The 72,089-nt window shown below is 37.7% G+C and overlaps 2 protein-coding genes across 2 annotated transcripts; one reads left to right on the top strand and one right to left on the bottom strand.

Moving 5' to 3' along the window:
• Positions 1 to 38,249: 38,249 nt before the first annotated feature.
• Positions 38,250 to 39,101, bottom strand: LOC131439391 (uncharacterized). Its single transcript, XM_058610334.1, has 2 exons — positions 38,541 to 39,101; positions 38,250 to 38,456 (listed from the first exon to the last, which is right to left on the bottom strand). The coding sequence occupies exons 1-2, from the start codon at positions 39,099 to 39,101 to the stop codon at positions 38,250 to 38,252; spliced, it is 768 nt and encodes a 255-aa protein (XP_058466317.1).
• A 2,774-nt stretch (positions 39,102 to 41,875) lies between these two features.
• Positions 41,876 to 42,907, top strand: LOC131437137 (serine protease inhibitor dipetalogastin-like). Its single transcript, XM_058606304.1, has one exon. It carries the CDS (start codon positions 41,896 to 41,898, stop codon positions 42,634 to 42,636), a length of 741 nt encoding a protein of 246 aa, XP_058462287.1. The 5' UTR covers positions 41,876 to 41,895; the 3' UTR covers positions 42,637 to 42,907.
• Positions 42,908 to 72,089: the final 29,182 nt, after the last annotated feature.

The raw sequence follows: 72,089 nt of genomic DNA, 5'->3' as shown, positions 1-72,089 counted from the left end.
GATTTCGCAAAGTCGAATGAAGAAAACAGCGATTTAGAAGAAAAATGTTCAAAATGAAGTTTATGTGTCGCTTATGTCTTTTTCTCCAATACAACATCGTATTTATACCTGCCAATATAGAAAAGACAACTGCGACTGAAATTTTTTTCGGTAGTAGTGTGCCATCTAGTGGCTAGTAGTCATTACGGTGTTAGCGTTATTTCGGCGACAGAGCGCCATATAGCTGCAAATTGCAGAAACCAATTCAACCATTTATGTTAGTTGAAAACAACGTTTTATTTCTCTAATTCAACTAAAAAATTAGTTGAATGGATATGAAGTGTGCCTCAGCTAAGAAATGACAATTGGTGAATTCAACTAAAAAAATAGCCATTTCAATAAATATTTTATTATTATCAAGGAAATTAGAATTAAAAAATCTAAATTAGCAAAAGTAAGATTTTTTTAGTTGTCTCAAAAAATAACTAACTAAAATCAGAAAATCAACTAATTTTTTCGCCAAAATGCTGATATTGGTCTTTCCGTGCGGGGAAAAAATTCCGCCATACTTCCCTTTCGATGGAAAGGATTTCACCGTACCGCGACATATTCTCCCGAACGTACTGATCGGTGGCCTGCGGGGGGAGGTCATGCACGCGTATTTCTATGGCACTGTCCACCATGTGCACAGGGATTTTGTATTTAATGTTATCACACTCAACGCTGTGCACCTCATTGTTAACCGAAGCGAATACAATTGCATCTCTTTAACGTTTAAACATAATGTACACACAGTTAGACGCCTTGTTAAATTGAATCTCACTTACATTATTAGTGTCTAGATGCATTCGTTCTTTAAGCAAGATTTCAATTTCATTTACTGCTGGTCTAACTTTGCAGCGCTTGAAATCTATACAAATTGAATTCGGTCTTGCAGGCCAAGATTCAGGCTTTGTTAAATCGTATTTGACCATTCCGTACACTCTATTGTTCACTGTACTGCATTGTCTTTATTTCTGTTGTTTCGACCGTATATGATTTGCGACCGTAAATGATTTTCGACTGCGTCGCGTGAGATGCGAGCACGAACTGGGGGAAAACGTTCTACCACTTTTTTTTTCGATATAGAGAATCTCTATATCTATATCTCTATTGGGACATAGTTTTGCGAATATAAGGATCGATGACGCTTGAAGGAAGATCATGCACACGCACTTCTATAGCACTATCTTCCATATATACTGGAATGTTGTACGTAATGCTTTCGTCTTTTCCGAATTGAATTGCATCCAACTCTTTATAAAACGGGATGTAAACAACATTATTTGTCTTATTGCATTCAAGGTCGAATTTTGCACTGCCTGAAGTCAACAATAATTGTATTCTTTCGTACCGGTGTTAACTTTTGTTCATTTGGTTTACTCATTTCGAGATCGTTCTATTGTACACTACACAATACTTTACTTGGTTTCTTCCGTCCCGAACGTAAGCGGTTTTGTTTTATCGACTGACTTGGATGAGCTACTCAAAACTTTTTGTTTAATTATTGGTAGAAATTTCATATCACTATGTCCACTTACTATCAACACATTTTGTTCGAGGGTATTTTCTGGTGGACTCGACGGATCATAATTCCGGTTAAACGAAATATGAAGTTACATGTTTCCACAGCATTGTTTCATGTAGTGAAATTATATCCGAATCCTAAAACCCTCATCGTAAATTGAATATTTGTGTTGGTTTTGAAATACGTAAATCCATTCAAATTCAGAATTTTAACCAAAAAAAGCATACACAAAAATAATGAACCATTCTTTGGATCCATTTGGTATACAGTTTACGGTAGTTGTTTGACAGTTTTGAAAAAACTTTGTTGAAAAAACGATCGATCGATAATCAATTCAATTACCGAACTGATTACCGATGAAAATTCGGTAAAAATTACCGAGTTCTTCGAAATTTTCGAAATGTGTGAGAATATTCGTAATTTTTAAATTTTAATTACCATTAATGCATACTTATTACAGCATCCAACATGTAAATGTAAAAATATTTACAATTTTTCATATTGAACCACTCCACATTCGCTAAGAATGTACAAAACAATTCTTTTCGAACTGCTATTGAATCAAAAATCAATTCAACATCGAATTAGCAGAATTCAAAATATTTTCAAATTTTTATACTGAGCCACCCTACGCTCGCTGAGAATGTCTGAAATAATTCAATTCTCAATGTTATTGATCTACTAATCAATAGAGCATCGAATTTGCCATATCCAAAAATTTTACAATTTTCCATATTGAGTTTTATATACGGTCGCTAAAAATGTCCAAAATTATTAAATTTTATTATCTTTAGATTCACTATTTGATGAAACTAGCAAAAGTCTAATTATTTACAAATTTTCATAGTACTCGCTGAAAGTGTCCGAAATTACAAAAATTAAATTACAAAATTAAAAATTTACAAATTTCTCTAATTAGCCACCATATTTTTTCTCTACTCTTTCAGTTTTACTTCTCTCGAGCCCCTGCCTTTCATGTACTTTGTCTTTGACACATTGATGTCTAGTCCGATCCGCTGGTCTCAGTTTTTAGTCTGATGTACGTATCTTCCATCTTCTCAAAGTGTCGTGCTATAATGTCAATATCATCAGCTAAACCAAGTAATTGAGCGGACTTTTTGAAAATCGTGCCACTCGTGTTTATCCTCGCTCTTCTTATCACACCCTCCAATGCAATGTTGAATACCAGACCCGAAAGGCCATCATCTTGCCGCAAACCTCTGCGAGTTTTGAAGGGGCTCGAGTTCATTCCCGATACTCGAACAACGCACTTCGTAGCCTTGACCAATCGTATCAGTTTGTCCGGGAATCCGTAATCGTATATGATTTTTAATAGCTGATCTCGATCGATTGTGTCGTAGGTTGATTTGAAATCGATGAATAAGTGATGTGTGGGTACATTGTATTCGCGGCACTTTTGCAACACCTGACGGATGGTGAACACTTGGTCCGTGGTAGCCCGTTCACCCATAAATCCTGCCTAATATTGTCCCACGAATTCGTTTGCAATCGGTGAAAGCTGACGCCATAAGATTTGAGAGAGTACCTTGTAGGCGACGTTCAGCTGAGTATTACAGTAATCTAGTTTGTCACCTTTTTTGTAGAAGGGACACACGATTCTTTCTATCCATCTCGCGATCTTGGTCTTCCTGTTGACGCTTTTTTCTACGGGATACCGAGTTTAATCTGTTCTGCGCCTGTCTGTATCGCTCCTCGTTTGCTCTCGTCCGGTGTTGCAGCTTGCTCGCCCAAGCTGCATTCTTCTCGGCCACTAGCTGTTCATATTCGTCGAGATGCCGCAAAGTTAACACATCGTTGGCCGTTGTTGTTCGATGCGGCATGCAGGCTGTTTGGCCCGATTGCCGGTCGATACATTGCCTTCCTTCCTACCTGCGCATTCATGTCACCGATGACAATGTTTACTTCTCTGCGTGGGCAGCAGTCATAAGCTTGTTCCAGCAACACGTAGAACGCTTCTATTTCGTCGTCGGGTCTCCCTTCGTGTGGGAAGTGCACGTTAATGATGCTGTAATTGAAAATACAGCCTTCAAGGTGAAATGTAGTCCCAAGAAAATGCGCGCAAAGTTTCAACCGCTGGAGTTGAACGAATCGTCGCACAAAATATAACAAGCAAAACATACTAATAGAAACCAGGAATATTTCCAGCGATTGAGCGCAGTGGACTTACGCCAAGTTTTGTTGGCTTGATTCATAAAGGATTAGTATGTGTAGTTTAGTAGCAAGCATAGACTCTGCTTCTACAGAATGATTGGAAAAAAGAAAACATTCAAGTATTTTCGGTATCTTTGACAGTAGTTCACCAGGCCCTTCCCTCCGATGAGATGAAATTAACTTACAAGTAGAGCGCGGTCGAATTTCATTATCGATTAAAACACTGTCGAAATTACTGGACATTCACTATCAATATATTCCATTCCAATTTACTTTCGTCTTCGTTGAGTGACGTCATATATTATGGCGTCATATATTATTTACCAATAAGCTCGAAACACGGACATACAAATTTTCATACAATATGCGAATCAGTCGAAAACTAATATAAAAATCATATTTTTAAAATATGTTGAACAGTGAGATTTTCAAAGAATTCATACTTATACTACCCAATGATATTCACATAACATTACCATTGTGGTTTATAGCTTATTAGGCCTACACCAACCCTTGTCTCGCCGGAGGATCTTCGTACTTGCTCTATTTAACCTCTCAACTAGCACTAGAACAATCCGGTTGGTGGGATTGAACCTTGGATTTAGCTGGACGGGATACAGCATTGCATACTCAGCCGCTGGATATCAGAACAGACACTGTTCGAAGCCACTCCTAACATGGAGTACATACGCTCTGACATCCTGCTTCCCTGTCAGCATATGACCAAGGTACCACCGGGGTTGGTTACCCGATCTTGTCCTATCCCAGCCGGCACCGCTGGGAGGTAGACAAGAGGCTAAGAACCACTTTAAGGCCGGGCACTTTAAGCGAGACATCCTGCGCTCACTGAAAATGTTCCAAATAATCCAATCGATGATCAATTTATCAATTGAAAAATTTGTTTTAATCCACCTAGTGGTGTAATGATGCCTTTCTCATATATAATACTGTGGTATTCTATTCAAAAAGTTTCTCTTCGATTTTTGAAAGAAACCAAAAGATTGTTTGTGCATTAACTGAATTTCATATACCATTCGACTCAGCCCGACGAACTGAGCAAATGTGTGTGTGTGTGTATGTATGTATGTGTGTATGTGACAAATAATGTCACTCGATTTTCTCAGAGATGGCTGAACCGATTTTCACAACTCAGATTTAAATGAAAAGTGTTAGGGTCCTATAGATCGCTATTGAGTTTTATCCCGATCTGACTTCCGGTTTCGGAATTACAGGGTACACCAAAAAATGTCACTCATTTTTCTCAGAGATGGCATGATCGATTTTCACAAATAATTTATCTTTATCCGACTTCCGGTTCCGGAATTACAAAGCAAAATGTGCAAATATATGAGAAAATGCACACTCAATTTTCTCGGAAATTTCTTAACCGATTTTTACCAACTAAGATGCAAATGAAAGGTCTTGAAATTATTTAAAAAGTCCCTTAAAAATAGATTACAGGAGCTCGTCCGTTACAGTTCTACGGTTCAGAGGTTACTGTGGTTGATCAAGTTAAATACGTCGGAATTACTCTTGATTCAAAGCTGAATTGGTCTGCTCACAATGACCTCAGGATCAGAACAGTTTGCATGGCTTTCGGCCAATGTAGACGAGTTTATGGAAAAACATTCATTGGAACTACACAACATTTGTTAGACCAATTTTAGCATATGGTGACGGAAAGGAAAAGTTTCGACAGTTCAGTAAAAACTAAATCATCTACAAAGGATGGTCCTAATGGTTATAACAGGAGCATTCACGACAACTTCTACTGCTGCTCTAGAGGCGCTACTGTGCGTTAACCCTCTACATGTGATCCTAAAACAAGAGGCATTATATTGTGCAAATTGATTAAGGTTACAAGGCTTTGAAACAGTAACCTTATAAACTATGCTACTAGCCACACTTGCTTGTGGTCTCAAATGGTTACGTGGGATGAGTATTAACTCGCTTCCTAGTGACCTAACTCTCACATACAGTTTCAAAATATTCAATGTGAGCTATCCTCTTCGTGAGGAATGGTTGTCTGGTTATTTGGAACGACAACTTGATTAACACATAGTTTGTTATATGAACGGTTCTCTGTTGAATGGTCGTGCTGGTGTCTACTGTCGTGAAATGTGGCTAGAGCAGTCTCATTCACTTGATTGATACTGTACTATCTACGCGATTCTTACGTGGAATACAATCGGCACTTCAGTAGAGAATCGGTGGTAAACGAATTTATTTTTGTTCCGACAGTCAGGCAACCTTAAAAGCCTTCACGTACGACAAATATTCAACGGTACCCAATAACATACATCATCAAACATAGCAAACAAATCACCGGTTGTGTTTGTCGTGAAAAGAAACTTAGATCTTGCCCGCAACAAACAACAATACGACTCAATATATGCAATACAACAGTACTTTGTCAAAACAATTTAATTTACAAACATGAGTTGATTATGCGATAAGCGGAACACGGTGACTTAGTGGCACATAACATGGTAAATTTTTTTCGTTCTTTCAAAATTGAATATCTAAATAACTGTAACCAAATTTACTCAAGCGGCACAAGTTTCGTAAAAACAATATTAAATAATCGCCAGTAAAATTAATTTGTTCTATTATTGTTACTTAATGTCGCTATTAACACAGTGCTTTGAATTTTATTGCACACGATATTTCCGCACACGGCAATATGGGTACCATTCCCAGAGCCATAGGTCACTTGGAAAGCTTACGGAACTCAAAAATGTAGCTAAAACTGAAAGCATGAATATACAAAATATCGGTTATAAAGGGTGATTTTTTAAGAGCTTGAGAACTTTTTTAAACAATAAAACGCATAAAATTTGCAAAATCTCATCGGTTCTTTATTTTAAACGTTAGATTGGTACATGACATTTACTTTTTGAAGATAATTTCATTTAAATGTTGACCGCGGCTGCGTCTTAGGTGGTCCATTCGGAAAGTCCAATTTTGGGCAACTTTTTCGAGCATTTCGGCCGGAATAGCCCGAATTTCTTCGGAAATGTTGTCTTCCAAAGCTGGAATAGTTACTGGCTTATTTCTGTAGACTTTAGACTTGACGTAGCCCCACAAAAAATAGTCTAAAGGCGTCAAATCGCATGATCTTGGTGGCCAACTTACCGGTCCATTTCTTGAGATGAATTGTTCTCCGAAGTTTTCCCTCAAATTGGCCATAGAATCGCGAGCTGTGTGGCATGTAGCGCCATCTTGTTGAAACCACATGTCAACCAAGTTCAGTTCTTCCATTTTTGGCAACAAAAAGTTTGTTAGCATCGAACGATAGCGATCGCCATTCACTGTAACGTTGCGTCCAACAGCATCTTTGAAAAAATACGGTCCAATGATTCCACCAGCGTACAAACCACACCAAACAGTGCATTTTTCGGGATGCATGGCAGTTCTTGAACGGCTTCTGGTTGCTCTTCACTCCAAATGCGGCAATTTTGCTTATTTACGTAGTCATTCAACCAGAAATGAGCCTCATCGCTGAACAAAATTTGTCGATAAAAAAGCGGACTTTCCGAATGGACCACCTAAGACGCAGCCGCGGTCAACATTTAAATGAAATTATCTTCAAAAAGTAAATGTCATGTACCAATCTAACGTTTAAAATAAAGAACCGATGAGATTTTGCAAATTTTATGCGTTTTATTGTTTAAAAAAGTTCTCAAGCTCTTAAAAAATCACCCTGTATATTTTAAACACGATTTTCCTTTCTACTGCAAGCGTCCCCCTTTTTTATTAAAGGAAGCATACACTTCTATCTCTCTCATGAACTGGTCGGTTATAACTACCAATACTATCACCAGTACAAGCAACCGAAAAGGGATCTTTCCTTGGGAGTGGGTAAAAGAAAAATCGAAAATAAGCACAAAGTAAAATAAAGCGACGGAAATGCTCGATAGATGGAGGAATCTGTTTTAATAGCTCTACCGACGAAAGAACCGATTTTAGCGAGATCGACCATTCCGGGCTAGATGAGTGGGTGGTGGTGATAAAAATTCTCTACCCGGTTTTACATATAAAGGGTGTCTCAACGAACAACATTACGAAAAATTATGTATTGAATTTTCAGACGAGTCCAACATTTTTACTTTTTTCATATAGAAAGACTATGCAATCGCTGTGAAAACCGACTTAACTATAACATTCGACTCAGTTGGTCGAGATGATATCATGTCTGTGTATGTAAGTGATTCATTTAATTTTATCCCGATCCAACTTCCGGGTCCGGAGTTACGGTCAAAAATAGTCACTCACTTTTCTCAGAGATGGTCGATTTTCACAAACATAGATTCAAACGAAAGGGCTTATACTCCCATAGCTTCCTATTTCGGAAACACCGATAATAGTGAAGAAAAACTCCAAAATCGGAACTCACTTCAATTTGTCAGCAACGAATAAACCGATATTCACAATTCTTGATTCAAATTAAAGTTTTCATTGTCTTAAAAGATATTGTGAAATTCATCCAAATCCGACTTCAGCAATTAGAGGCCTATGAGGGTAAAAAAGATTCAAACCGTCATACAAAATGATTATGAAAAACACTGTCAAAAATAAATAAAACCAGTTAAATATACAAATGAGCTAAAGATATATTCTAATCCTGACTGGAATGGGTTGAAGTAATGAAAGGGGAAACCGAGAAATTGATTTAGTTTTTCTCTTTTAATTTCAGTAGGAGTTGTATACAAACGTGGTATTACATTCCCTCATTACAGCAGTGGCAAGCTATTAATGAAATCATCTCCTGGGTTGTATCAGCAGCGAGCTATAAGGATAAGGTATAATAGCCACGGGGAAATGTAAATGAAGCTTCCAATTGATGAGTGAGCATGCGCCCTAATTTCGAATCAATGTGTCTCATTTGCATACCAACAGCTGGTCTGGTTTCGTTTAACCCTTTCGCAAGTATGGTAATGATTGAAACCATAAGCACTCACACTGACCAAGTTTTTTTTTGTTTTATACTTGAACCTTACACGCCTCCTGGCAAATGTAAGGGACTTCGCGTTCGGATAGGTTGATGAAGATATCTTCAAATGGCGGTACAAGAGTTTTTATAGCCTATCTCTCTTGTTAGTTTTAACCCTTTCGTATGGGTGTGACATAATGATAGCGAAGATGGTTGTTATCGTACATTATAATTTGTATTGGTCAAGCAGGAGACTTCATTGCGTTAGTGAGCGTTGTTCATTGGATTAGAAATGGATAAGGGTTGGTTTACTTAGCCTTATTTGTTCAATTAGGATGGATCAGTGGATATCAAATTATGTTGTACTGTAATGGATTCTGGGTTAGAGTTCAGTAATGTTTTTTTGATTAAAAAAAATATTTTTTTTTTATTCCGAAGATTTTGTATACCACATTCAGGAACTGTGAAAATAGTTGCGTCGAACTTCAGAACTTAAAAAAGCATTTTTATCGTTTCATTGTTTTCAACAAATCAGCCAAGAACATGCAAACTCATTCTGGTAGGGAATTTAGAATTTAACCGGTACCGTTTTTTCGCTCTTTCCAAGTACTTTATTTTCATTATTATTCCTGTGGTTCTAAAGTAATCCGAAAGTCGGTGTCATTTCAAGCGCTTCGCCACAACCAGTAAAAGAAGCCTTCATCGCAAGTACGCCTCATGTGACCGACCGGGAAGGTAAATTAGTAAAATTAGCTAAAGCTTCATGTTGCACCTGGAGGCGGCAATTTCGCTTCCATTATCATTTTATCTCGTTTTCGGCCATGCCATCTTTAGCTACGTGAAAAAAAAACCGGGCGGGATAAGTTTTAAATTGAGTCTAATGTTGCGGAACCAACAGACGTGAGATCTCTTTGGTAAGTAACCATGTGATAGTATCCTTTCCAAAATGACTTGTTCCATTAATGAATGCTATCTCGAGAAGTAAAATATTTGTTCGCGATCACATTTTGAATGTAATGAAGGGTGAGAGTGGGAAGGGGAGACTGGGAGATTTCGTTAATTCGTACGAAAAACGTTATGTTTTTACAATTTGGGACGACAGAGTCGAAATCTTTTCAATAACATAAATGGCACATTAAAGTATAACATTGAAAGAATTCTAGGTAAAATTTTCTCAAAGCAAAGCCTTGGTATTACATTCCTGTAGTGGAATTTGACCTTCTGTTTCGACTTCGCAGTCGATTCAGAGTGTACAGAACCATTACATGTGTTACGATCCTATTGACACTACGAATCTTCCCAGGTCGGGGCTCGAACATACGACAACTGGTTTGTAAGACCAGTGCCCTATGCATTGAACCATCAACCCGCGATAAAAATTTTTCAAAGAAATACTAAAAACTATGGCAATGGATGGAGTTATTCGGATGTTTCGCGAAAAGAAAGTAGAATTACGGTGCCCTTCATAACTTAATAATAATCTATAATCTTATTTATTAATAAGATCGCTGGTTCTTCGTAATTTCAATTTTTCACTATTATGGAACACTTTGAAGATGATAAAAATCAGTCAATTTGTTATTGTAAAATAACAAGTAATAACAAATATGAAAATACTCTCCAGCGTTACCTCGTAACTTATATACAGGAATAGTGTTCAAATTTTCAAAAGGATGGGTGCAGTAGTTATGATGTTATGAGGAACACTGACTTTAAAAACATTATTTGTGAGGAAAACGCTTTAAAATTTTGAACACAATTTTTATTACTTCACTAAATTTTATAATTTCAATTTTTCACTCTATACTCTATACTGACAGTTTAAGTAAAAGGACGTTTATTCTTGTGTTGAAAGTTCTATAAAGTTTAGGCCCTGTACAGAGAGCGCAACTTCAGCCAGATAACGATAGCACACTTGGGTTGGGTAGGTATTAGAATCCAACAGGTATAACAATAGGGGAGACTGAGGCTTAACCGGACACTTTTTGGAAATTTGAAAAGAAAAACAATTTTGTTTTAACCTAAGTTATCAAAACCGTTGAGTAGCTTCAACTTTCAGCTACAATACCTAAATTGTGATTTGAAAAAATATGCATTAGTTTTCGTACCATGTCGCGGTGAGATGACCAACCTAAAATCCAAAATTCCAGGCACTACGGAGTTAAATCGGACAGCCTATGGGGCGAACCCGGACATTTGAAGAAAAACTCAATTTTCGTAAAAAGTCATGATGAAGTGACCAACCAAACATACAATATTCGACTAACCGCGAGGCTAAACCGGACTATCAACACAAAAAATGGAGATCGAATACAGTAAGGTGCCAAATCTCGAGATACCCTTATGAGCACAACGAAAATGAAACTAGGTTCGAATGGATTCACTGTTGGTTTAAACCATTCGTGAGACATAATTCTGCTCACCGAAAATGCTGGTACTGTCTCGAAATTTGATATATATATATATATATATATATATATATATATATATATATATATATATATATATATATATATATATATATATATATATATATATATATATATATATATATATATATATATATATATGCATTTCGCATAGCATATATGCTACTACCCAAACAGAGCCTCTTTGCACAACTAGTATTAATACCGTATTATTAATAGTTAATACCGTAGAGAACGTTGCAATGCACGTCAGTGAGTTCACTATCTGCGAATATATTTAATACGCCGTTCTCCTCGCACGAGAGACAGATTCATTTGAATTCCGCTACTTCATTCGAGGAAAATTCCGTCAACTGTGTTAAACATCGGGAAAATTTTGTTTTTCTTACCTTCAAAATTATTTTTATTGGGGTCCACTAGGAGATTGATAGTACCTATTAGCTCTCTCCGGACAGTACCAGCCTAAATGCCGTGTGGAATCCGGCGGAAAAAAATGAACCAAGAATAGATCCACTGGGTTCCTGCTTCCATGTTGTAAAAGGCGACAATTGTAGGAGTTTCATTTTCCTTTCAGTTATCAGATATTTTCAATGTTTCGATTATAATTACTCTATTTTACTAAATTATCTTTTCGTTCAACCTATCAATTTCCGTCTAGCTTAGGAGAAAAAGTTTTATTTGGAATGTTTTCTTCTTCTATGTTTTTGATTGTCTTTCAGGATTATAAATTAAATGATACAAGTCAACTATTGTGCAAATCCGTTGATATTACAATGTTAATAACAGAGATAACATATATCAGTATGTTGAATACATAGTAAAAAACACTTGATATTAATATTTCAAACAACAAATTAATATTTTTCTCGGTAGCCGGCTGCCCAGATCAACCAATATAATCAATTAATAATTTTAATAAATAATTAAAATAATAAAGGGGAAATAATACAGAATCTAGATACGCGTGAAATCTGTTGACCTTTATTTGGTGATTTAAAATGGTTTTATAACTGTTTAGAATATGTCAATGCAATGAATCAACTATTTTGTCTAAATCCTATTCACTCGTTTATTCTGTACCACGTAATTTCATATATAAAAATAGTGGAGTTTTTATTCTTTACGCGATAGTATTGCAAATTTTTCTTCAGTTTCCTCGAATAAGAGCTGTGAATCAAGACTTCCCAGGACTTCAATATATGATATTGTTGAAACGTTCACTCGGGAAGTCAGTGAGTTTAGTGGTGCATCCGAGCATCTTGAAACCGGAACATAGGTACTTAGTCGCGCGCGAATACCAATACTGAAATTTTTACTAACAAATATCTATCTCCCGTGACACTTGTGGAGTGCGCAGTAGCATATACGGCCTCTAGTAACAACAAGTGTTGGACTAACATCCCATCATCTAGAAATTCCCTGTACAATTTCAGCTAATCCCGATCAGTAACGAGTAGCAACCAGGGGTGGTCGCTCAAGCTCAAGCTCAAAATTATTTTTATTGATATATGAAACGATTATTTTTTGTGGTTTTGTATGTATCTGTGCTCCCTTCTATTATACATATATTAAATCAATCTCTTGGAAGCTTCACTAAAGGGTGTACCGTTTGAAATCCGCACACACAAAATTTATTTTTTAAATTTGAGTTTTTACACGATTAAGGATCTGCACGACCTCTAAATCGGCAATTTGTTGCACATTAACCCATGCTTTCTTCATTTCTTCTACATTATTCATTACTTTAGGTTGTTTTATAAGGTGCTCCTTCAGAATGGTCCAGTATTTTTGGAGTTTCGGTATGAAATTCACATCATTTGCCTTACAACACTTTAGTACGTTCTTCATTTGGTGGCATGCTTCCGAATCTGGTAAAAAAAAACTACATCTGTCCATAATTAGTGTTAGCCATAATTATTGTTAGCATAATACATGCTCTGCTTTCCGCAAGTAAAAATCGCTTGTCAATTTAAGAACTCCTTCGACATCTTCTGTATCTGAAGGTTATCCTTGGCAGTCACATAACGGTTTCTTGGAATCTGTTTGATGTACGCTACGGTGGTACAATTTTCGGGCACGATTTTTTACGACTGTGTTCTGTTACTTGTCACGGTTTGAGGACTTTGAATTTTGGTATTCTGTACGAAAATCTATTCTGTACGAAAAATCTAATCATTTTTAGCCTCATCTCGAACTGAGGCATACGGTCTCCGTTTAAATGTCTAAACCACGCATCTGTGATCGTTCTTGTTTATCTGACGGCTTTTCTCGGGTCTTTGGTTCTAATCATCATTCTTCAAGCCGTCAGACATTGTTCGAACCGTTCCGTTACACTAGGCATGTGGTTCAACCACAAAAAGATTCTCTTTTTTGAACTTACGTTTTTGATCGCATAGTAGTTCATGTTGAATAAAATCTCGACGGTCTTTCTAAGCTGGTAGTCATCTAGAGGTTTTGGTTACAAGTAACTGGTTTGTACTGAGCGCACATGACTGTAATGAAATTTTGTAGATTATTCCTGTCGTTATTTCTTCTTATGTTCGCGTGGCTTACTTTCTTACACTTAACGTATTTATGCCTAATGTCATGCACTTTGTATCGCTCCTTTTTTATCATTGCTATCCCGTTGTAACACTTAACCCACTCCAATACTCCAATTTCTGAATAAACTACCATCATGGATCATCTAACAACACACGTCCTTTCATCGTCAGAAATTCACATCAAAAGATTCGGTCCCATCGAATTATTCCACCAATTTACCCTTTTAGGGATGGGTTTTGGTGGTGAAAATATCACGTTGGTAGAAAAAGTGACAAAATTTATTGAATTGATTTTCCGGTTCCCCATTACCTTTCTCTTGTTGATGATGATAATGGTGACACACGGTAGCTGCTTTCTGCGCTTTGTGGCACTGTCTGAAAGTTACACCGATGTCGCTTTGTTCGTTCGGGTTGAAAGGATGAAGCTTTCTCTGCTGGGAAGAAAGGAAACTAAATGTGTTTTGTTAATTCACAGTAATGTTAACTAATATAACGGTGATTTCATCGTTTAAGTAGATTCTCTGGGGTTTGATTCACGATTTAGATTTGTTTTTGTATGAATACTTGTACTAATATGTCTGAGTGAGCAAATGTCGATACCTGGGTTCGATTTCTGCCAGTATAGTGAAGTGAACAATAAGACAATTCAACATGAGCAAATCTAACGTACAAAGGAAGGTTGTGATTCCTCGACCAAGGTCAATGGTTATCAACTTTAAATGGTGTCGCATTCGACCTTCGTTACTAGAAATAGGAAATTTGCTTAAGCAGGAAATGCACATCGACCTGAAGAAAATTACTGAGATACAGGTCAACAAAGTAAATAATGCATTTTATGTTCAATTCGCCTCTGAGAGTGAGGTAAGTAATTTTGCAGCTAACAACAAAAACAAACATTATGTAATCCATGATAACGTGAAGTACAACACACCGGTGTATTTGAAATCATCTGCAATGCTCTCCCTCTAGTGGTAGGATAGAAATTAATTAGAAACAATCTGTCGCAATACGGATAAATTCTCTCCAACGAGAGAAAACAATAGAAGAACTTTTTCTCCGGTGTTCTGAATTGCGAACAGGTCTTACGCATGCACTTAACAAAAAAACTCCATCTTATGTGATCTTCATGACATGTATTAAACAATCAACCCCCCGGCGAAAGAGCAAAAAAGTTATAACCGGGGTTAAATGAAACTATAACTAATTTTGGAATGCGCATTGAATGCTTAAATTACTATTAAATGACTTAAACATATTCATGATGAAACGTAGTACATATAACTTTGTCCTGAATTTTTTTAAAAGTTATTTTCAAAATACATCGAAATAAATTGTTTCCCGATCTATGCCCATAGTCAAGTGAACTAAACTTCACATAGATTCTAAAAACCATTTAACTTAAACTTGTATTAGAAAATAAGTTTTAGTTTCGTTTGTGTTCGTGGAGTGGATTCGAACATCTTGTCAACGTTTACATGTCATATATTTCAACTACCAAGCGGCTAAAAGACACAAAAGAGTTAACAGTTTCCAAGTAACAACGATTTGAATAAAGTGAATGACAAAATGCAATCGCCTTTTTTCAAAACAGTCTTAAGTCGTAGAGGTTTTCCATCCGTGAAAAACGTGATTTGCCATGCTAAGAATGTGTGCAAAGTTTCATCTAAATCGAAAAGAGTGGACCTTTTTGCCTTTCTCATATAGTAAGGCTTTCTCATATATCCGTCTCACTTTGATGGCACTGATTAAATCGTGCGAAGATTTGCTAGTGAGCGTTCTTTGATACGATAAAAGCCATCCTTGCTTTTATTTTCCATCACTTCCAAAATAAAAATTTACGATAGAGGAATCGCCAGAGAAAAAAACTCGATTCTGTGAGCTCCTTTATACCGTGGAGATGCATTATCAATTGAGCTACTCTGCTAAAAGTGGAAACACATCCTTAAAGGCAATCCGAATAGATAGTGCGAAACTCGTGAATGATACTGTGCACGCACCGGTTGAAGTACTGTATCACTATTTGATGTTTATATAACATTGCCAATTTCAATATCTAACATTGCCCTCCCACTCCAACTTCTCAGTTTCTCTCATCCGTTTAACTTATTCCCCTTAATCTGATCCCCGTTAAGTTAGGATGGTTTTCGTTTGTTCTAATTTGGTATTTTGCCGTCTTATTTTGTCTTATTTCTGCTGTAGATTTCTGAAAATGTTCAAATTTAAATTTAATTTCTTTTTCTGTGGTATACTTTTTTGCAATGGTATTGTATTGATAAATTGTATTGATGTATTGATAACCAGTACAACTAAATCAGTACTCGCTTTAAATTGTAAAAAAATAAAAAAGAAACTATGTTTGAAACTGAAAAGATTTAATTTTATTGCGGTAAGGGTACAGCGAAGTACCCGACCACGCACATAAGTATTAGGCGGCGAAAAGTATTTCTTACCCGATTGCCGAATGACCACAAAGTCAAAACCTTTAAAATCGATATAAAAAAATATTACATAAACTTCAAAAAAAGCGTGTTGTTAGTTGAATGAACTAAATCGTTTAAATAAAATTCAGTCCAATTATGTTCAACAGACTTGGAACTGATACAATTATGAAGGTTGCAAATAGTACACCGAAATACTAGTATCGCGAAATAGTAAAGATTTTATAGTGGAATTTAGTGGAAAAAATATTATTTTAAAGTGATACGTATACTTACAACAATGATCTCGCCAATAATATATTTTTTCAAAAACTCTCAGCGGATCTCACTAGTTAAGAACTAATAACGCTTTTGATCAAACAGGTAAAACCTCTCTTTCGAATGTTGTGTACCATATTTTAATCAAATACGGGTGAAAATGGTGTGGAAGTAGTGGAGACGCTGGTATTGAATGGAAGTAGTGGAGACGTTTCTGGAATCATTTGACATTGTAAATATCGTTTGTTATGAAAATAGTTGATACTTAGGACAAAATTTATCCCTGTATTAAGTCTGTTATACGATTGATCACCGAAAAATTCGTCCAAATTTCATTTCTCCATTAACTCAACACTTCTTTTTTCTTACTCGAAATATACACTCAGCCCGGTAAAGCTAGACTTTATTGCATTATTATCTATTCTATGAAGAATCACGAGCCACCACCCCCTCCCCTGTTAGAAGCGAATTATCTTCGAAGTGAAAAAGTTTCGCTTTCTCCTTAGCGGATTCCGATGAGGCGGAAGGGGACAAGATATGCAATGCGCTCGTCACATCGTACACATATTCGAGCGAGTGTCACTTTATTAGCATGGAAATGTGAAAAATTTGTTCTTCTACTCAGTGATGACGGTAGTGAATCAGGCAAAAGAAACGTACGGTGACTGCAATACTTTCCAAAAATGACTTCACGTAGGGAGATGCTCCTATTGTCGATCTTGTCTTGTTATTCTCAGAAAAAGGAATTGTTCTGAAGTATGGATATGTACTCGTTTACAATTATCCAGTTTAGTAATTCTCGTAATGGTTTAAGATCATAATCAAACCACATTGTGAACAGTGGCATCGAACTTCGAGGTAGAACAGTGACGGCAACCGTGGTAAATCTCCCACTGCAAAAGGAAAAGGACCTTCGTCGCAGATCTGATTCGTCAAAAAGCTAAAACCATGTTAACGTGTGTAAAGAAGATCATAAAATATTTACTACGGGAATCTGGAATTACAATGTTTTTACCTTACAGCGCTAATGTAATAATAAAGTTGACTCGACTCCTCTTCCGAACATTTTTTTAGCAACGGTGGTCGATTTTTTTAGCGTAGGACAGGAATGAGAAGCCAGATCATTGTCAATTCTTTTGGCGTTCTGTCCTGGTCTTGTGGAACCCTAGCCAGCATGACTCGCGGCTGTCTGTAGAATCAAAAACTGCTCGCACGTCCGTCGCACTTGCGGGTCATTAATTTTTTAAGCCATAAGATTCCATATCACTTACTGTTGTTCTTCAGTCGTACTGGTAGAGAAATTCGTTAAATTTTTGCGGGAACGTGATGAGCACTAAATGGCCGATACCAAATATGCTGCCTGGAACGATTGCACCCGCGAGCAGCAATGAAACTAGGCGACGTGACTTAAATTTTGGAAAAATGAAGATATGAAGCGGTGAGCGATTCGTGCGGGAAGAATATATAGAATCTGGGGAATGGAAGCCAGTAGTGGTGTATAGTGTTTTGTGGAAAATTAAGTCTTCAGTTTTGTCCTTTTTCCTTCTGTAGTCTAAATTGTGAAATGGATAGTAAAATACTCACCCTTATGCTGTATTTCGATCGAATCGAAAAATTTCGATCAAATGCAAATAATCAATTCTGCATTTCGATCGAGTGATGTTTTTGTATGGAAAACTGGAACTCAATCAAAATGCAGAATGAATTTTTTATTCGATCCGATTCGATCGAAATGCACAATCGGGGTAGCCTTTTTATGGAAAGTGTGTTGAATTCGTCATAATTATTTGTTAAGTTTAAACTATCTATTGTTATGTAAAAGTGACTTTATGAATCGTTTTATTTTTGAAATTTCCCATTATGAGTTTCTGCTCTCGTTCTGAAACTCCACTTTTTGGTTAAAGCCTTGAAGATTGAGTTTCACATGCCAATCAATATGGTAACCTAGTGCTGGTAAGAATGATGATACCATAAATTTTAAATTTGAAATTATACATTAATGTGAAGCTATAAGTTTTGAATTGAGTAAATGCGAATAGGTATGTAAAATAAGATAACTTAATTTGAAAAGGAGTTAAAAAAAGAAAATACTGATCAGAGTTCCTACCTCGGTCATGATCATAGTTCCTACCCCTGGTTCGAAGTAGACAAGGGCTGTACTCGAAAAAGAAATGCAACACCCAATTATTATGTACGGCTTGCTGAATTTGCTTCACCCACACCAAGTACTTTTTGATAAATTTTTTAACCTACTTCCTCCGAAACTTCTCTGGAACATCTAGGCGGGACTTGCCCGTGAAAAACTTTAGACCGGTAATCTGCTTGGTGTCCGCATTAATATACGTCTTGTCTGCCCTTTTGATGTTGAAGCACTTTTTGCTTGGATGTCATCTCGATAACCACTTGACGGATTGTAACGATTGTTGTCTTTGATGCAATTTTTTTCTATTGTTTCAAAAGTACTAGTTCTTTTAAAATAATGAGTGAACAGCAGTTCTTTAGTTTCGGTTTAAGTAGCAATATCGCAGAAAAAGTAGTATGACTATTGTGAAACACTGCTGTCATAGGAACGCGAAAACTCGAAGTGAATGCACCTGTCAATGCATCGAACAGAGATTTCACTGTAATTTACGCTTTTAGTATATGAGAAGAATAGTTAAGCTGAATGAATGGGGGTACCGTTATCTTAGATGGAATCAAAATGTTTTTCATCTTCTATTTCGTAACATTCCGAACAAATCATACATCATCGATTTTTATTAGTTCTCGTGTATCATGATATTTGTCGAATAAATCAATAATATTGAGTGAGTGAGAGGACAAACTCTTTATTTTTAACAGCGCTGCAAGCTGAACAAGCTTATCACAGAATAATTTTTTTTGCGAGTTTCGAATATATAATATAATAAATTTGAATCAATTAATCTATTACTTCGTTTACAAGCTAGCTATAAGAATTGGGAACAACGCCTTAAAATTTAGAGCTATTCGATTTACTGGTTTTGCGATAATACACTGAAAATAATTTGCACGCTAGCATCATGTGCAAAGCATTTGAACTATCATTAATTGTAGAATAAATGAAATTCATGAAAATATACACTTAACTCATACAAGTGACAAGAGTGTAGAGACTGTTGGTATTTAGTGGAAATCATGCTACGTTTATCTGAAATGCATATTAAAACGATAAGATATATCGTTACCTATAAATTCTATATGAATTTCATACGTATGTCACATTGTTCTCCACATATATTTCAATTGAAACACAGTTGACCGAATTAAGTGTTTTGCACATACACATGTGCTGTACTCATTTCCACTAGAAATTAAGTGTTTAACACATGTAATTTGATTCAATAGCAAAACACATCACATCCAAAGGAAAAACACATCAAAGCTAAGTGAAAAATAATCTGAACTTGCATCTTAGTGAATTTGCACATGAAATGAAAAAGCACATTAAATTGAAGTGTAATTTACATATGAATCGATCGTACAAATTTTTTATCAGTGTACCGTCACCGCAAATGACTACACAATAAAACGTTTTTTGGGTAAGAACCTTACAATCTACCACATTGTGGTTAATTGAAATGAATTCATTTTCACATATCCTAGATTAATTGGAAGATATGGGCATTTCGAGTCGGAAGGTACACAGACAAAAATTATGAATTTTACAGATGACAGAATTCTACAAACGATACAATTCACAACTATTTAATTTTTCCAATGTCGCAATATTCCACTCGCACAGAATTTCACATGATCCGAGTGTAATTTGCACTCGGCTACCAAGTACCGCTTTATGGATTTGTATTTATCAATTATTCAATGAACAGATATGAGCTCTGCGGGTCAGTCGAGTAACCAATGTGCTTGTGATTTAATGTTTCTCGGTTCAAGACTTCTGTTCATCGATTCTGTTCCATGCTAACAACACGCAAATATTGAGACTACAGCGATCGCAAAATAAGGTCATGCGATTGATTTAAAATGGAATAGATATACTTCCTTTAATATTCTATTGAATGCATTACAACGGCTTTCAGTGAAACAGAGAGTATATTATTTAACAATGGTGTTCATTTTCAAATACTTAAATGGAATGCTGGCTCGATATTTGTTTGATCGGATTGAATAGGTACAATACTAGAAATGCGTCTGATTCGAGAACATCAAGCTTTTTATCAGCCAGATCGCAAAACTCGTTATTGTACAAATGGATTAGTTTTTTTTATTCAATGCCAGGACGAATCAAGCGGGCTGCAACATTGAGGGAGTTCAAAAAATTGTGAATTTCACAAGTAAAATCTATTCTGTAATTAGATCTTAAATGAATTAGTGCAATTTGATTTTTCGAAAATTATGTAAAATGACGAAGATTGTATTTATTTTATTTTTTTTTTCAAGTAAGACACATTAGGTTGTTATGTTCTGTATTATGATGATGGATTTTAAATAGTTTGTTTCAAAGTTTAAAAAATGAGTTGTTTACAAAAGTATGGGATTCGCGCGCGCAAAGCTGGATGAGGTAATCTGGAAAACGAATATGACTGGAACTGGATATATTCTCTTTTATTTTTGAGAGCTTTAGCATTCTACGTGTCAAGTTCGAATCTTGACTTTGTAAGAGTTGAGTAATGATTTATTGATTATACTTCGGAAACTAACCGGGATTGGAAGTTCTTGATGGAATTGGGCTTGGCTCTGTTCATCTGCAGTCTCGTTACTACATCGTAGCTGATGTTTGTAGTGATGAACTGGTCCGGCGGGAAGGTCGTCAATTGGTGAGATAATTAAGTCCTCATATGTTCCTATCTCATGCCTCCCCGAGCGTCTATGATGACATTTGGTCAATAGAACGGCGTCGACTGGGTACTATCGCCTTCTGCGTTAGTAGCAGAATGAGAGGGTGCGAAACGGCTTGTAGTTTGAAGTCCATCCTAAAGGGCAATATTTATCATAGTATATTGCAACATGTGGTTCTGTTGTTTGTTGCATTATTTGTTATATATTTAATTATATTACAGTGTATTATATATTGTTATTATTATTATTATTATTATTATTATCATTATTATTATTATTATTATTATTATTATTATTATTATTATTATTTTTATTATTATTATTATTATTATTATTATTATTATTATTATTATTATTATTGAAAAAGAAATTTTATATTTCCTGCAGTACTGCGACGAAATAAGAGCATAACTTGAACTGCGACATCAACTGTTATACATTGTATCATAGCATATTATTTCATATATTATCTTCTGTTATGTTACATTATGTTGTATGGTATCATACTGCATTGCATTATATCATATATATTGTATTCTATTATATTATATTATATAAAATTATATTATATTATATTGTATTATTATTTTTTTTTTACTTTTTTATTTATGACTTCTGGTCAGTCAGTAATTTTTACTTTTTTCGGTTTTTTTAACGATATCAAACTAACTGGAGATTATAAGAGGAGAAAGAATATGAAATCATTGAGCCAAAGTACTCAAGGAAGAGCAAGGATGTGAAGAATAAAGTGCGGAAAAATGGGACGTGACAAGGGTCATTTAAGTAAGCAAAAGGCTTCTCGTATCTAAACTTTTACCTTCTACCAGAGGAGTCGAACTTAGGCATCTTAGCGATACGAGTCATCCGAGTCTCTGATATGTCAGAAAGTAAAGGCAAAGGTCATTTGCCATTTACTGTTATATTATATTATTTTATATTATATTATATTATATTATATTATATTATATTATATTATATTATATTATATTATATTATATTATATTATATTATATTATATTATATTATATTATATTATATTATATTATATTATATTATATTATATTATATTATATTATATTATATTATATTATATTATATTATATTATATTATATTATATTATATTATATTATATTATATTATATTATATTATATTATATCATATTATATTATATTATATTATATTATATTATAACTATTTGTATTCTTTTATATTGTATTATTTATTATCATTTTGATAAATCGTCCAGCTCATACCTTTGTAGGGGTATGAGGCGGGACCATCATTATCATCATCATTCATCCACTTAGATTGCAAGATAGAGTACTAATTTCTTCGGAGAAGTAGACCATATTATTATACGGAAACATGCCTAACACATGAACGAGATATGAAGCTTTGTTTTTCGGAGGCCACAAAATGTCTACTTTGACTTTTTTGTGACATTGGATTCTGCAATATAAATTTAACGTCACTACACCTTCAAAAAAGTCACTAAACTTTCACAGAAGTATTACTAACGTTATAATACAGATACGTTTTTCGGAATGCTTTGTACACCCTTCTTCTGTGTATCGGTTTGAACAGTTTAACTTATAGCTTCGACCTCAACATCAACACCAGAGCCGAATATTCATGGTTCGAAGGTCATGTTGTGCATCTGGAGGGACCAAAAGGGTGTTGTGTACTATGAGCTGCAATAACCAGGCGATACTATCACGAGCGATCGGTATGGGCTGCAATTGATGCGTCTGAGCCGTGCATTACGAGAACAATTACCGGATTACAAGCAAAGACATGATAAAGTTATTCTCCTACATGACAACGCTCGGCCTCATGTCGCAAAAGTCGTGAAAAATATATAAATGGGACATTTTTCCGATATGGAGTTCGAAAATTACCTGAGAAGTGAAAAAATAGTAACTAGCGATGGACGATACTGTGATTAATCTCTACATTCTTTTTATTTTGAAGTAAATGCATTTTTGATCCCAAGAAACGCATCGATTAAATTGGGTTTGGTCACGTAATAAGTGTGAAGAATAAACTAAATCATTTCTTTCCATTTAGTACATTGGCGATCTTTGCAGGTCTGGGGTTTCAGAGAGTTTCATTCAATTTCATGGCTTGGATTGCACATCAACTACATCCCCAGAAATAGTGGTATTATTATAGCAAACAAATTATTATTACAAGTTTACATTTGAGGAAGATTTTGGAAAAAATATCCTTGAATGAAACTGAATTGAAAAAAAATCAGATTAATTTGTTATATTGTGCTTGTTGATACTGTAAAACACTGTGTTTTTGATTACCATTTAAATTTGAACGAAACTATTCAAACTTATCGTCTTGTTGTAGCCTAGTGATTATCATTGGAAAATGTGACAAGCTGCCCACGGCAAAACTTTTTGAAGTGTTTCTTCCTTTCGACAGGGGTTGATCGACTTATCACTCTCGCTGTATCTCATCTTTGCCCATCATCGTGTCCTTCAGCTGCTGGTAAAAATGTCTCCGAAACGAAATTGAGCCGACGCGTGTTTTGTAATGTTTTCAATATTTTAATTCGGTTCATTTGAATTTTAAGCAGTCATCTCCTGCCATAATCTAGCTGAAAATCGCAAGCCTGAGAGCGATAAAAAAATCAAGATTCCTTTTTTCTTGAGGAGGTTTGCACTCCACTTAGCTCTCCACACGTGAAGGCCGAAGAAAATCTCTCCAGTGATCTTCAGCATAAGCAGCAAAACGGTTATAAAACGGTGATTCTGGCCGGAACGGAAACTTAGCTTTTTAGGCACACACGAAAAACCCTGGCAAGGACGAAAGTTGCCTATCGCAGAGATAACAAAATTCGAAATGAATTAGAAATTTATGATTGCTGGAAGAAAGATTGTGGTATTAAGTTTTCTCTTCCTACCAACGTTGTCGGCGTCGTCTTTCTTCGTTGTGTTTGTTTTTTCTTTAAAAGGCAGAGATTTACATATTCGACGATGCTGTTACTGGGTCCGTTACCGATTGTGAAAGTTCGACGCTGCTTAGAAAGCGGTGTTCAATGCTTAAGTTCATTTTGGAAAACAATGTATATTAGAGCACATTTAACTCACCTAAATTCTTAGATCAACTCAACGTCTCTGCTACCGGTGTTGAGCAGTGGTGTATAAAGCGGTTGGGTTGATTGGTGACTTCAGCTTTGGGCTGCAAGAGCCCGCGACGTCGTCCCTTGATTAAAACGGATAATATCTACTGCTGTCCTGCTTTGGCTATTGCTCTTCATTCCTAGACAGGGTAAAAAGTAAAGGCATTTACTTTTCCTCATGGCCTAAGGAACAACACTGGGTGAGAGGGATTCTTGCAGGAAACCAGCATCAAGCGGGAGGGTATGGTGAAGATGGTTAAAACATAGGAATGAACGTTAAAATCTTACAAACCTCCCCGAAAAGGATGGCGGTGGGCATAAATGCACTAGGGAATGGGCTCGCCTACGAAAACCCGCTCTGAGAGAGGGTGAGATGAAGGCGAAATATCCTTGAATAACCTTTTGGAAATTTTTTTTCGGTCCTGACCAAAAGTGGGGTACAACTTTTTACTGGATGTTGTGTCTCAAAAGTAAAAGCATTTCGCAACTGCTTCAGGCAGTTACGATTTTTTTATTCAAGCTTCTACGTACTTTTACTCTCCGATCATCTTTAGATAACAGCTTCCGTAGGGTCTTGCATTTCAGTATGAGCTGGTACCTACTTGATGCTTAGAATGCTTCATTTTACAGGATGTCTTGAACATATGGATCATCACACGAACTTAGGATCTAAGGAACTATTGATCTTGACAGTCAGTAGCTTATTCGTCATAAAAAGTGCTCTATTTTGCGTAATGTGGAGAAACATCCTTTACTTTTTGAGCGTAGAGGCAGTAGCTATCTATTTACATACTTAGAGTTCTCTGGTGTTCCGCTCATTCGTTTAATGTTTGATACCTTCACACACCCACACACACACACACATATATATATATATATATATATATATATATATATATATATATATATATATATATATATATATATATATATATATATATATATATATATGTATGTATATATATATATATATATATATATATATATATATATATATATATATATATATATATATATATATATATATATATATATATATATATATATATATATATATATATATATATATATATATATATATATATATATATATATATATATATATATATAACATGCAATAAAACACAAAATTTATTTGTTTATTTATTTGGTTAATTGTTGTTAATTAATTTGAATTTCGACTGGTAATTCGATCTTCAAGGACTATGCGATAGATCGTAGCGTTCGCTGTGTGGCACGGAGCGCCATCTTGTTGGAACCAAATGGTGTCCAAGTCTTCCTCTTCAAGTAACGGAAAGAACCAATCGCTAATCATGGCGCGGTAGCGCTCGCCATTGACCGTGGCGGTGGCTCCCGACTCATTTTCGAAGAAAAATGGCCCAATGATGCCGCCAGACTAAAATCCGCACCAAACCGTCACTCTCTGAGGATGCATCGGCTTCCTAATGATAACCTGCGGGTCTTCCTTCCCCCAGATGCGACAATTTTGCTTATGACCATACCCGCCGAGATGAAAATGTGCCTCATCCGAGAAGATGATGTCTGGAATAGATGTTGAATGCATATTTAAACGTTTAATAAATTGAAGCTAGATTGAATATTTTTCGGAATTCGGTTTTGGACATTATCTGTCAGTATCCAGAGCTGATCTGTTCGGATTTCTGTCCTTTTGCATTTCTCATATAAAAAGACTATGCAATCACTGTGAAAACTGACTTTTTAACCAAGACCTGGAGGGCCGAATGTCATATACCATTCGACTCAGCTTGACGAACTGAGAAAATGGCTGTATGTGTATGTATGCATGTATGTAAACGAACCAACTTCGGCTATTCCGGTCATATGAATCCGATGTCGGAAGTATTGGAAATAGTGATCAACTCACTTTTCTTCAAGATGGCCAAATCGATTTTCACTAACTTATAGGTTCAAAAGAAAAGTCTTACAGTTTCATACGGAATTCCTAAATTTGTTGTGGATACTACTTCCGGTTCCGGTACTACAGGTTAAACAGGATTTGTAGATTTTGTTAGATTAAGTCCAAATAAACTTTCCTATTCGTATTCAATGAACAGTTGCGAATTCCACAGTGATGTTCATGATGGTATGAGTAATATGAAAAAGACATCATTGCATTACGAAATGCATTTGCTCCTTAAGATATTCACGTCGAAAAAGGCAAGTAAAAAAAAACAAATATCGCGATAGAACCATAGTTCTGTTTTTTGTTTAAACAATGTTTTGGGCGATAGGGGGCTGGAGTGATTGATTCATGATCAGTACACGATCCATCAATCAAGCATATCAGTCAGCATCCGAATAAAGTCAATGCTTGAGCGAGCTTCTCCCACCGTGATTTTGGTCGTTTAGAACTGTTTGACTTAAATGTAAGTACTAATGAAAATGGTCAAAATTTGTCGTCGTGGATTCATGAAGTCAGTTTAACCGCCTGGTGGAGAGGAAAATAACGGAACGATAGTCCTCACAATCTCTACATACCCATGAGAGGGAGATTATGAAGCTCCAACTCGCGGAAAAATTAGTGCACGAAATTGTCCGTGCTAGAACAAATACTACGCCTTGGATCTATGAAAGACAAGCGATCTGTTAATTCAAACTTATCTCCATGTCCTCTTTGATACCTTTGGGAGCCGAAAACGTCGTGGGTATTATTATCCGAAATCTGTACACCTAGTAGATTGTAGTAGTTTGGTACTTTCTCAGACAATCGTTATTTTTACTCAGTTCCAAACTAATGATACTTACTCTTATTTTTTCAGTCTTAGACCACGCGGGTTTCTGCTGTATACATAGCCATTCAACTTGATTCATGACCGTCAGCCTCGGTAGCTGCGAAGGGTCCGCAGGTCGTCCTCAACTTGATCGATCCATCTTGCCCGCAGCGCGCCTCTTCTTCTTATATCGGTCAGATCATTATCGAGAATCATTTTAACCGGGTTATTCTCCGACATTCTAATAACATTCCAACAACACCGTAACCGCCCGACCTTGGCCGTTTGGACGTGGGTTGGTCCTCCCAGCAACTGTTGCAGTTCATGGTTCATTCGCCAGTGCACGTTGATCCACCATAATCATTGGCCTGGACTCGTACCCGTAGAGGATAACCGGTTTAAGCAGCGTTTTGTAGATAGTTAATTTCGTACGACGGTGAATTTTGCTCGATCGAAGCGTCCTGTGCAGTCCAAAGTAAGCACGATTTTCTGAATAATACTAATGATCCGTATACTAATTATTTCCACTTCCAAAATTGTAGATTAAGTGCGTTGTTTAATGTTGTTTATATATTTCTGATATGTTTTCATGCGTACAAAGATAGAAACGATTATAGCAGATCAGAAAAGTTAGTGTTAGTAGATCGAACATTTCGATATCTCTTGTAGATAATTACATGGAACGACCGAAATTAGCTTTGCGCCTAACTCGTATTACTGTTTTTGAATTAGTTGATTTTAACATCAAAACTGCCAAAATAACTAATAAATTGGTTAATATTCAGAATTTAATTTGCTGAAAAAAGTTCTTGTTTTTAGCGAATATATTTAGATGGCGAAAATCCTGGACACAAACCAGCAACATTTTAATCCCACACGAAATTCTCGTTGTCAACTAATTTTGTTGTTAAAATCAAATAGTTTGACGCTGTTTGGCTGTCACTGCAGAAAGACAGCACAAAGAAAACAAGAATGCAATTGGTTTTATTAACAAGTTTATTAGTCAAAAACTCATGAGAAGTGTCAAAGCAACACAATTCGTTGAAAAACAAACAGGATAGTCTTGTTGAAATTGTTTTGATATATTTTATATATAGATTTTGAAATTTCTAACTGACCGATATGTAAAACTGCTGTAAAGTTGCTTGGTTTGAGTTTATTTGTGGATTAACTAACAATCATTTCTGTGACCAGTGCAGAAAGTTTAATTGGACTCGTTTTGGCTGTAGCTAAAATTAACAGTTCGTATTAGTTGGAATCACTTAACTCAAGAAGGTTTGTTGTTATTATTAACTGTCAATTTTCATTGAAATTAACAACAATATCACTTAATTCAACAACATTTTTTATTGAAATCAACAATAATTATTTGTTAAAATCAACCATAGTTTTGCTGATTTTGCTAAAAATATTAGTTGAATGAAAGTGGAGCGTGTCTTTGCTAAGAAATGACAGCATGTAAATGTTGCAAAATCAACTGAAAAATTAGCAAATTCAACCAACTTTTTAGCATTATTAAGGGGTTCAAAAATAACGAATCTGAATTAGCAAATATAAGAATTTTTTAGTTGTCCTAAAAAATAACTAACTAAAATCAGCAAATCAACTAATTTTTCGCCAAAAAGCTGATTTCGGTCTTTGCGTGTGAATTTATCAGCATTGTTCGAAAATTTATTATGATCAACTTTTTACTTTTTACCCGAGGCCCAGGACAAATTATGTGTGTGTGTGTGTGTGTGTGTGTGTGTGTGTGTGTGTGTGTGTGTGTGTGTGTGTGTGTGTGTGTGTGTGTGTGTGTGTGTGTGTGTGTGTGTGTGTGTGTGTGTGTGTGTGTGTGTGTGTGTGTGTGTGTGTGTGTGTGTGTGTGTGTGTGTGTGTGTGTGTGTGTGTGTGTGTGTGTGTGTGTGTGTGTGTGTGTGTGTGTGTGTGTGTGTGTGTGGATGTGTGTGTGTGTGGATGTGTGTGTGTATGTGTGCGTGTGTGGATGTGTGTGTTTGCTTTTTTCATATAGAAAGGTTATGCAATCACTTGAAAATCCGACAAGTAAAAATGTCATATACACTGAAGTCTTTCTTATGCGAGTTTGCCTACCGCATAAAAAAACCGCATAACTTTGAAAATTCGCATAAAGCGCATAAGGCGGTTTTGCCTATCTCTGAAACTTCGCATAAAAAACCGCATAACTCTTAAACTTTGCATAACAAAAACCGCAGAAAGGAAACCGCATAATTCTGAAAATTCGCATAAAAAACGTGCCTAGTAGTGAGATGATACCTTTTTGCCTTTCTCATATAGAAAGGTTATGCAATCATTTGAAAAACCGACTAGTGAAAATTGGCCCGGAGGGCCAAGTGTCATATACCATTCGACTCAGTTCATCGAGCTGAGCAATGTCTGTGTGTGTGTGTGTGTGTGTGTGTGTGTGTGTGTGTGTGTGTGTGTGTGTGTGTGTGTGTGTGTGTGTGTGTGTGTGTGTGTGTGTGTGTGTGTGTGTGTGTGTGTGTGTGTGTGTGTGTGTGTGTATGTATGTGTGTGTGTGTGTGTGTGTGTGTGTGTATGTGTCAAATACTCTCACTAGGTTTTCTCGGAGATGGCTGAACCGATTTTGACAAACTAGGATTCCAATGAAAGGTCTCGTGGTCCCATACGGAATTCCTGAATTTCATCCGGATCCGACTTCCGGTTCCGGAATTATAGGGTAAAGTGTGTTCAATATTGTACACCGTCACTTAAACCGGCGAAACAAAAAACGTGAAAATTTTTCTAAACTGGTCTCAAAACTACACAAATCGATAGTCATTATCAGTAGGCAACTAAGCAAACCGATTCCGGCTATCCTGGTTCCCGGTATCCGGTTCCGGAAGTACCATAAATAGTGGTCATATATACCAAAATTGATCTCACTCACTTTTCTCAGCGATGGTTTGACCGATTTCCACAAACTTAGATTCAAATGAAAGGTCTCGTGGTCCCATACGGAATTCCTGAATTTCATCCGGATCCGACTTCCGGTTCCGGAATTATAGGGTAAAGTTTGTTCAATATTGTACACCGTCACTTAAACCGGCGAAGCAAAAAACGTGAAAATTTTTCTAAACTGGTCTTAAAACTACACAAATCGATAGTCATTATCAGTAGGCAACTAAGCAAACCGATTCCGGCTATCCTGGTTCCCGGTATCCGGTTCCGGAAGTACCATAAATAGTGGTCATATATACCAAAATTGATCTCACTCACTTTTCTCAGCGATGGTTTGACCGATTTCCACAAACTTAGATTCAAATGAAAGGTCTCGTGGTCCCATACGGAATTCCTGAATTTCATCCGGATCCGACTTCCGGTTCCGGAATTATAGGGTAAAGTGTGTTCAATATTGTACACCGTCACTTAAACCGGCGAAGCAAAAAACGTGAAAATTTTTCTAAACTGGTCTCAAAACTACACAAATCGATAGTCATTATCAGTAGGCAACTAAGCAAACCGATTCCGGCTATCCTGGTTCCCGGTGTCCGGTTCCGGAAGTACCAGATATAGTGTTCATATATACCAAAATTGATCTCACTCACTTTTCTCAGCGATGGTTTGACCGATTTCCACAAACTTAGATTCAAATGAAAGGTCTCGTGGCCCCATACGGAATTCTTGAATTTCATCCGGATCCGACTTCCGGTTCCGGAATTATAGGGTAAAGTGTGTTCAATATTGTACACCGTCACTTAAACCGGCGAAACAAAAAACGTGAAAATTTTTCTAAACTGGTCTCAAAACTACACAAATCGATAGTCATTATCAGTAGGCAACTAAGCAAACCGATTCCGGCTATCCTGGTTCCCGGTATCCGGTTCCGGAAGTACCAGATATAGTGGTCATATATACCAAAATTGATCTCACTCACTTTTCTCAGCGATGGTTTGACCGATTTCCACAAACTTAGATTCAAATGAAAGGTCTCGTGGTCCCATACGGAATTCCTGAATTTCATCCGGATCCGACTTCCGGTTCCGGAATTATAGGGTAAAGTTTGTTCAATATTGTACACCGTCACTTAAACCGGCGAAGCAAAAAACGTGAAAATTTTTCTAAACTGGTCTCAAAACTACACAAATCGATAGTCATTATCAGTAGGCAACTAAGCAAACCGATTCCGGCTATCCTGGTTCCCGATATCCGGTTCCGGAAGTACCAGATATAGTGGTCATATATACCAAAATGGATCTCACTCACTTTTCTCAGCGATGGTTTGACCGATTTCCACAAACTTAGATTCAAATGAAAGGTCTCGTGGTCCCATACGGAATTCCTGAATTTCATCCGGATCCGACTTCCGGTTCCGGAGTTATAGGGTAAAGTGTGTTCAATATTGTACACCGTCACTTAAACCGGCGAAGCAAAAAACGTGAAAATTTTTCTAAACTGGTCTCAAAACTACACAAATCAATAGTCATTATCAGTAGGCAACTAAGCAAACCGATTCCGGCTATCCTGGTTCCCGGTATCCGGTTCCGGAAGTACCATAAATAGTGGTCATATATACCAAAATTGATCTCACTCACTTTTCTCAGCGATGGTTTGACCGATTTCCACAAACTTAGATTCAAATGAAAGGTCTCGTGGTCCCATACGGAATTCCTGAATTTCATCCGGATCCCACTTCCGGTTCCGGAATTATAGGGTAAAGTGTGTTCAATATTGTACACCGTCACTCAAACCGGCGAAACAAAAAACGTGAAAATTTTTCTAAACTGGTCTCAAAACTACACAAATCGATAGTCATTATCAGTAGGCAACTAAGCAAACCGATTCCGGCTATCCTGGTTCCCGGTATCCGGTTCCGGAAGTACCAGATATAGTGGTCATATATACCAAAATTGATCTCACTCACTTTTCTCAGCGATGGTTTGACCGATTTCCACAAACTTAGATTCAAATGAAAGGTCTCGTGGTCCCATACGGAATTCTTGAATTTCATCCGGATCCGACTTCCGGTTCCGGAATTATAGGGTAAAGTGTGTTCAATATTGTACACCGTCACTTAAACCGGCGAAACAAAAAACGTGAAAATTTTTCTAAACTGGTCTCAAAACTACACAAATCGATAGTCATTATCAGTAGGCAACTAAGCAAACCGATTCCGGCTATCCTGGTTCCCGGTGTCCGGTTCCGGAAGTACCAGATATAGTGGTCATATATACCAAAATTGATCTCACTCACTTTTCTCAGCGATGGTTTGACCGATTTCCACAAACTTAGATTCAAATGAAAGGTCTCGTGGTCCCATACGGAATTCCTGAATTTCATCCGGATCCGACTTCCGGTTTCGGAATTATAGGGTAAAGTGTGTTCAATATTGTACACCGTCACTCAAACCGGCGAAACAAAAAACGTGAAAATTTTTCTAAACTGGTCTCAAAACTACACAAATCGATAGTCATTATCAGTAGGCAACTAAGCAAACCGATTCCGGCTATCCTGGTTCCCGGTATCCGGTTCCGGAAGTACCTGATATAGTGGTCATATATACCAAAATTGATCTCACACACTTTTCTCAGCGATGGTTTGACCGATTTCCACAAACTTAGATTCAAATGAAAGGTCTCGTGGTCCCATACGGAATTCTTGAATTTCATCCGGATCCGACTTCCGGTTCCGGAATTATAGGGTAAAGTGTGTTCAATATTGTACACCGTCACTTAAACCGGCGAAACAAAAAACGTGAAAATTTTTCTAAACTGGTCTCAAAACTACACAAATCGATAGTCATTATCAGTAGGCAACTAAGCAAACCGATTCCGGCTATCCTGGTTCCCGGTATCCGGTTCCGGAAGTACCAGATATAGTGGTCATATATACCAAAATTGATCTCACTCACTTTTCTCATCGATGGTTTGACCGATTTCCACAAACTTAGATTCAAATGAAAGGTCTCGTGGTCCCATACGGAATTCCTGAATTTCATCCGGATCCGACTTCCGGTTCCGGAATTATAGGGTAAAGTGTGTTCAATATTGTACACCGTCACTCAAACCGGCGAAACAAAAAACGTGAAAATTTTTCTAAACTGGTCTCAAAACTACACAAATCGATAGTCATTATCAGTAGGCAACTAAGCAAACCGATTCCGGCTATCCTGGTTCCCGGTATCCGGTTCCGGAAGTACCAGATATAGTGGTCATATATACCAAAATTGATCTCACTCACTTTTCTCAGCGATGGTTTGACCGATTTCCACAAACTTAGATTCAAATGAAAGGTCTCGTGGTCCCATACGGAATTCTTGAATTTCATCCGGATCCGACTTCCGGTTCCGGAATTATAGGGTAAAGTGTGTTCAATATTGTACACCGTCACTTAAACCGGCGAAACAAAAAACGTGAAAATTTTTCTAAACTGGTCTCAAAACTACACAAATCGATAGTCATTATCAGTAGGCAACTAAGCAAACCGATTCCGGCTATCCTGGTTCCCGGTATCCGGTTCCGGAAGTACCAGATATAGTGGTCATATATACCAAAATTGATCTCACTCACTTTTCTCAGCGATGGTTTGACCGATTTCCACAAACTTAGATTCAAATGAAAGGTCTCGTGGTCCCATACGGAATTCCTGAATTTCATCCGGATCCGACTTCCGGTTCCGGAATTATAGGGTAAAGTGTGTTCAATATTGTACACCGTCACTTAAACCGGCGAAGCAAAAAACGTGAAAATTTTTCTAAACTGGTCTCAAAAATACACAAATCGATAGTCATTATCAGTAGGCAACTAAGCAAACCGATTTCGGCTATCCTGGTTCCCGGTATCCGGTTCCGGAAGTACGAAGAGAAAATTTTTGAATAGAATACCACAATATTATATGTACATGAGAAAGGCATCATTACACCACTAGGTGGTTTAAAACAGGTTTTTATCAATTTTTTAGTTCTCATGACATTTTTTTAATGATTGTCGTTTTAAGCGGCAATTTGAGATTTTAATAACTCTGTAATGACGAAACTGCAAAACGGACGAATTTGCGTTAGATTGATTCAAGGCGTTGAATGTCTCGAAGGTAAAAAGGTGACCAAACGACAGATGCATACTCTAGAGTCGAGCGTATCAAGCTACAGTTAATTAATTTTGTCCTTGTCGATTTGGATTTTTTTGAGAAAACGATTGAGCTTTGAGAAACGAATCCGGAACCCCCGAAACCGGAAGTTGGATCGAACTAAAAAGCAAGATGTTTTATAGGATCTTAAGACTTTTCATTTGAATCTTAGATGATTCTTAGATTTCATTTGAATCTTAGACCGGTTCAGCCATCTACGAGAAAAATGAGTTACACAATTTTAATTTCGTTTCACATATCATCCTGTAGTTCCGGAACCAGAGGTCGGAAATAAATATAATTCAGGAACCTTGTTTGGGAGCATACGACTTTTCGTATGAGTCTGAGTTTGTAGAAAACGGTTGAGTCTTCTCCGAAAAAAATTGAGTAAAATTATTGGTCACACACGCATTTGCTGATCTCGACGAACTGAGTCGAATGGTATATGGGAGTTATGTTCTTCCAACAAGTACTTTGAAACAATATAATTATGGAATTGCTTTCATCTCGAAAATTCTGCCATCATCTGGTTTACATATGCCATATTCGAACGTTTATGTTGCCAAAAACGAACCGTGTTAAAATCGCTCCGAGGCAAAATGTCATGAAAAAGGATGCTGTACACCGTCTTCGCGTCGCGCTCAAAACTCCTACTGCTGGAATAGGGGGAGAAGTCGCTTATACAAAAATGTCGATATCTACGTTGAAAATGAACGGATTTTAACAACCTATAGCTTGTTGGATAGGTATTACCGTGCGGAATCTTTGTCTGGAAACATATTCTGTTTTCAGGGTCAAGTGTGACAGATATTGTCAAAAAACTGAAAATTTTAAAATAAAACTTCGTATAACTCAAAAAGTAAACATCCGATCTCAAAACCATTCAATAGCGTTCAGAGTGATGGGGAGACCTTTCATTTGGGACTAATTTGATCAAAATCGGACCAGCCATCTCTGAGATCTCGACCTCTTTGCTGACAACACACATACAGACACACACACATACACACACGGACATTTGCTCAGTACGTCGAGCTCAATCGATTGGTATATGACACTCGGCCCTCCTGGCCTCGGAACATTTTTCTAAAGTTTGAGTGAATTCTATACCTTTTTTTTTATATATATAAAAATAGGTAAAAACCATGAAAAATTTTCTAAACTGGTCTCAAAACTACACAAATTGATAGCCATTATCAGTAGGCAACTAAACAAACCGATTCCGGCTATCCTGGTTCCCGATCTCCAATTCTGGAAGTATCGGAAATACGGAAAAAAAGAAATTGAGGTCCCATACGAAATTCCTGAATTTCATCCGTATCAGACTTCCGGTTTCGGAGTTATAGGGTCAAGTGTGTTCAATATTGTACACCGTGTAATTTTTTAAACTGGTTTCCCATTATCAGTAGGCATCTAAACAAATCGATTCCGGCTATCCTGGTGGCCGGTCACCGGTTTCGAAGTACCGGAAATAGTGTTCATATATTCCAAAATGAATCTCACTTTTTTCAGGATTTTCACAAACTTAGATTCAAATGAAAGGTCTCCTGATCCCATACGGAATTCCTGAATCCGACTTCCGGTTCCGGAGTAATAAGGTATATTGTGTTCAATATTGTGCACCGTCACTTAAACCGGCGAAACAAAAACCGTAAATACAATCTTAACTGGACTCAAAACTGGTATTCTCAATTTTAGGGTCAAATGAAAGGTCTTATGGTTCGTCCAAAAATAACTGCATATTTTTGGATACAACGAAAATTTCAATCGTCATTTAGAGTACGATGGCAAAATCGTATAAAATCTTCAAAAATTGAATAAAAATTAGTAGAGTTTGTACGTCATGTTAGTTTGTGGCTGTACGAACCGACTTCGATTATAGCGGTTCTCAGGTTTCGGTGCTGGAAGTACATATAATAGTGAACCCACTTCGTTTCTAATGGATGGCCTAACCGATCAAAGAATTTTTTCATTCTTCATGTTATACTAGTTAATGTACAAACAATCCCTTGGTTTCTTTCAAAAATCGATGAGAAACATTTTGAATAGAATAACACAGTATTATATATGAGAAAGGCATCACTACACCACTAGGTGGATTAAAACAGGTTTTTTTTATAGGTGGTGAAATCGCCGGATCATCAAGCTACCCGTACACAAGTGAACTTGGTATATGGGAGTCGAACCCGAACTAAAACACTCCCTAAGTTTCGTTCCCCTTTTCCTGTCGGGGCTACCATAAGGTATTATTTCGCAAGGGACTGTGCTGAAGCACCACCTCTTTCGGTTCGCTGGCGTCTCGACTTCCCACGACTGGTCTACGTCCCGAACCACTCTTCTAATCCCCGATGATGGATTTAGCCTACACCGACGAACAAATTCCCCGACGATGAAAGTTTCCCCGAACCGACTTTCCCGAAACCCGTGAACGGTTCGAACGGTAGGGTACCTGGCTCGGTCCAGTGATTCCGGTTGGAGGATGACTTCCGGTTCACTGGTACCCCGACGATCCCTACCAGAGCTGCTTCGCAATCTACTCATCTAATCCCCGTCGAAGGATCTAGACTACACCAAAGGAGAGTTCCCCGACGAGAGAGTTCCTCCCGGCACCGAATTCGCCAGGCGGGACACTCGAATGAGTGCCGAGGTCGGTCCTGTAATTCCGGTTGAAGGATGGCTTCCGGTTCACTAGCGCCCCGGCGACTCGACTTCGGTGCTGTAACTTCTACTCGGCTACTCTACCCCGACGAAGAATTCCCCGACGATGGAAGTTCTCCCGTAACCGTTGCTTCCGATACCCGTGAACGGATCGATCGGCAGAATGTCTGAATCGCTCCAGTCAGGGTTGCAAACGGTACTGGAGAATGACACGAAACAGCAGACATTCAAACTGCGCAAATGACAGCAGCCGCCGATTGTACTTCGCCACGACTGCAGGAGATGAAAAATGTCATAGGTCTCATGACATTTTTTCTCGTGAATGTCGCCGTTTGCTCTCATCGATATCTGTTCTAATCTTTTCAATCTGAGAATGGCTAGCCACAATAAACAGTAGCTTCTTCCAAAATCAACAACTTTCAAGAGGCAGTCGCCAACATTAACTTTGAAATTCGTTTTATGTCGATTCTCATGAGGTGTAGGGGGACATGCACAAGAAAGTCTTGCTTTCCAATGCAGACGGTTTTTTTTGTGTATCCTTACGTGTTTTGTTTCTCTGCACTCCCGTTGGAAGGAAGCGGCTCAGTGAGAAAAGCATGCGCACGCCCGTGCTCAGCCATAGCCGAAGAGAGAAAAAGTCAACGCCGGCGAGCTCGGATCGGCCGAATGCGGAGTGCCCTTAAATGCTTTGACTTCCAGAATTTGGATGCACTTTTTCGATCAAGCAATTGAAGCCCGTTTAGCATGAACAAGAATTGTAGAAGTAATAGGAGCGCAAAACTTATTCTCTCTGCTGTAAGATTTCTTGCCTTTGCGTCATATTAGAAAGGCAAAAGCTGCGCTCCTGATACTTCGTGTATGAAATTTGTGTAAATAATTGTAATATTTTTGAAACATCTGCATGAACAAGCTTTGTGATTGAATTTTTTCAAAACTGAAATTGAACCGATAATAAAAACACCGCCGTTCGCATTAAATTTATCCCAACAGATCAATCACAGCGGATATAACAGTCCCGTTATGAAAATGTCATGACATTTTGAGCTCGTGACATTCTCGAAACCCGTGACCAAAAATGAACAAAGCAGGTACTTATCCAGTATGTACCTACACTACCACAAAGCGAACGCTGTGGCTTTGACTGCTGTGAGAGAGTGCGACAAAATTAACTGCTCTCAATATTGCTGTCGTATGTCGTGGCTCTCATGATTGCGCCAAGCTCTCGTGTCATTGCGAGTTGGCTACTGTTGAACGTAGCAGCTGCGCATATCGTTGGCAGTGACTGTCTTATGCTTGGCAACAGTATAAAAAAATGTTAAATTTTCGCACCCCTGGCTCCAGTGATTTCGGTTGGAGGAAGGCTTTCGGTTCTGGCGTCCAGATGATCCATACCGGTGGCACGTCGCAATCTGCACGTCTAAACCCCGGCGAAGGATTTAGATTAACTGACGGAGAGTACCCGACCACGGAAAAACTCCCGAACCGACGCTTGTTCGCTGATCCTTTAGCGGAGGGTGGTCGCGGCTGCCTGTTGTTCTGCGCTCCAATATGTGTTGTTACGGATCATTCCTACCCGGTTCACTGCTCTGTCAACAACGTTCCACGTGTCTTCGTCGCAACATATCTCCTCGACAATATTGTCGACTGTCACGCCGCGCATATCCCTGCGTATCTCCGCGATCCTTGGGCATTCAAAGGCGACGTGCGCCCACTTCGGACAAAAAGGGGAAGACCGAAACAGATACTTACGAAAACAGCCATGCCCGGAAAGAAATTACGTCAGCTGGAAGTTTACCTCTCCATGCTTCCTGTCAACCCACGCCGACACGTTTGGGATCAGTCGGTGGGTCCACCTTCCGTTCACCGCTTTGTCCCACTGTTGTTTCCACTTCGCCAGCGAGTCCGTTCTAGCAGCTGCTTTCTCATTCCTAGTGTTCCTCCGCCGGTAGCATTCGACGTCTTCCTCTAGGATGATGTTGACGGGCATCATCCAAGCGATAACGCATACAGCCTCCGGCCAAATTGTTCTGTAGGCACTCACGACTCTCATAGCCATGAGTCGGAACACACGGTTCAGCTTTGCACGGTTTCTCTTCGTTTTTAGCGCCGTAGCCCAGGCTGGCATTCCATACCTAAGTATTGAGGTTGCAACGTTTGCCAAGAGGCAACTCTTACTACTTCTTGAACCGCCCACGTTTGGCATAATCCTCGCTACTGTGTTAACCGCCTTCGCCGCCTTTTCGCAGGCATAGTCGACGTGCGCGTTAAAGCTTAGGCGGTCGTCGACCATCACGCCCAGATGCTTCAAAGCGCGTTGCGATGAAATTCTCACCTCTCCGATTGTGATCTCCAGCATTTAGTGGTTAGCATTTCGACTTCATCGATTGATTCGCCAGATACCGCTAATAAAACGTCGTCTGCGTACCCCACGATAATGACGCCTTCCGGAAGCTTCAGTGATAACACACCGTTGTACATTGCGTTCCAGAGCGTTGGGCCAAGTATTGACCCCTGTGGAACACCTGCTGTCTCTCTAAACGACCTCTGCCCTACGTTGGTTTCGTACACTAGGACTCTATTCTGGAAGTAGTTCCTTAGAATCCTACACAGATAGTCGGGGACCCGCATATTATGCAGCTTCCCAACTGGCGCTGTTAAACGCGTTTTTAACGTCTATCGTTACCACGGCACAGTATCGATCTCCTCTCCGCTTTTGTAAGGATACCCTTCCTACCTCCTCGAAGACGGACCGAATTGCATCCACCGTCGTTTTTCCGTTGCGGAAGCCGAACTGCATCGTGGACAGCCCTCTCACACTTTCGGTATACTCGGTCAGTCTGTTAAGGATGATCCTCTCCAGAAGTTTTCTGAGCGTATCCAACAAGCAGATCGGCCTGTACGATGCTGGATCTCCCAGCTGCTTTCCTGGTGTTGGCAGCAGCACTAGTTTTTGGATCTTCTATATATCCGGAAAGTTGCATTCCTCCAGGCATTTCTGCAACACTGACCTGGACATATCTAGAAACTCCAAGATCGCTGCCTTCAACGCCACGTTGGGGATTCCATCCGGACCGGAAGCCTTTTCCACCTTCAATGCTCAATTATTTCTTCGGGACACTATAAAAAAACAAAACGGTTACCGATGTCTGCTACTAGTGTGTGAAAAAAACGGTGCTGCGGTTAAAAAAATGTTAGCTATTTTATGCCTCCGAAAGAATAAAAGAATGTCAATGGATTAAAATTTATTTGAAAAAAATATGCTATTTTCTCAGTCGGTAATTCAGCAATACCGTGCCGGTGGTGTACTGATGTCAATAATAATAATAATAATAATAATAATAATAATAATAATAATAATAATAATAATAATAATAATAATAATAATAATAATAATAATAATAATAATAATAATAATAATAATAATAATAATAGTAATAATAATAATAATAATAATAATAATAATAATAATAATAATAATAATAATAATAATAATAATAATAATAATAATAATAATAATAATAATAATAATAATAATAATAATAATAATAATAATAATAATAATAATAATAATAATAATAATAATAATAATAATAATAATAATTATGATTATTATTATTATATTATTAGATTTCGGAAGAATTGGAAATAGTAATCAAAAATTACAAGAAGGATCTCACTCACTTTTCTTCAAGATGGTCAAATCGATTTTTACAAAATTATAGATTCAAAGGGAAAGTCTTACATTTTCATACGGAATTCCTAAATTTGTTGTGGATACTACTTCCGGTTCCGGAACTACAGGGTAAACAGGATTTGTAGATTTTCGATCAAGTTCGAACAAATTTTTCTATTTCTTTTCAATGAACCGTTGTTTTTACGAATTTCACAGTAATATTTATGATGTCAAGAGCAGTATGAGAAAGGTATCAATACACCACTAGGGGGATTAAAACAGTTTTTTTTAAATTATCTCGGGTCAGAAAAAAATTCTGAAAGGAGTGGTCAGAAAAAACTTTTTAAATGTATCAGGAAAAAATTCTGAAATGTCGATTCACGTCATACTCGTCCCCATAGAACTTTTTTTTTTATATATCTAGGGAGGTACTCTATGATAAACTAGAAAAATGGCAATTTTCTTTATTTCGATGTACCACAACAGAAAAAGGCACGGATAACTGTACAAAAGTCGTTTTCCCGTTTCCGTGTGTCTTTATATCAATTAAAGAGTTGTGAATTATGCATAAATCTAATTTTCTAAAGATGGTGTAAAATTTTTGATAGAGTGTATGGTCTTCTGTGCATGCCTGAGTGAACATTTCGAACAGCATTCCTTTCGAATAGCATGCAAAACTGCAAAGCGAGAAAAGAGTTAATATTGATTTATGAAGATATTTACCAAGTGTTTTTCAACCAACGCGTGTATTTTTGAGGGGTAATATGATGCCGAAGCCAGTACCTACATTTTATGCTTTTCGCTCGACTGTTTGAAGCCCTAGAAGCAGATTGAATGAACAGAATTTGAGTGGATGACACTTTTCAAGTAACGAATGATGGCGATGGCGGTGGTGATGGTGTTGGTGTTGAAATGTATATCCCTAAGGATAATGAGTTTCTATAGCAACTCTTTTCTGTCGGCTTCTATCCCGCACACGTATCTTGACTTGTGCCATTCTAACTGTTCATTGCTTCCCTTGCCGGATTCTTTCCTTTGGTTGCTTTGCATAAAGACGGACTGCTCGGGTGGCGTAACCGTGAGCAGGAAAACCACTGGGGCTTCTTAGTCGGCACCAAAACGGAAGGAGTTGTTAACGTATCAGGTGAAGGATTAATCGAATAGGAGAAAGTTTTAGATATCAGGTTACATTTGTGAAGTGTTTGTGAGCTTACTTGTTTTGAGTTTAAAATAAAAATTCCCATTTGTGGGTGGACATTCTTGGAAAATAAATAAATCATTTGAGTTGCATTCCATTATAACCCTAACAGATCAGAAATTACACAAGCTTGGCCATATTTTATATGGGCAACAATAAAAACTTACCAACTGTTCGTTAAAATTACAAAAACAAAAACAAAATCCATTCTCATAAAATGACATGTGCGACTCGTAATGCTTCAGTACCGATTTGTTAGAATAAGCTTGCACTCGTGGAATGGATTCACTACAGGTTTTCGCTATCATGGCGCTCCTGGCCATTGTTGGTGTCTCAAACGGAGCCTACACCGTGTATCCATCGGAGTACGATTTAACGGACAAGCAGTTTGAAGCGATTACGGCCTGTATAGCAGTAACCAATGACAAAACATCTCCACAAAGTAGATACGATCCAGTGTGTGCCACCGATGGTTTCAGCTACTACAACTTGCATACCCTAGAATGCTTGAGACAGGCCATTCCGTCGGTGCAATTCTCTTTCTACGGGCGTTGTCCGAATGAGCCAATTTTCTTGCCGATGGAATCAGTTCGAGATTGGTGGGTTATGTCGGAAGAGGTTCGCAAAAAAGCTCAAACATGCATGTCGAAATGTGGGTGGATATTTATGCCGGTCTGTGGTACAGACAATAAAACTTACACTAGTCATTGCGTACTAGAGTGCGTTTCCGAACTGATTCCCCATATAAAGAAAGATTACGACGGATTTTGTCGAAAGGATTTCACGGTCGAGAACAAGTGTCCTCCGATACTGCAACCATTCTGTGGAACGGACGGTGTAACATATTTGAATTTGTGTCACCTACGCTACGCAACCGAACAGATTCCGGGTTTGTATCCAGCTCACCTAGGCGATTGTGTACGTAGGTTGAACGTTATCGAGAAGGGTTTCGATATGACAAGCAAATTGAAGGATGACAAAGATGGTTGTAGCGGATGCGGTGGATGTTGTGAAACCTAATTTAATGCAACTGTTTTACTGTAGATTTATCATACATCGTGTGGCTGGATTTAGAATAAAATAATAAATTTGATGTTTTTTTTTTTGGGAAAAATCTTACAGTTAATGAAGTATGAAATATTTTTTGGAAAATGATGTATATCTTCATTCCCAATTCTTTTTCCCGTTGTCATCATTGAAGGAAACTCTATCGAACGCTAGAAGAAATGGTTCATTTTCTTTGTTATAATGTACGAAAACAGTGGTAGCTTCTCAAAATCTTTAAGTTTAAAGACATGAAATTAAAAAAAATACAAAATGTTATTGTTGGATGGGACTTTTGCATTGCGCGAAAGCCCTTCTGCTTGCAGGACCACCTCAATCCTTTTTGTCTTTCCTTTAGTAACAACAATAATATGAAGGTTACTTGATGACTTCGGAGCTATCCTCTTTCACTTTTACATTTTCAACGATATCCAACTAACTAGAGATTACGAGAGGAAAAAGAATATGAAATTACAGAGCCATAGTACTCAAGGAAGAGCAAGGATGTGAAGATAAAGTGTGGCCGGTTCGAATAGTAAATGGCTAACGACCTTTGCTTTACTTTCTGGCATATCAGAGACTCGGATGATTCGCATTGCTAAGATGCCTAAGTTCGACTCCTCTGGTAAAATTGTAGATATGAGAAGCCTTCTGCTTACTTAAATGACTCTTATAATATCTCACTTTTCCGCACTTTATCTTCACATCCCTGCTCTTCCTTGAGTACTATGACTCTATAATTTCATATTCTTTCTCCTCTCATAATATCTAGTTAGTTTGATATCGTTAAAATCCGAAAAAGTAATATAGTGGAGCCTCTTTGCCAGGGAAGGATACAAGTTGTTCGAAGCATCCGAACCGGCACATGAAACCGAATTCCGAAGCAACAAGTGTGCAAAACTCTTGTACGACCGTGTTTTTACGAAGCACAAAGGATGCACTTTGATCGATTACGAAATATACTTCCCGGTCTAAAGTTTTGCACCGCGATTGGACGTGGGGATGTACCGGGAGAATTCAAGTTCGTGCTCACTGACATGTTCGCAAAGAAGGCCATGATTTGGCAAGCTATTTGCAGCGATAACCTGTAAACAGAATCATTCGATATATCCTAGACGATGACATTCCAAGTTAACTCCTGAAAAAGCGTGTATCGATTGCCGCTCATCCGCAAGCATAGTGGCATAGTCATTTTGTGGGTTGATTTGACCAGATGCCACAGAGAAAAAAATTGTTAAAATAATCACACCCTCTTTAGCGGCCGGTGGTCGCGGGTGCCTGTTGCTCTGCGCTTCAATATGTGATGTTACGGACGACTCAGTCATGTCCCCGGCGGTGGATCATCAGATCGCTGTCCGGCGCTCTCTGGTCTTCGCACTACTTCCTCTGCAGCATACCCGTTAGTACTGTGTTGACAACGTTCCACGTGTCTTCGTCGCGACACATCTCCTAGACAATATTGTCGACTGTCACGTCGCGCATATCTCTGAGTATCTCCGCGACCCTAGGGCATTCAAAGACGACGTGTGCCGGTGTTTCCTCCACGTTCACACACTCCGGACAAAGAGGGGAAGACGCGTGACCAAACTGAAACAGATACTTTCGAGAACAGCCAATCCCGGACAGAAACTACGTCAGCTGGAAGTTTACCTCTCCATGCTTCCTGTTCACCCACACCGACACGTTTGGGATCAGTCGGTGAGTCCACCTTCCGTTCGCCGCATTGCCACTCTTGTTGCCACTTCGCCAGCGAGTCCGTTCGAGCAGCTGCTCTCGCATTCCTAGCGTTCCTCCGCCGATGGCACTCGACGTCTTCCTCTAGGGTGATGCAGATGGTCATCATCACAGCGATAACGCATACAGCCTTCGACGAGATTGTTCTATAGGCACTCGCGACTCTCATAGCCATGAGCCAGAACACACTGTTCAACTTTTCACGGTTTCTCTTCGTTTTTAGCGCCGTAGCCCAGGCTGGCACTCCATACCTAAGTATTGAGGTTGCAACGTTCGCCAAGAGGCACTTCTTACTACTTCTTGGACCGCCCACGTTTGGCATAATCTTGGAATAATTTGGCTACTGTATTAACCGCCTTCGCCGCCTTTTCGCAGGCTTAGTCGACGTGCGCGTTAAAGTTTAGGCGGTCGTCGACCATCACGCCCAGATGCTTCAAAGCGCGTTGCGATGAAATTCTCTTCTCTCCGATTGTGATCTCCAGCATTTGGCGGTTACTGACCACGAGCACTTCTGTCTTGCATTAGGCTATCTGCAGATTCACTCTATTTATCCATCTTTTGACAGTGTCTATTGATTCCGATACCAGCATTTCGACTTCATCGATTGTATCACTAAGACAACGCCAGATATCACTAAGACAACGTCGTCTGCGAACCCCACAATAATGACGCCTGCCGGAACCTTCAATGATAATATACCGTTGTACATTGCGTTCCAGAACGTTGGCCCCTGTGGAACACCTGCTGTCACTCTGAACGACCTCTGTCCTACGACTCTATTCTGGAAGTAGTTCCTTAGAATCCTACACAGATAGTCAGGGATCCGCATATTATGCAGCTTCCCAACTGACGCTGTTAAACGCGTTTTTAACGTCTATCGTTACCACGGTGCACTAGCGATCTCCTCTACGCTTTTGTAAGGATACCCTTCCTGCCTCCTCGAAGACGAAGCCGAACTGCATCGTGGACAGCCCTTTCACACTTTCGGTATACTCGGTCAGCCTGTTAAGGATGATCCTCTCCAGAAGTTTTCCGAGCGTATCCAACAAGGCCTATACGATGTACATTTCCTACATTTCCTTCCTCCGGCTAGCACACTATGCATTTGGATTGCTTCGTGCAGTCTCGAGCAACGTGTCCGTTTTCGCCGCATTTTCAGCACCGTTTAGACCTGTCTGGACCCTTGCAGTGTCTGGGCTGGTAACCAAACTCCATGCACCTGAAACACCTCTCCATTTTCTTAGTGACTCAGGGAGCCAGTCGCAGCGAGCACACCGCCCATCCGACTCAGGATGTTACTGACATCGATACTGATGTGCCAGTTGGCACTCCGGGTGGTTGAGCTGAGCGACTTTGGAAGCGGTATCAGGTCGCTTGTACGGAGTTGCTTGCAAACGTGTGGTTTTTTATGAGAATCCGACAGAGCTCACTGTAGAAACCCTACCACATCCTAGGCATCCTCCGGGTGTGTGAACGGTTATCGCTTAGGAAAGCTCCTAAGCTTCCACCTGGCTCGCAAAAGGGGGGGTTCGTCAAGGTATTACTTCGGCAGGAGGGCTGTGCTGAAGCACCACCTCTCTCGGTTCGCTGGCGCCTCGACGACCCAGGAATGGTCTACGTCGCGAACTACTCGGCTAATCCCCGATGATGGATATAGCCTACACCAACGGAAAAGTTCCCCGATGATGAAAGTTTCCCCGGACCGACGTTCCCGAAACCCGTGAACGGTTCGAACGGCAGGGTGCCTGAGTCGCTCCAGTGATTCCGGTTCACTGGCGCCCAGACGATCCATACCTGTGTGTATGTGTATATGTGTATGTATGTATGCGTGTATGTGTCAAATAATATCACTAGGTTTTTTTCGGATATGGCTGAACCGATTTCGACAAACTTAGATTCAAATGAAACGTCTCGTGGTGCCATACGGAACTCCCAAATTTCATCCGGATCCTATTTTCGGTTCCGAAATTATAGGGTAAAGTCTGTTAAACATTGTACACCGTCACTAAAAGCGGCGAAACAAAACCTGTTTTAAACCACCTAGTGGTGTAATGATGCCTTTCTCATGTACATATAATATTGTGGTATTCTATTCAAAAATTTTCTCTTCGTACTTCCGGAACCGGATACCGGGAACCAGGATAGCCGAAATCGGTTTGCTAAGTTGCCTACTGATAATGACTATCGATTTGTGTATTTTTGAGACCAGTTTAGAAAAATTTTCACGTTTTTTGCTTCGCCGGTTTAAGTGACGGTGTACAATATTGAACACACTTTACCCTATAATTCCGGAACCGGAAGTCGGATCCGGATGAAATTCAGGAATTCCGTATGGGACCACGAGACCTTTCATTTGAATCTAAGTTTGTGGAAATCGGTCAAACCATCGCTGAGAAAAGTGAGTGAGATCAATTTTGGTATATATGACCACTATATCTGGTACTTCCGGAACCGGATACCGGGAACCAGGATAGCCGGAATCGGTTTGCTTAGTTGCCTACTGATAATGACTATCGATTCGTGTAGTTTTGAGACCAGTTTAGAAAAATTTTCACGTTTTTTGTTTCGCCGGTTTGAGTGACGGTGTACAATATTGAACACACTTTACCCTATAATTCCGGAACCGGAAGTCGGATCCGGATGAAATTCAGGAATTCCGTATGGGACCACGAGACCTTTCATTTGAATCTAAGTTTGTGGAAATCGGTCAAACCATCGCTGAGAAAAGTGAGTGAGATCAATTTTGGTATATATGACCACTATATCTGGTACTTCCGGAACCGGATACCGGGAACCAGGATAGCCGGAATCGGTTTGCTTAGTTGCCTACTGATAATGACTATCGATTTGTGTAGTTTTGAGACCAGTTTAGAAAAATTTTCACGTTTTTTGTTTCGCCGGTTTGAGTGACGGTGTACAATATTGAACACACTTTACCCTATAATTCCGGAACCGGAAGTCGGATCCGGATGAAATTCAGGAATTCCGTATGGGACCACGAGACCTTTCATTTGAATCTAAGTTTGTGGAAATCGGTCAAACCATCGCTGAGAAAAGTGAGTGAGATCAATTTTGGTATATATGACCACTATATCTGGTACTTCCGGAACCGGATACCGGGAACCAGGATAGCCGGAATCGGTTTGCTTAGTTGCCTACTGATAATGACTATCGATTTGTGTAGTTTTGAGACCAGTTTAGAAAAATTTTCACGTTTTTTGTTTCGCCGGTTTAAGTCACGGTGTACAATATTGAACACACTTTACCCTATAATTCCGGAACCGGAAGTCGGATCCGGATGAAATTCAAGAATTCCGTATGGGACCACGAGACCTTTCATTTGAATTTAAGTTTGTGGAAATCGGTCAAACCATCGCTGAGAAAAGTGAGTGAGATCAATTTTGGTATATATGACCACTATATCTGGTACTTCCGGAACCGGATACCGGGAACCAGGATAGCCGGAATCGGTTTGCTTAGTTGCCTACTGATAATGACTATCGATTTGTGTAGTTTTGAGACCAGTTTAGAAAAATTTTCACGTTTTTTGTTTCGCCGGTTTGAGTGACGGTGTACAATATTGAACACACTTTACCCTATAATTCCGGAACCGGAAGTCGGATCCGGATGAAATTCAGGAATTCCGTATGGGACCACGAGACCTTTCATTTGAATCTAAGTTTGTGGAAATCGGTCAAACCATCGCTGAGAAAAGTGAGTGAGATCAATTTTGGTATATATGACCACTATTTATGGTACTTCCGGAACCGGATACCGGGAACCAGGATAGCCGGAATCGGTTTGCTTAGTTGCCTACTGATAATGACTATCGATTTGTGTAGTTTTGAGACCAGTTTAGAAAAATTTTCACGTTTTTTGCTTCGCCGGTTTAAGTGACGGTGTACAATATTGAACACACTTTACCCTATAACTCCGGAACCGGAAGTCGGATCCGGATGAAATTCAGGAATTCCGTATGGGACCACGAGACCTTTCATTTGAATCTAAGTTTGTGGAAATCGGTCAAACCATCGCTGAGAAAAGTGAGTGAGATCCATTTTGGTATATATGACCACTATATCTGGTACTTCCGGAACCGGATATCGGGAACCAGGATAGCCGGAATCGGTTTGCTTAGTTGCCTACTGATAATGACTATCGATTTGTGTAGTTTTGAGACCAGTTTAGAAAAATTTTCACGTTTTTTGCTTCGCCGGTTTAAGTGACGGTGTACAATATTGAACACACTTTACCCTATAATTCCGGAACCGGAAGTCGGATCCGGATGAAATTCAGGAATTCCGTATGGGACCACGAGACCTTTCATTTGAATCTAAGTTTGTGGAAATCGGTCAAACCATCGCTGAGAAAAGTGAGTGAGATCAATTTTGGTATATATGACCACTATTTATGGTACTTCCGGAACCGGATACCGGGAACCAGGATAGCCGGAATCGGTTTGCTTAGTTGCCTACTGATAATGACTATCGATTTGTGTAGTTTTGAGACCAGTTTAGAAAAATTTTCACGTTTTTTGCTTCGCCGGTTTAAGTGACGGTGTACAATATTGAACAAACTTTACCCTATAATTCCGGAACCGGAAGTCGGATCCGGATGAAATTCAGGAATTCCGTATGGGACCACGAGACCTTTCATTTGAATCTAAGTTTGTGGAAATCGGTCAAACCATCGCTGAGAAAAGTGAGTGAGATCAATTTTGGTATATATGACCACTATATCTGGTACTTCCGGAACCGGATACCGGGAACCAGGATAGCCGGAATCGGTTTGCTTAGTTGCCTACTGATAATGACTATCGATTTGTGTAGTTTTGAGACCAGTTTAGAAAAATTTTCACGTTTTTTGTTTCGCCGGTTTGAGTGACGGTGTACAATATTGAACACACTTTACCCTATAATTCCGGAACCGGAAGTCGGATCCGGATGAAATTCAGGAATTCCGTATGGGACCACGAGACCTTTCATTTGAATCTAAGTTTGTGGAAATCGGTCAAACCATCGCTGAGAAAAGTGAGTGAGATCAATTTTGGTATATATGACCACTATATCTGGTACTTCCGGAACCGGATACCGGGAACCAGGATAGCCGGAATCGGTTTGCTTAGTTGCCTACTGATAATGACTATCGATTTGTGTAGTTTTGAGACCAGTTTAGAAAAATTTTCACGTTTTTTGTTTCGCCGGTTTAAGTGACGGTGTACAATATTGAACACACTTTACCCTATAATTCCGGAACCGGAAGTCGGATCCGGATGAAATTCAAGAATTCCGTATGGGGCCACGAGACCTTTCATTTGAATCTAAGTTTGTGGAAATCGGTCAAACCATCGCTGAGAAAAGTGAGTGAGATCAATTTTGGTATATATGAACACTATATCTGGTACTTCCGGAACCGGATACCGGGAACCAGGATAGCCGGAATCGGTTTGCTTAGTTGCCTACTGATAATGACTATCGATTTGTGTAGTTTTGAGACCAGTTTAGAAAAATTTTCACGTTTTTTGTTTCGCCGGTTTAAGTGACGGTGTACAATATTGAACACACTTTACCCTATAATTCCGGAACCGGAAGTCGGATCCGGATGAAATTCAGGAATTCCGTATGGGACCACGAGACCTTTCATTTGAATCTAAGTTTGTGGAAATCGGTCAAACCATCGCTGAGAAAAGTGAGTGAGATCAATTTTGGTATATATGACCACTATTTATGGTACTTCCGGAACCGGATACCGGGAACCAGGATAGCCGGAATCGGTTTGCTTAGTTGCCTACTGATAATGACTATCGATTTGTGTAGTTTTGAGACCAGTTTAGAAAAATTTTCACGTTTTTTGCTTCGCCGGTTTAAGTGACGGTGTACAATATTGAACACACTTTACCCTATAACTCCGGAACCGGAAGTCGGATCCGGATGAAATTCAGGAATTCCGTATGGGACCACGAGACCTTTAATTTGAATCTAAGTTTGTGGAAATCGGTCAAACCATCGCTGAGAAAAGTGAGTGAGATCCATTTTGGTATATATGACCACTATATCTGGTACTTCCGGAACCGGATATCGGGAACCAGGATAGCCGGAAGCGGTTTGCTTAGTTGCCTACTGATAATGACTATCGATTTGTGTAGTTTTGAGACCAGTTTAGAAAAATTTTCACGTATTTTGCTTCGCCGGTTTAAGTGACGGTGTACAATATTGACCAAACTTTACCCTATAATTCCGGAACCGGAAGTCGGATCCGGATGAAATTCAGGAATTCCGTATGGGACCACGAGACCTTTCATTTGAATCTAAGTTTGTGGAAATCGGTCAAACCATCGCTGAGAAAAGTGAGTGAGATCAATTTTGGTATATATGACCACTATTTATGGTACTTCCGGAACCGGATACCGGGAACCAGGATAGCCGGAATCGGTTTGCTTAGTTGCCTACTGATAATGACTATCGATTTGTGTAGTTTTGAGACCAGTTTAGAAAAATTTTCACGTTTTTTGTTTCGCCGGTTTAAGTGACGGTGTACAATATTGAACACACTTTACCCTATAATTCCGGAACCGGAAGTCGGATCCGGATGAAATTCAGGAATTCCGTATGGGACCACGAGACCTTTCATTTGAATCCTAGTTTGTCAAAATCGGTTCAGCCATCTCCGAGAAAACCTAGTGAGATTATTTGACACATACACACACACACACACATACATACACACACACACACACACACACACACACACACAGACATTGTTCAGCTCGATGAACTGAGTCGAATGGTATATGACACTTGGCCCTCCGGGCCAATTTTCACTAGTCGGTTTTTCAAGTGATTGCATAACCTTTCTATATGAGAAAGGCAAAAACCGTAATTTTTTTCTACGCTGGCCTCAAAACTACACCAATCGGTAGCCATTATCAGTAGGCAACTAAACAAACCGATTCTGACTATTCTGGTTCCCGGTCCCCGGTTCCGGAAGCACCGGAAATAGTGATTTTATATTCCAAAATGGATCTCACTAATTTTTCTCAGCGATGGTTTGACTGATTTCCACAAACTTAAATTCAAATGAAAGGTGCCCTGGTCCCATACGGAATTCCTGAATTTCATTTGGATCGGACTTCCGGTTCCGGAGTTATAAGGTAAAAAATTGTTAAATATTGTACACCGTCACTTAAAGCGGCGAAACAAAAACCGCGAAAAAATTTCTAAACTGGACTTAAAACTACACAGATCGTTAGCCGTTATTAGTAGACAGGTAAACAAACCAATTCTGGCTACCCTGGTTCCCGGTTTTCGATTATCGACGGAAGATAATAGTCATATGCTTAAAAATGGATCTTACTCACTTTCCTCAGAGATTGCAGAACCGATATTTCCAATCTTAGGGACAAATGAATGGTTTTATGGTCCTACAAAAAATTACTGCATATTTTCGGATTCAACAAAAATTTAAACCATCGTTTAGAGTACGATGAAAAATCGTATAAAATTTTCAAAATTTGAATAGAAACTAGTAGAGTTTGTCCGTAATTTTAGTTGGTGGCCGCCTTCGATTATACCGGTTCTCGGGTTCCGGTGCTGGAAGTACGTATAATAATGAACACACTTCGTTTTCTTAAGGATGACCTACGCGTGCACGTATGCGTTGGGTTGGGAATCGAATCCAGGCGGGTTGCGTGAAAGGCATCGACTTACTCATCACGCTGTACCTGTCTCCTAGTATCGATTTAAAATAATAATCACATTGTTCGCTTTTCATAGTATCTCCACAGTTCATAACAGTTGCAGTATATTGCTTACCTAACCGAAGCAACGTGCTTGAACTCGCATCGTAGAAGCATTTGGTGGTCAGGAGAGTATGTGCATTTAGATAACCATAAAAACCTAAAGCCCTGAAAAAAGCCGCAAGTTAGAACATCGAAGCTTTTTTCTATTCAAAAAATCTAGTTTAACTTTGTATCGATCTCACAAAGAAGTCGAAAGTTGTGAAATAAAAAATGGGGTGCTGAGCGGTACAGTTTTTTTTCTATTCGGCCCGAGATGCGCTCAACCCTTTGATGTGAATGCGATCCAATTTTTTTTCCCGTTTGCATGAGGGTAACGGTATGCAAATGACAGGGTGAGTTTGTAGTTTTTTTTCCTTTGCCGTTCGCTTGAAAACCCTGAGGGTACGCAACTTAACGAAGGGAAAAAAATAAATTATAAAACAGGAATTGCCTCGAGGTTTATTTGCATCCGTTCGGTGAGTATAAATTGCGGCACGAGCTTAGAAAACCTGAAAATAGGCTCGTCTTTCTCTGATGCTTGATGGTCGTTGTACGGCAGAATTTATACGATTGTAATTTAAGAAAGTTAGCGAAGTGAGGACTTCGATATTTTAAAGCGCTAGACATTAACGCTCGGGACTTCTAGTCGTAATGCAATAAATTACTTCTAAATAATTGCAATTAAATTCTTCATGCTGATGAATGTGCTACGAGGGATTCAATTAGAATGGAAAAAATGAGGACTCAGGAGACAAACGTGGATATAGGTTTTTGTTCCCTTCGCTTCCAGTCAAGGGGTCCAGGGTTAGCTTAGCAGGATAAAAAGAGAGGATGGATGGTTTTTCATTAAACCGGTTAGGTGACAGGAAAGAGTTGCATCTGTCTGCTATTTTTTTTTCTAAGCAGGCTAAAAAAAGTTAGGGGTATCACTTTTTTTTTATACACTTGTTATGGTAATGAATAAAACGGGTTCAATGATTTGCTTAAAAATTGTTGGGTATTTTCTGACAGACTCGCTTTTATACCTCCTTATCATTCGACGTTTTCATGAATTTTAATCATCAAAGAAAATTCCACTTCCATATTTACCATTAATTAATATTAATCCATACTTCAGAATGTTCCAGGGTTCGTTTCGGCAGAGACGCATTATAAATATATTTTTCGAAGAACGGAAGTTTAAAAGCAGATTCTATCCTTATTATAGCTGTAAGGTTCCCAAATAAACGAAAAAATTTCCGTAAGAGCGCCTTTAGAAAGAAATTGTGGAAAAATAGAATAATTGTTTTTTTTTCTATTAATTATCTCCATGGTCGGTCACCATTACCGTGCTATAGGAATACTTTTTCATGTCAGCTGCAGAGATTCCACTAGCTGCTTCCGGTATTCAGCACGAAGTCACCGACTGAAGCACATTAGCTATGAAGAATCCTTTTTCTAGGGTAAAAAAGTACTCGTAGCACAGTTAATTACATTTTTGCGATGATCTTTAGAAAAAGATGATTTTTAAAGATGGTTTATTTAAACGTTCTCTTTGCTTTGTTTAAGTGTTAGTAACTATTTTCAAAATTGATTGATTATGCCAATCTGTATTTGCTAAATGTGTAAATATAAGAGAAAGTAATACCGTTTTCGTTTTGAACCTACACGCGGGTGGCTCTGACTCCGATAAAACGAACACGTGGTACGCGCCTAAGCAACAACTCATAAAAAAAGAAAAAATAAACAAACTCGCATGGATGCCGTGGTGCAACCCGATAAAATTTTCAGAGCGTTTGGAGTCCGATCTACGCGTTTGGAGTCCGATCTAGAGTGACCCCAGCTTGCTAGAACGAACATCTCAAAAGTTATTTGGGCGACTCTGGTCAGCTCTCGGGTTGCTCTGATCAATAAACGAAGACGGTATAAGACAACTAATATGACTGCATCATAATCATTCAAATACAATCAGCGGCACTACCGAATCAAATCTAGTCAATTTTGATTGCGTATTCAAATTTATGTACATTACAAATTGTATCGCATTTATTGAGCCGAATCATTATCTATTTTCGCTGCTCCGCCACAAATTCCTGTTCCGATCCGAGCTATTCGGCCTCCTGGCAGGCACGATTAGTACAGAGGGGCCAGAATGAGCATAGCAACGGTGTATAAATCTAACCCTTTTTTCTTTCGTACACTCATTTTTTTTATAATCTGACTGTACTTGCAAGGCCGCGATAGAAAAAAAACCTCACCCCCAGAAAGTGAAATGAAAAAACCCTTCCCGTCTGCAACTACTGACTGGGAGAGTGAGTGGCACGTGCTTGATCTGGTTTCATAATGAATAGGAGAAAAATCATAAATATGCATTCATCTATGCTGAAATACGAGAAATAGGTTCGGTTTTCAAGGTTTCCTGATACATCGCGGCACGAGTACAGCCGAACGCACTTCATATGCCTTTCGTAACATCACCGCCAGGCGCAATCCTTTTGAGCGCAACTCACGGTTGTGATTTCAGTCTCTCGCACTCGTGATGCTTGGTATACCTTCCCGACCCCTAAAATATGAGTTGAGAAAAAAATGAGGGTCACGCATATGCTTTCAATCCACGATACGAATATACACAATGCTGCACAGAAACGCTGTCTTTTGATTAAAACGTTCTGATTTCATTTTCACATATCCTGAACACTGCAAAGATTGCAAATCACATGATGCTTTAAAAATGTATCATATATGTTTGCTTTTCTCATAAGACTATGCAATCGGAGTGAGAACCGATTTTGGATCCAAAGTCCAGAGAGCCGAGTGCCAAATACCATTTGAATCTGGTCGTCGAGATAGCAAAATGTCTGTGTATGTATGTAGATGACAAAAATATGCAACCACTTTGCTCCGAGATTATTCAACCGATTTCCACGATTACCCAATAGATTCATATGATGGGTCTGGCTTCCTGTTCCGGAATTAAAGGTAAAGAGTGAAAAAACTGCAAATTTAATAGTTTGTTTTTATAGAAGAAGATGTAAAAAAGCGATAATTTCTCGTATAGTTAATGAATTCCTCAAGCTCAAAAGTCTTGTAAATTGAAGACAAGTCAAACTAACATCGGATATATTGGTTCCATCGGTTCAGGAAGTACCGGAAATAGTGATTAAAAACTCAATGGAACTTACTCATTTTTAACCGCGACAGTTCAACTGATTTAGTCTAACTTAGATTTAAATGAAGGGTCTTCCGGTTCTATACAGAATTATTCAATTTTATCCGAATCTGTCTTCTGGTTCCGGAATTATAGGGATATGAGTGCCTGAAATTTTAGGCCGTCGATTAGAGCGACGATGCAAAAATGGTATAAATTCTACAACGGGCTTAAAACTATTTCGATTTGTTGGTTGTGTTAGTTTACGCCCAAACAAACTCTCTTGTTTCTATTCAATTCACAATTTTTTAACAGTATCATAGCAATATTTGAGGAAGATGGAATAAAACGCACCCTCTAAGGAAAGCTTTTTATATCTAGTAACGATAGCTTATAATTTATAATTAATTCAATATGACAGAAATATGTGGTTATTTGAAACCTAAATAACTATTTCGTAACTAGTTATGTTATGAAGAAACATTGCTGTCACCTTGTTTTAACCAGTATAACATAGAAAACATATTCGTGCTTTTGTTGCAACATAGTTTGGACTTAGTCGCATCAGAGCTAGTTGCGGATTGCTACTTTTGATATTGCCCCACACAATTCGAGTCATTAGCTCTAACAAACATGAGACTGTATCTTTGACGATTATTCAGTTGAATTGCAAGTACATCTGTATTAGAACTGAATTTAAAATAACGAAGGATTTAAACAGAAGTTCATTGGCTACATAATTAAAATCATCTTCATAACTCTGGAAAATTACTATGGAACGATGATTTATCTATAGCTACCAAAATTTATTGTAATATCATGTCATGATAGGCTTTAAGCTTCAATACAATTTCTGCGCAAAAATTTGGCAACTTCTGAGAAAGTAAGGAATGCTTTTTGATGGCAGACGGAACGTGGAGGCGGCGTATGAATCACGAATTGCAACACCTGCTAGGAGAACCACCTATCGTACGGACAGCTAAAATCGGACGTCTACGATGGGCTGGGCATGTCATAAGGATGTCGGACGACAGCCCAGTGAAAATGGTTCTTGAATCTAATCCGACTGGTACTAGAAGAAGAGGAGCGCAGTGAGCAAGGTGGATCGATCAAGTGGAGAGTGATCTCAGAAGCATCCGTGCCTTGAGTGGCTGGCGACGAGCAGCCATGGACCGAGTTATGTGGAGACGTATGCTTGATACAGCAAAGGACACCCCAGGCATATAGCTGTTAGGTAAGGTAAGTAAGGCAATGAAAAAAGTTAATTATCATCATTGGTTTGATATTTCAAAATGCTCTTTTGAAACTATATGCTTGGAAATAACACGTTGTTTCACATTTTGTAAACTGAATTGAAGTAGAGAAATCATTTGTAACCTGTGTTAATCCACCTAGTGGTGCAATGATGCCTTTTTCATATCAATTATATTCTCATATATAACACTATGATATTCTATTCAAAATGTTTCTCTTCGATTCTTGAAATTCTTTGTTCATTAACTTGTATAACCTACAGAATGAAACAGTTCTCTGATCGGTCGGGCCATCCATGGTAAAATGAAGAGAGTGCCACTATTGCAGTTACTTCCCGTACTGAAACCCGAACCTTAATCGATACACAAAGTTGGGGTATAGATAACATAAAAAATCTAACTACGTTCATACGCAAAAGCATCTAGAACCATCTGAGTATATTCTGAGACCATGAAAATCCGAAAGAGATATTCCAAGACCGAAGAACTACTTGGAATATTGTCCTTAAGGACTACACTGGGCAACAGCAATAACTATAACGGCTGTTGTCATTTTTTTGTTTGCTGTTCATAGTTTTAGAACTAGACATTACTTACTTGTCTCATTATAGATGTTCGAGGTATGTTCTCAGTAGTCCAACAATTCATTCATCCAAGAACCTCATTGAAAACAAGTCTCAAGAATCGGCATCGGCCAGAAATAGTCGAAAACACGTTTTCGTTCGGCACGTCAGAAAAGACATTGCACTTCGTTGCAAAACAAAAAGTGTTCTGTAAGTAGCAGAAACTTTACGTCTGCTTAGCGGTTCAAGTTGAACTGCCGAGTTTAGCACTAAGCAGTTCAATTTGAACTGCTCTGCACTGATGAGTCAAAGGTGAAACGTAAAAATAATGAAAACGGTTATGTGCCCTAGCACAAAATTTGGCTAACCCCTAAATGAAGTCTCAAGATCTACACAATCAATCAACAGCTTAACATTTATCAATGTTGTTCATAGTCGTAGAGCTACATATTACACGAGTATGGAGCGTGAAGTTTAGGTTCGTTGATGCATTTTGTTATTCTGAGGCCTGAATCTCAAGTAGTTTTTGAATGGCATTGATTATTCACAAAAAGTCAATGATTTGCATGTACCAGAATTTTGTTAGTTCACTAAGGCCTGTCCTCCAGGTAGTTTTTGGATCAACAGGTCCTTCCTCATAATTCATCACAATGATCTCATTTATTGAATGTATCACGAGTATGGACCACAAAAAAAAACTCACTAATGCCATCGGTTACGTTAGTAGACTTGAAGGCCTATATTCCAAGAAGGTTCTGGATGGACAAGAACTTCCACAGACATTATCTCAGCGTGTCAATTTTCTGAATACAGTACTACGAGCACATTCCGCACTTAAAAGTCACCAATCACCGGTTTATATACTGGTTTCTTTTTTCCAGAGTATTCTTGGATATTCACGATCTTAAATAGATTTTACTATACCAAACAACTCTGTAATGTACATTGCAATTTTTTTTAGGCGGATATCGCGTAAATTAAATCGAAAATCGTGTTATTTCGAATAATGCACGTAAAAACGTAGCGTAAATTAATTTCGCGAAAATTGAAGTTTTAGTGTTTATTTCTTTTGTGGTATTTGATCCTCTGTTTCAACAGACTTCGTAGCCGATTCATAGCATACATAACAGTGCTTTTGGTTCTACTGCAGCTGAAACTTATTTCGCAAATCATAAATTTTAGTCATTTATGTCCACTACAAAAAACATTATCACTCATACGTAATTATGCCATGTACATCAATTGTTATTTAAATAAACGTAACTTAAATCGAAAATATAGTTGAAATGTGTTAATAGTTCTGCTGACAAAGTGGTAACATTTAGTAATGTGTTCGACATATGTGTATTTAGTATTGTGCTCAACATATGTGATTTTTTAAATAGTTCAGGATCTTTTCGGAGATTGATTTTGTTTCTTGTTTTCCTGCATCCCCAGATCGAAGCCTCCAGGGATGCTGATTGCACATAAAATAACCTTTCTTAATCCACCAGGTGGTGTGATAATGCCTTTCTCTTTTTTCGAAACAGTGTCATTAAAACATTTTTTTTACCTTTTTATTAAACAACTTCTGACACTAATTTGGGCTGACATCCTTTAAAAAAACAATTCCAACTCTTAAAACTTTATACATCCAGGAGACGCACGAGTGATTGTCCGTTTGGGCATAATACAATACGAAGCGTTAAAACAAAACACAACAAATTGATTTTCTATACAAACTGTTTTAATTTTGACTAAAAGGACCGCAACAGATAAACTTAATTTAGTTAAACATCGATCATACAAATACGAAGTTCGTTCGGTTACGTCGCGCGAAGGTTAAAATCTAGAAAAATGCGAATTTTGTTTAGAAAATAAACATTGACGCGAGTGGAGTGTATTCGTAACCGATACGCTGATGATGCAAATTGACCTTTTTGGTCATGAACTATCTTCATTTTTGGTCTTGAGAATTTTTTTATTTATACAATGTTCAATGAAAATTAATAGAGCAGTAGTGTTACTCGGAGATGAGATATATCTCATATCAACAGGAGACGTATAAAGTCGTTTATGTTCTATGGTATGCACACAGCCATTATTCTAGAATAACATATTTTGTGTTTGCCAGTGTAATCAACCGAAGAACGGTTGACTAACGGAATGTCATTGTGTGTGAATGTTCTGACATACAATAAAGAAACAAATGTGTGATGAAAATTTGCTCAAATGTGTGAGAAATCCATCTATGTAGCATTATAACATATCAAAAATCCTCGGAGTCCTCGATTGACATTAATTAACCATTTGAAACGCTTCCGGAATCGGTTGATTCTCGATCAAAAACCAGGATCTGGCGGCAAGCGGAATGACAACTTCAAATTCCTGTGTAATACAGTACTGAGCCTGATTAAGTGAAACTCGAACATTCTCTTCCGAGATGTTGTTAAAAAGGTCAAAAAGTCGTATTCTTTCGTTTAATAAATGAAGAAAGTAGCAGGATATAGGTTGTTCATGACAATGAAATAAAAAACCCAAACAAAAACGGAAATCAGGAAATCAGTTCGAAAACAAGAGTGCGTGAGCTGGTAATAGATGATGAAACAAATGTCAAAGCAAGAGGTGATTAAGAGGGCGGGTTGTGATGGTGGAGGTCGAAGGGAGTATTTGTCCCGAGCGTAAACATTTTTGGGGGTGGCTAAACAATCTTCGGTGACCATATAGAAAGGCTATGCAATCACTGTAAAAACCGACTTTTGAAGGGAGACCCGGAGGGCCGAAAACATAGTCATAGGCCGAGATAGTTTGACTCACTTCGTCTAGATTACAAAATGTGTATGTATATATGGCGTATATGTATTGTATATGCGATAAACAATATCATTAAATTTTCTGGGAGATCGTTGAACCGATTTTTACAAACTTAGATTCAAATGAAAAGTCTTATGGTTCCATAGCTTGTTATTGAATTTCATCTTTAGCCAACTTCCGGTTCCGGAATTACAAGTTAATATGTAGAAATCTGAGAAGAAATGCGCACTCAATTTTCTAGGAAATTTTTCAACCTATTTTTACAAACTAAGATGCAAATAAAAGGTCTTGACATTTTTTGCAACAACCTCAAAAAGTTGATCCAGATCCGACTTCCGGTTCCGGTATTACAGCCTGATAAGTGGAAAATTTTCAATTTTATCAGTGTTTTTTCACAACCAACGGCGAAACGAGGTGCAAATTAAAAAAAAACTTACTGTGTATGTGTATGGATTTGTGTGAGAGTTTGTGTCAAATAATTTCATTCATTTTTCTCTGAGATGGCTTAACCGATTTTCACAAACATAGGCTCAAATAAAAAATTCCATTGTCCCACAGGTTGCTATTGAATTTCATTATGCTTTCATAGGGTGAAGTGTGTTTAAAATTGCACACCGTCATTCAGAGCGACGATGCAAAAAAGGGTACATTTTTTCTAGATTTGACCCAAAACTGATTTAATTTGTAGGCTATATTAGTTATTTACTAAATGAATCGACTTCCCAGTTCCCGGTTCCGGAAGTACCGGAAATAGTAGTCGAAAACTCTAAAACGGAAATCACTCAGTTTTCTCGGAGATGATTTGATTGATTTTCACAAACTTTGACTCAAATGAAAGGTCCTATAGTCTCATAGGCTGTTGTTGAATTTCATCCAGGTCCGGCTTCCGGTTGGCTATAGGGTAAAGTATGTTTAAAATTTCAAACCATCATTAGTGGGATGATGCAAAATAAGGAAAAATTCTATGATACACAATAAAGAAGAATCTTCTGGTGATTCGATGAAATGGCAGTTGTAGAAGAATGAAAGAGGAACGAATGACATTAACAAATACTAGATTGACGTAAGCAAAACCATCCAAGTACTCAAGAAAAACATCTATTTTTTATCTCTTCTCGTGTCTTTATGCAGTTTAATTACATCGGTTGACTTGTACGAGTTTCGCTTGGTACGTAGTCGATTACAGTTCTATTCTTGAATTATGTATTTTGAAGCAGAACTTTGGCAGCAAGACAAAATTTATAAGATATGTATCCGCGTTTCTATTAGTCTTAAATTGTATTGACTGATTACATACCTTTTAGTTTAGATTCACATAGCGATGTCAAATTTACGTCCCTAATTATTATCTTGAAGCACGCTCCAATATCGACAGGTGTTCATATCAAATCATGAAGATGAAGTAAACAGCAAAAACCCTGCAGTTCTGTTACCTGTGTCGATTCCGAATTTCGCCGACCCTAGAATAGATGAAAGGTAAAGGAGATGTATATCCCTTCCGTCTCATAACCTGAACGGTGTGATGTTACCACGTGGCAAACGATGTTACATTCGAAGCCTCACCACTATCTCGATCCGTTTCATTGGCTTTCTTCTTTAGTTGAAGACATACTGCTGCAATGAGATATGACGAACAGTCTCCGACTTAGCGGAGCGTGCGCCGTTATTCTATTTTTTCACCTTTTGAATGTCTCTAAGAAAAAAAAAAAACAAGAAATAAAAAAAAAACAAAACTATAACAGTCCAGACATTAACAGTTGCACAGTTGTTTTTTTACGCTGTCATGCTCAGTGACGTACACCGGTTACGAATTAAGATCCTTATCGACTTGTATCCTGCGGCAACCCTCGACAAGGTGGCGCATCTTGCAGAAGAGAAGCGATATAGCGGAAGGGATTTGAGCTGATGTATCTACCGATTCCTGAGCTGTCGTTTGGGTGCAATAAATACCGATTCAAAGAACAGTGATGTTGTTTTTTTTACAAGGATAGATATTGAACTAATTATGTTTTTTTTTTTTTTTTTTTTTATTTTTTTTTTTTTTTATTTTTTTTTTTAAATAACTATGTATTGGAATATGAGTTAAAATTAAATTATTAAGATTTGAATTGGGTGTTCAGCCACAAGTGGTGACTTTTCAGCCCTGTTATATATATATATATATATATATATATATATATATATATATATATATATATATATATATATATATATATATATATATATATATATATATATATATATATATATATATATATATATATATATATATATATATATATATATATATATGATTTGGTTATTACCATGAAGACATCATTTGCTTCCGCAATTCTGAGATTTTTGTGTAGGGAAAATTCTAAACCTACTTGTATTGTGTAATGGGGAAAAGGAACTTATATACTAACTTACTAACTAATACAGAGAGCGAATCGATTCAATTGAAGATTGCATCGATTTTTGTCGGAATTTGCTTATAATATTATGTGACATTACATCTAATGGTTCTATATTTGTGAGTCTGTGTAACTCATTTGTACTAAACCAGGGAGGACGCTTCAGAATCATTTTCAGAATTTTATTCTGAATCCTTTGAAGCGTTTTCTTCCTGGTGGAACAACAGCTTGACCAAATTGGTACCGCATAAAGCATGGCTGGTCTGAAAATTTGTTTATAAATTAACAATTTGTTTTTTTATACAGAGCTTAGAATTTCTGTTTATAAGAGGATATAAACATTTAATATATTTATTACACTTTGCCTGGATTCCTTCAATGTGATCCTTGAAAGTGAGTTTTTTGTCATACGTTAAACCTAAGTATTTAGCTTGATCAGACCATGTCAATTCCAAGCCATTCAATTTGAGAATGTGATTATTGTTTGGTTTTAGAAAAGAAGCTCTTGGCTTGTGAGGAAAGATAATTAATTGCGTTTTTGCTGCATTTGGTTTAATTTTCCATTTTGACAGATAATCACTGAAAATATTTAAACTTCTTTGTAGGCGACTGCAGATCACTCTTAGATTTCTACCTGTGGCTAACAGACTTGTGTCGTCACAGAATAGCGATTTCTGACAACCAACGGGTAGATTTGGAAGATCAGAAGTGAAAATATTATACAAGATTGGAGCTACACTCGAACCCTGCGGAACACCGGCTCGTACGGGTAGCAATTCAGATTTACAATTCTGATAGCTAACCTGAAGAGTACGATCAGTTAAATAATTTTGAATCATTTTGATCAAATAAATAGGAAACTGGAAATCAGACATTTTTGCTATTAAACCTTTGTGCCAAACACTGTCGAATGCTTTTTCTATGTCTAGAAGAGCAACTCCAGTGGATAACCCAGAAGATTTATTTGATTTTATCATGTTCGTTACTCTGACAAGTTGATGAGTAGTTGAATGTTCATGACGAAATCCAAACTGCTCTGGTAAAAAAATTGAATTCTCATTTATATGAGTCATCATTCTTAACAAGATAATTTTTTCAAAAAGTTTACTGATAGAAGAAAGTAAGCTAATTGGGCGATAACTTGATGTTTCTGCTGGGTTTTTATCAGGTTTTAGGATAGGAATTACTTTAGCGTTTTTCCATCTTTTTGGGAAGTAAGCTAATGAAAAACACTTGTTGAAAATTTTAACCAGGAGTCTCAAGGCAACATCGGGAAGATTTTTAATAAGAATATTAAAAATTCCATCATTACCAGGAGCCTTCATGTTTTTGAGTTTCCTAATAATTGATTTAATTTCATCAAAATTCGTCTCAAATATGTCATCGTGTGATAACACTTGGGTTGAAATATGATCATACTTCAGTGAGACTTCATTTTCAATAGGACTCACAACGTTTAAATTAAAATTGTGGACACTCTCGAACTGCTGAGCTAGCTTTTGAGCTTTTTCACCATTTGTAAGAAGTATTTGATTTCCTTCCTTGAGAGCAGGAATTGGTTTCTGAGGTTTCTTAAGAACCTTAGAAAGTTTCCAGAAAGGTTTAGAATATGGTTTAATTTGTTCAACTTCTTTAGCGAAATTTTCATTTCGCAAAAGAGTAAATCTATGTTTAATTTCTTTTTGTAAATCCTTAACTATGTTTTTCATAGCAGGATCACGAGAACGTTGATATTGTCGTCGACGAACATTCTTCAACCGAATGAGCAGTTGAAGATTGTCATCGATGATAGGAGAATTTAATTTAGTTTGAGCTTTGGGAACTGAAAGATTTCTTGCTTCGATAATATAATGATTCAAATTATCAATTGCTGTGTCGATGTCCGCAGAATTTTCTAAAATAGTTTCATGATCCACATGATTTTCAATGTGAGATCTGTAATCCAACCAATTAGCTCTATGATAGTTGAAAATAGAACTAATTGGATTAATTATAGCTTCGTTGGAAAGTCTGAATGTTACAGGAAGATGATCTGAGTCAAAATCAGCATGAGTAATCGGTTCACTACAAATGTGACTTTGATCTGTTAGAACCAGATCAATTGTAGACGGGTTTTTCACGGAAGAGAAACAAGTAGGATTACTGGGATGAAGAACTGTAAAGTAACCAGCTGAGAGTTGATTATGAAGTATTTTACCATTACTGTTATTTTGCCTACAATTCCACTGGACATGCTTAGCATTTAAGTCCCCTATTACGAAAAATTTCGATCGATATCTTGTAAGTTTTTGCAAATCGCCTTTAAAGAAATTTAATTGTTCGCCGGTGCATTGGAATGGCAAATATGCTCCAGCGATGAAATAAATTCCATGAATGGTTTCAACTTCGATTCCCAAGCTTTCAATAACTTTAGTATTGAAAGAAGGTAAAATTCGATGTTTAATTTGCCGTTGGACAAAAATGGCAACTCCACCACCAATTCCAGTAAACCTGTCAAATCGATGAACCACATAATGTGGATTACTTTTCAATTTTACATTTGGTTTAAGAAAAGTTTCTGTCACAATGGCAATATGAATTTTGTGAACTTTGAGAAAATTATAAAATTCATCTTCACTCGATTTCAAAGATCGAGCATTCCAATTTAAAATATTCAAATAATTATTTAACATCACTGTTAAATTTTAAATTCGTTATAATATTATTTGCAAATTTCCATCCGATTTGAAATGCTTCAAAAAGTGATGAAGTCGAATTCATTTGGATGATCATTTGAAAAAGTTGATCTTGTAGGTAGATCATTTTATTTTCAGTTATATCGCCTAAATCGACTTCATTTAAAGAAGCGAATGGCATTGAAGGAATATTTGTAGGTAGACTGCCATTAGAAGAAGATGATTTGGATATAAATAAATTGTTTTCGTTAGAAGAAGAACTGCAAGGCGGTCCTGTGTTTTGATTATTTACATTAGAAGAAATAGGAGATAGATTTCTACCTAATATACCAGCATAACTGACATTAGAAGAAGATGATGACGAGGTCGATCTACCTGTCAATAAATTGTTTTCGTTAGAAGACGAATTGGCAGGTGCCTTAGAAGAATTTTCAGGTATATTCTGTAAATTTAAGGTCGTTGATTTGACTTGTTGTCTAAGCGAACGAGCGTTTAAAATTTTTTCCCTGACAGGACATTTCAAATAATTGGATTTATGATTTCCATTGCAATTTGAACATGAAAATTTATCAGTGGTTTCATTCATTGGACAAACGTCTTTCGAATGCGATTTACCACAATTCAAACACCGTATATCCATATGACAATTTTTGGTTCCGTGACCGAAGCCTTGGCAACGACGACATTGCGTTAAGTTAGCAATACGATTATGCCGTTTATAATGTTCCCAATGAATTTTAATGTGGGAAATGAAACGTACTTTTTCTAAAGTTTTCAAATTGTTTACATCACTTCGATTGAAGTGTATTAGGTAAAGTTCATGGGAAATTCCAGAGCGTGGTTTAGAAGTACCATTCGCTCTTTTTTTCATAAGTATTACTTGGGAAGGGGCAAAACCAAGCAATTCTTTTAGTTCATTTTTAATTTCATCAATACTTTGATCATTTGATAATCCTTTCAAGACAGCCTTGAAGGGTCTGTCTGATTTTATATCATATGAATAAAATTTATGAAGTTTTTCGGACAAATATCGAATAAGACGTTCGTAATCTTCCAATCCATCCACCAAGACTCGACATTCTCCTCTTCGTCCGATTTGAAATGAGACTTTTACTTCCGGGAGAAAAGTAGAAAGCTCAGTACGGAATGCTTTGAAGTCGGAAATCATCACCGTCACTGGTGGCATAGATTGATGTTTCTTCCCAGAACGACAAGCGTCCATTTTGGGAATTTTTGAAGAATTTTCTTCTATGTCGCTACAATCGGATTCAGGAAGAATCTCGTAAATATTGTTAGACGGCATAGGATCAGCGGAAGGGAAATCCGTCCGTTGTCTTTTATTTTTACATTCAGATTCTATAAGATCGTGAATGTTATTAGAAAAATGTTGAATAACGGATTGTGATTTATTCCGTATTGAATTATTTTTAGCTTTAGGCTTGTTGCCTTTCCGGTTGGACGCAGGCATTTTGAAATTAATGAAATTTTAAATTAAATTAACTAGGCTAAATTAGTCTTCGATTAGACTCCTAGCTAGCCTTAAAAAAGGCTGATTAATTTCTTAGTCACTCTAGTATCACTCTTTGTATCACTTAGTCACTCTAATATCACTCTTTGTATCACTTAGTCACTTAGTTAGTGATTCAGGTAGCCTTGAAAAAGACTGAAGCCTTGAATCAATGAAACTCTAGGTAGCCAGAAAAAAAATTCCAGGAGCCAAGAGCTATACGCGTGCGGTGCGAACGACTGTTCAACACCGACTGAACTAATTATGTTATGTTTTGGGTTTGGACTAAATCTGATTGAATAGAAGTAGACTGAACATGACTGGACCGATTTCAACAAACTTAGATTCAAGGGAAAGGTCTTAAGACAGCATAGAACATTCCTGAATTTGAGATTGCTTAAAGCGGCGAAAAAAAAACTTTGACTCAAAACTATTCCAATTGGTAGTAATTGTTAGTAGATGCCCGAACAAACCGATTTCAGTTATCCTGGTTCCCGGTTTCCGATTTCGGAAAATGGAACTCACTTTCCTCAAAGATGGTTTTCATATATTAAGGGGCTGTCCATAAAAGACGTCACGCCGCAAGGGGGAGGGGGGTGTTTCATAAAACGTGACCTTTTGTGACAGGGGGAAGGGGGGGAGGTTTTTGGAATGTGAAGTCCAATATTTTCAATGAGCGCATTTTTGATATACCTAATTAAATTACTGCTTTACCCTATTTCCTGACCAAATCTCCACAATAAACGTTTACATTCTATAGGAAAACGTGTATTTGTTGATGTAAAAGCTTCTTCTTGTAAATTCGGAAATTAGTGATGCAGGAAATCATTTCTGTTGTGATCAGCAAAAGTGCACGGAGGAGCGAGTAAATTAGCGAAATTAATAAATTTTGCCTAATATGAGTGAAAAAGAAAAGGATGCCTTCAAACGGTTTAACTTAAATTATGCACTGACAATTTTTTCAGTAATTTGATTTTCTAGCATTGATAATAGTATATCATAAAAATTTCTCTTATCTGATTCTGATGCAGTTTATTCAATTGTACTCCATTTGAAAAAGGGCGGGAGATCAACGATTTCAGACGTAGATCATGTCATGTCTTATCTTGATCATATGTGATTTTCCTCCACCAACATCAAAGCTTATCGAATCATCCAATGATTCAACTTACATAAATCAAGAATCATTTTAGCTCAAAATCACTACCCATTGTGTGACGGAAGATCAGTACCGATATTGATCGATGTGATTTAAAATTCACTGATCAACTGATCATGAAAAGATTCTCCGACAGTGATCTCGTTTTGATGAGGTTTTGATCTTTATTTTCTTAGCCCTGTTTGCTACACTAAGGAAATATTATTCTTTGCCTAAAACAATAATATATCTGTGTACCCCTAGGAGGAATAAAACAGATTATTTAAATGTCTCATCAATTCCAACCAAATACTGTTGTTAATTTATATAATTGATATTAATAAAATAATTCCGATGATTTTGTAGTTTTAGGGATATTTTTAATCTTATGACAACATGTAATAAATCGATTTTTTCCTCATATTTGTATGGTTTGTCATACATATTGAGAATGTATTGAGATGAATTTTATTTGTTTTGAATTCGTGACATGTGACATAGGGGGGATGGGGGGTCTTTGCTTCTGTGACAATTTGTGACAAAGGGGGGATGGGGAGTCAAAAATCGTCAAAAAAAGCGTGACGTCTTTTATGGACAGCCCCTAACTTCAAATGAAAGGTCTTGTGGTCCGATACGAAATTTGTGAATTTAGACTGGATCCGACTTCCGGTTCTGGAAAAATCGGGTAAATAGTGTCGAAAAATTATATACCGTCACTTGATCCGACGAAGCAAAAGAGGGAAAAAATCTTCTTAATTAGACCTAAAATCGTTCCTATTTCTAGGTCATATTTGTTGCTGGTCATATGAATTAACTGTGTTTATACCGGTCTTGGTATCCGGTTTCGGAAGTATGCGAAATCGTGACCAAAAACTACGAAAAGGATATTACTCACTTTTCTCCAAGATGACAAATTCGATTTTCATATACTCAGATTCAAAGTCTTACGGCTTCATATGGAATTCCCGAGTTTGTTACGAATCCTAATTCCGGTTTCGGAACTACAGGATGTTCTGATTTATAGATTATGCTAGTTTACGTCCAAGCTAACTTTCCTGTTTCTATACAATGAATAGTTGTAACATTAACAGTAACATATAGGATGGTATGAATAATATGAGAAACGCATAATTACACCACTTGTGGACTAACACAGGTTTTTGTAATGAATTTTATCATTAAGGCACCCGAGGAATGAGTAGACGAAAAAGTGAAAAAATCAGAATCGACCTTCTCTGATTTGAATGAAACTTTGCACATGGCTTCAGTACTGCAAACCATAAGTTTTGAACCGATGGAGAGGTCAATCCGACGCACGACTGATTTTTAAAAAGGGCGTATGTATTTTTGCATTTCACAAAAATTGCCTTTTCAAATCGTTGTAACTCGGAAATCGTTAATTGTACAAAAATGGCGTTCAGGAAGAAATTGTATGGAATTGATTGGGCACTCTAAAAAATATACACTGAAAATTTTTTTTCTCAATAATTACAAAATAATCCAAAAAAGTTAAATAAAAAAATATCAGGGTTTCAATTTTTTTTTGATAATTTTTATTTTAAAGCTCTTATTAAAACCTACAGATTGATAAGTATCCTATCCGTGCCTTTCTAAATAATGAAGAAGTTACAGTTAAAACAATTTACAGATATATTCGAAATTTCAAGTTCTCGTTGAAAGATAATCATTCAAACAGTAGAATATTATTCTACAAGTTAAAGGCAATAAATTTGTTCATGATATCCTTTCTTCTAAAAGTAGCTGTTCTTGAGATACTTCGGATATTTAATTATAACACCATTTTTTATATTTCCATGAATTGTTTATTTGCTTGCTATATCTACAATTATTATGTGTACATGAATAATTCTTAGTTATATTTAAGGTTTTAAGTTTTTAAAAATTGTATGAGTACTACGTGCATCGTCATTCGAATACAGTCTTGTGACGATTGTGGTTTCTGAAATCGAAAGAATGGTATTTCTGTGCACCTGGAATCATTTTGGTATCCTTATAAACACTACTCCACTCGGTCACACCCCGTTCATATTCTTTTTGTGACACGTAACAAAAAGACATGGTCGTGAATGCATCTCGACGTCTCTACTCTGCCCATTCATATAATTGTTTTGCAGTTGCGATTGGGTGTTCATGTAGTTTAGCCAAGCTTTCACGTCGTACCATTCGCTTTAAGTTACCCCCGAATGCATCACATGGTCCTTTACCATGAGAACCATGGTCCTTTGCCACTCAGCATCAATGTTATACATTGATTAAAATTTACAGAGACTGTTTTCTGTTTTTGTACTGCGAGGCAGCTCCGTCAGACATAAATATTGCTTTTTTAATTTTAATTTTGTCTTTCAAAAATGACAAAAGCCTTGGTATTACATTCCTGTAGTGGAATTTGACCTTCTGTTTCAACACACTTCGCAGCCGATTCAGAGTGTACAGAACCATTGCATGGCTAGTGCTACAATTCTACTGACACTACGAATTCTTCCAGGTCGGGGCTCGAACATACGACAACTGGCTTGTAAGACCAGCGCCCTATGCATTGAACCGCCAACCCGGGACAAGCATGACATTAATGACATTAAGTGTAAAATAATCACTTGAACCGCGATGGTATCTAAGCACTTCTGAAATCACAATGAAACTTAAATGTTTAAGCTCTTCTGAATCTCTATAATAAATTTTAAACGGATGAATGGTTGCTTGATTATTGCTCCAATAGTGGCTTTGAAAAGCAATCTTGAAGCACAAATTAAAAATTTTCTGAAAAATCACAAATAATTACAATTTCTCCTGTCTTTAAATTAGATTTTGCCTTCTTAAGAAAATCAGATTGCTGATTTTTAATAAAATCATGAGTCATAAGTATTTCTAATTTTTCGCAAAAATATGCTGCAAATTCTTTTACAAATTTCTCTAGATCACATCTGTCAGTAGAAACCCATTGTTCAAATCTTATCTCAGTCAAATCACGTTCCTCGAAATTGTCTAAAACGCTTCTCTCCAGATCTTGTGTCGCTGGACATTTTTTGCATTCACGGAGGTAGCAGGATCTTTTTGATGAGTCACATAATAGCTTTTTTAAATAATAATAATTATCATCATACTTGAAATATTTTTCAACAGCATGAATCATTAATGAAACATTCTCATGGATCGTGCAAACACATATGTTGTGTGAACCAGAACTTCCAAGCAACTTTCAGTGTTTTGGTCTTAGTGCTGCAAATGTACTAAATCCAATAATTCGATCTGGGAAGTCCTCCTTTTAACCCAAATAAATTTCTTTCAATGATGAATAAAGCAATCGTTTTTGTTTGCGTTCACACTTATCATTCATTTTGACTGTGACGCAATCTCTTGATCCCGCTATTACTCTGCTGACGTCATCACTGTTGAAATATTGAAGCACCTCGTTTTCTATCGTTTCGTTCCTGCTGCGTCCCGTTTATTTTAGTAATCACTTCATCCAACTCTGCTGCTTTCGTTTTGAGTAATTCTGGATCTTCTACATCCTTTTTTTTTTTTTTATACCTCTTGAAATATCCAAATATTTTTCTCGAGGATAATTAACAGTTTTGACGTAGTTACGTTAGTTCTACTGTTTAAATGATTATCTTTCAACGAGAACTTGAAATTTCGAATATATCTGTAAATTGTTTTAGCTGTAACTTCTTCATTTTTCAAAACGCACGGATGGGATAGCCATCAATCTGTAGGTTTTAATAAGAGCTTTAAAATAAAAATCATAAAAAAAAATCGAAATCCTGATTTTTTTAATTTAATTTTTGTGGTTTATTTTGAAATTATTGAGAAAGAAAATCAAATTTTTTTTCAGTGTATATTTTTTTAGAGTGCCTAATCGATTCCCTAAAACTTCTTCCTGAACGCCATTTTTGTACAATTAACGGTTTCCAGTGCTTCATACTTCGAACTGAAGACCCTGGAGACTACTATCTTTATTAGTTTGTGTTGAGTATTAATTCAAAATCAACATATCGGTTGCCGTGAGTATTTTACAGGACTCAATAACGTGTAAATGATTTACGAAAGCTGTTCTATCATAGCATGATCACGGGTGAGGAAAACTTGAATCCACTTAACCTAAAATTTTAATGTCGTAAATTAGTCTCACAAAAAGGTGGAAATGAGCTAACACGGAATATCTTATAGGCTATTCCTCGTGTGCGTTCGGGTGGACAACTGCTACTAGCGCTGAGACATCTTTTCCCCTCATTCAGTGGTAGTCGGGCTGTCCCCGTAGCAGCGACCAACATATCTTTGGGAAGGTAAGAGTCAAACAGAAACGGAGAAAAATAAAAATATTTCAAAGGAAATCGAACTCGCTTTGATTGGCTATTAAAAAAGTTTTGTAATTTAACTTTGTCTTTAAATGTCTGTGTAGGCTCGTGGGTTTCGGTGGCACAAACGGCCAAACCCCATTGGCCATC

This window comes from Malaya genurostris, chromosome 3 (genome assembly GCF_030247185.1).
Source record: "Malaya genurostris strain Urasoe2022 chromosome 3, Malgen_1.1, whole genome shotgun sequence".
NCBI classification, from domain to species: domain Eukaryota; kingdom Metazoa; phylum Arthropoda; class Insecta; order Diptera; family Culicidae; genus Malaya; species Malaya genurostris.
The sequence above is the reverse complement of the archived record's forward strand: the minus strand, read 5'-3'. Positions and strand labels throughout refer to the sequence as shown.

Excerpts from the sequence above, each read along its gene's own strand:
- LOC131437137 (XM_058606304.1), top strand. The coding sequence starts at position 41,896 with ATGGATTCACTACAGGTTTTCGCTATCATGGCGCTCCTGGCCATTGTT.
- LOC131439391 (XM_058610334.1), bottom strand. The coding sequence starts at position 39,101 with ATGCTGGAGATCACAATCGGAGAGGTGAGAATTTCATCGCAACGCGCT. Across the intron at positions 38,457-38,540 it reads TTGACAGGAAGCATGGAGAG|TGGGCGCACGTCGCCTTTGA; the intron begins GTAAACTTCCAG and ends TTTTGTCCGAAG.